The sequence below is a fragment of the Oncorhynchus clarkii genome, chromosome 3 (assembly GCF_045791955.1).
Source record: "Oncorhynchus clarkii lewisi isolate Uvic-CL-2024 chromosome 3, UVic_Ocla_1.0, whole genome shotgun sequence".
Taxonomy (NCBI): Eukaryota; Metazoa; Chordata; class Actinopteri; order Salmoniformes; family Salmonidae; genus Oncorhynchus; species Oncorhynchus clarkii.
In genome coordinates, this window is record NC_092149.1 from 75,383,538 (window position 1) to 75,455,626 (window position 72,089).

At 43.5% G+C, this 72,089-nt stretch overlaps 2 protein-coding genes across 3 annotated transcripts; both read left to right on the top strand.

Annotated features, from left to right (window-relative positions):
- Window positions 1-1,820: 1,820 nt before the first annotated feature.
- Window positions 1,821-25,354, top strand: LOC139406142 (tetraspanin-7-like). 2 transcript variants are annotated; one of them, XM_071148626.1, is made up of 8 exons: window positions 1,821-1,925; window positions 19,200-19,388; window positions 22,215-22,289; window positions 22,880-22,975; window positions 23,073-23,228; window positions 23,326-23,409; window positions 23,732-23,812; window positions 24,282-25,354. In XM_071148626.1, exons 1-7 carry the CDS (start codon window positions 1,860-1,862, stop codon window positions 23,798-23,800), a joined length of 735 nt encoding a protein of 244 aa, XP_071004727.1. In that variant the 5' UTR covers window positions 1,821-1,859; the 3' UTR covers window positions 23,801-23,812; window positions 24,282-25,354. The 2 variants fall into 2 exon arrangements, with proteins under 2 accessions (XP_071004727.1, XP_071004726.1); XM_071148625.1 differs by lacking the exon at window positions 24,282-25,354 and adding an exon at window positions 24,072-24,207.
- Window positions 25,355-42,096: 16,742 nt separating this feature from the next.
- Window positions 42,097-43,645, top strand: LOC139404389 (mid1-interacting protein 1-B-like). Its single transcript, XM_071147217.1, has one exon. The coding sequence runs from the start codon at window positions 42,382-42,384 to the stop codon at window positions 42,847-42,849; it is 468 nt and encodes a 155-aa protein (XP_071003318.1). The 5' UTR covers window positions 42,097-42,381; the 3' UTR covers window positions 42,850-43,645.
- The last annotated feature ends 28,444 nt before the right edge of the window (window positions 43,646-72,089 follow it).

Consider the following 72,089-nt stretch of genomic DNA (forward strand, 5'->3'; position numbering starts at 1 on the left):
GTTTTTTGAAGTTCTTTTCAATGTTTTAAGGGTTTATGAAAAGTTTATTTCCCTCCTGACGTTTACATAAGTCCTTTGTATTGGTGTAGACTTGACGGACCAGATGGGACTCATTCCCTCCCAAACTAAAAGGAGAAACCAATGTTTTCTCTGGTAGGCACAACCTACCTGGCACCCCTATAAATAATAACCTCAAGTCAAAACCGTTACAACACACCAGCCAGCTGGTCTGCGCATGTTCTGAGGATTCGGCTGGGGATGCCGTCTGGGCCTGTAGCCTTGCAAGGGTTGACACTTTTAAATGTTTTGCTCACGTCGGCTGCAGTGTAGGAGATCCCGCAGGATTTGGTAGCGGGTTGTGTCAGTGGCACTGTATTGTCCTCAAAGCGAGCAAAGAAGTTGTTTAGTCTGTCTTGGAGCAAGACATCCTGGTCTGCGACGGGGCTGGTTTTCCTTTTATAGTCTGTGATTGACTGTAGACCTTGCCACATACCTCTCGTGTCTGAGCTGTTGAATTGCGACTCTACTTTGTCTCAATACTGACACTTAGCTTGTTTGATTGCCTTGCGTAGGGAATAGCTACACTGTTTGTATTCGGTCATGTTTCCGGTCACCTTGCCCTGATTAAAAGCAGTGGTTTGTGGTTTCAGTTTGGCACGAATGCCATCAATCCACCGTTTCTGGTTTGGTAATGTTATGGTCATTAAACTGTCATAAATATTACACTGTGCCAAATTGGGTTGTAAATGTGCATATTATGTACTAGTGCATCAAAATAAAATAAAAGTTGCCAATATTTTGTTTACATTTTGTAATTCAGTCATTTTTGTTGTTGTCCCACTTTACCAACAATAGCTAGATAATGTAGGGCAGCATGGAGTCTTATAGACTTTTACAATGGAGGGAAGAGATCCAGTTTACGTTAGGGACCCTGTACTGTACTTCGGTAAGGCAGTTCTTGTAGTACTCGTATCCTGTTTAATTTGCATGTATTCCAGTGCAATGGCACCAAACAGAACAATCATTTGGCTTCTATCCAACATATTATTCCAACACATGATATATTCCTGAATCCTCAAGATGATGATAATATAACAAACAAAGTGTGAATTTGAGAAGATCGCACGAGATGTATTTTGGCCGAAACTATGCTAATTTTCTCTATGATGAAACATTTGATCTCAATACAGTTTTCTGTTCCCAAGACTATAAACTGTTCCGAATAGAACGAACGAATTTTTTTAGACTTGACCCTTTGCCAAAGGAAAAAAAAGGGTGAAAACGCGTTATTTAGAAGGAGTTCAAGGGCATTAGTTAATGCGTCTGTGCACTTCACCGAGCAGGCGTTACTTAACGGAAATATGCAAATATATAGTAGAATGCGCCAATAGGATCTTGCTATCTCGTGCTTGGTTCGGCCCACCTCCTTTTTGTTCTGCCCACTATGATTAATTTGCTCTCATTGTAAACAACAGGCTGTCTATCTTGGGTTAGTTATACAAAACATTTTATTCAAACTCTATACTACTGCCCTTGGAAACCTACCTGCTTGAAAGGGCCCCCCGGGGTAAATAATCGAGCTGTGTTATTTTCTCGGGTATTTGTTCCTAACCACAGACCAGGTCTAGGAACAGATTATCAAAACAAATCGTACCTAATATTCCCGATAAATAATTTCTGAGCCTGTATCAGTGGTTAGGGGGGCAATCAAATTATATTTATGGAGCAAAAATATATTGGCGGCTGCGCTGTGAATGTCTGTGGTGCAGCAGCCGAAAGACCTCCAGCGGAGAGTCGTGGTAGCGCAACGCTTGCAGAAACAGTCCTTTCAGTTTACTGTTGTATGGGCATTGGGCAGAATGGAGACCAAACCAGTGATAACCTTTCTCAAAACCCTCCTCATCGTTTACTCCTTCGTGTTTTGGGTAAGTTAACGTTACCCTTGTTTTATCCTTGCCCCAATGAAAGCCTTGGTGAGATCGTTTCCGTCGTTGTAGATGCAGAGCTGTAGGCTACCCGTAAGTACCGTTATTTTTTCCATGTGTTTGATGAATTCAGTTAATTCGAGGGTGTACTTGTGTTTTTTTATATATGTCTTCTTGTAGACAACCTCTGCCTTTGTGGTACAGATTCATCTGTGCCTTTGTATTAATCTGTGCCTTTGTTATAATGACTTCTTACCAGGGTCATGTTTACAACAAGCCCACACGCTTGGAGAAATGCGACATCCTCTGCTGTAACGTTTGGCTTATTTCGTACATTGTCACCTACTCCAGCGTGAGGAAGTCTCGATGTGTTGCTCTGTATTTCGAAGTTGTCACTGACCGCAATACATGCCATGCTCATGCTTAGGCTATATAGAGCGCAGTAGCTCTGTAGTCAGACACGGGTAGAGGTTAGCAGTCGAGGTTATCATGTAACGGTTTCTGTCGGTCCATCGTTTGGTGCGAAGCAGCATGAAAGTGCACTCGTCAATGTCGAGTCTACAGCATGCATAGGTTGCAGTCAATTGTTTTGTCATTGATTTAGCGTTCGACCATAGGTCGCACTATAAAATCCCGAGATGGATGTGCACCTGATGTTTTGTAAACAGCGCATTTCAAATTATTTGTCTGCATCCTGATAAGTTGTTTGTCTTGACTGACTCACTCTTATACAAGCTCTGTACTGTTGTTATATGTCTCCTGAGACTTCTCTATCATTGTCATACCATAGCATGTGTTTCTTTAGCCAACTCCTCTGTATATTATTAGGCTAAATGACAAACAGTAGCCTACAGATGCATGGGCATCAAGTCAGATGGGGAACTAAGGAAAACATAAGCAATCCCTCAATAGGCTATCCTAAGGTAAACAAACTCATCTGGTGTATTTGCAGCTCTTATCCTGAGATATCTTTGTCAGACAAGGATGGAGGGATGCTCCACTGGGCGAAAGGGGTCAATATCAGGGGATGTCTTTATCTGTTTCTGGACATCTGACATTTCATTCTATATAAGGAGTAGACATGCTCCAGATACGCGTCTCCTTAATTTCATATACGGAGCTAGGGTATTCTCCATAATGGGAGTTTCTACATGCATCCAATCCTGATATCAGACATGTCCCTTCAACCATGAGTCCAGGGAGATATCGGGAGTGCCATGAGATAAATTCAAGACATGCACCTGATGCGCATGCACCCGTTTGCATATTTGTATAATATTTGACATATCTAAGCCTTTATACGTAGGCATGAACGAATCCACATTACCCCACGTTCTCAATAGATATCCGTACATTATATGTAATTCATCCTCGTGTATCTGATCAAAAATGAGCTAAATCCGACTCATGATCCATGTCCAGCGCCCAAATTATTTGACCTGTTCAGGCGCCGAAAATCATTGTGCTTCTTCACATGAAGGTGACATATCTGAGCATGCATTTACACAATATTCAATAGTAGGCTACAGGGCACGGAAAGGAGGACATAGTCATATTTAATCCAAGTTGCTATTTCCAAAGCACATCTATGCTATTTATGTCTTTAAAAAATGCAATCAAATCCAGAGCTCCAATCACAAAAAGTTTTCTGTAAAGAAGCAAACGTAGACCAACTTTTGCTAAAAAAATATTATATTTATTTTACAGAAAATAAAACGTGTACACCCTCAATACCCTGCCCTGTTTGTTATGGACATGGATGCGACATGGTCAAAAGCGGTCCCGCGCAGTGCAAACCGGCACTGTGGTGTTGGGTTGTGATCCACTCCAAACTGCCAATGCATAAAATCAAAATTGTGTCAATGTTGCAAGAAAATATTGTCATTTCACATAACCATACCACAAGGTAGCTACTATACCTGCTTCATTCATAACAAAACGAACTGAAACAAGCTAAAGTTAGCTAGCTAATTAAATGCGTTTGCTTGATAGCTTATATTAATCAGTAATACAAAATATGCCTAAAATATTGTTTTAAAACGTTAGCTGTCACCTTGAGGTTTGATATTGGGTACAAATATGTTTCCCTGAAGGGAAGGCAATTTCGTTATTTGTTAGCTAGCTAGGCTGCCAGTTAGCTTTTGCCCCCCATCAAGCCTAGAGAACTAGCTAACGTTAGCTAGCTAACCCTAATGGCTGCTGGCCAAATTAGCTAACATTCTTGATTCTAGTTACCAAGATAAATAAAATAGCTCAAATTTGCTACTCTTTAGCGTTAACTTATTTGACATATTTTCTGAAGAGCTTCTCACTTTGTTTCTCCAGTTGTCCATTCGACCACATACTATTTACACACTCATTTATGGCGCCCAAATTTTAAAAAAATGACAGCTGGAACTCCACAGCATAAAATACCGGATTCTTGTTGCTAGGCTACCAGTTACAGTGTTTTTATTTTGCGGTTTGCGTGCGCCTCTATGCAGATTGGAATACGAAAATTATAGCTAGTGTCTGAAAGAATGATATGGATTTAATATTTGTCCAATTATTGAGCATGTCCTCAAAACTCAAATAAGCATCAGAGATTGTCATTTAGCATATCAAAAAGCATATCAAGATCCTGATATGGACCTCAGTCAAGATCATATGCATGATGTGCTGAGAACATATACTATGTATGCCTTCTATCAGTATTTGTCAACATATCAAACAAATAAGATGTCCAGATAGGCCTAACCCAGGATATCTAATGAGTCAAGGCAATACCCTGTATGATATCCGGAGGGAATGCATGAAAGAAAAATATGGATTTTATATTTGTCAAATTATTGAGCATGTGCTGAAAACTCAGAAATGCATCAGAAATTGTCCTTATTTTCAGCAGATAAAAAGCATATCAAGACCCGGATATGGACCTCAGCAAAGAGAAGTATATCTGGAATCAATATAGCTTCATATCTTGGAAACACAGATATGTGATTTATACAGTCAGTATTTGTCAACATGAAGAGCGAAAATAGGATGTCACATATCTCAGGATATTGAATGAGTCCATATGCCATGTGTGATATTTGGAGTATTCCCAATGTCATATATACAGTGCCTTGCAAAAGTATTCGGCCCCCTTGAACTTTGCGACCTTTTGCCACATTTCAGGCTTCAAACATAAAGATATAAAACTGTATTTTTTTGTGAAGAATCAACAACAAGTGGGACACAATCATGAAGTGGAACGACATTTATTGGATATTTCAAAAATGTTTAACAAATCAAAAACTGAAAAATTGGGCGTGCAAAATTATTCAGCCCCTTTACTTTCAGTGCAGCAAACTCTCTCCATAAGTTCAGTGAGGATCTCTGAATGATCCAATGTTGACCTAAATGACTAATGATGATAAATACAATCCACCTGTGTGTAATCAAGTCTCCGTATAAATGCACCTGCACTGTGATAGTCTCAGAGGTCCGTTAAAAGCGCAGAGAGCATCATGAAGAACAAGGAACACACCAGGCAGGTCCGAGATACTGTTGTGAAGAAGTTTAAAGCCGGATTTGGATACAAAAAGATTTCCCAAGCTTTAAACATCCCAAGGAGCACTGTGCAAGCGATAATATTGAAATGGAAGGAGTATCAGACCACTGCAAATCTACCAAGACCTGGCCGTCCCTCTAAACTTTCAGCTCATACAAGGAGAAGACTGATCAGAGATGCAGCCAAGAGGCCCATGATCACTCTGGATGAACTGCAGAGATCTACAGCTGAGGTGGGAGACTCTGTCCATAGGACAACAATCAGTCGTATATTGCACAAATCTGGCCTTTATGGAAGAGTGGCAAGAAGAAAGCCATTTCTTAAAGATATCCATAAAAAGTTGTTTAAAGTTTGCCACAAGCCACCTGGGAGACACACCAAACATGTGGAAGAAGGTGCTCTGGTCAGATAAAACCAAAATTGAACTTTTTGGCAACAATGCAAAACGTTATGTTTGGCGTAAAAGCAACACAGCTGAACACACCATCCCCACTGTCAAACATGGTGGTGGCAGCATCATGGTTTGGGCCTGCTTTTCTTCAGCAGGGACAGGGAAGATGGTTAAAATTGATGGGAAGATGGATGGAGACAAATACAGGACCATTCTGGAAGAAAACCTGATGGAGTCTGCAAAAGACCTGAGACTGGGACAGAGATTTGTCTTCCAACAAGACAATGATCCAAAATATAAAGCAAAATCTACAATGGAATGGTTCAAAAATAAACATATCCAGGTGTTAGAATGGCCAAGTCAAAGTCCAGACCTGAATCCAATCGAGAATCTGTGGAAAGAACTGAAAACTGCTGTTCACAAATGCTCTCCATCCAACCTCACTGAGCTCGAGCTGTTTTGCAAGGAGGAATGGGAAAAAAATTCAGTCTCTCGATGTGCAAAACTGATAGAGACATACCCCAAGCGACTTACAGCTGTAATCGCAGCAAAAGGTGGCGCTACAAAGTATTAACTTAAGGGGGCTGAATAATTTTGCACGCCCAATTTTTCCGTTTTTGATTTGTTAAAAAAAATTGAAATATCCAATAAATGTCGTTCCACTTCATGATTGTGTCCCACTTGTTGTTGATTCTTCACAAAAAATACAGTTTTATATCTTTATGTTTGAAGCCTGAAATGTGGCAAAAGGTCGCAAAGTTCAAGGGGGCCGAATACTTTCGCAAGGCACTGTATGTCTAAAAGAGATGGTGCATATCCACAAAACTCTAAATATGTATTGGAAATGGTTTGTATTCTCTAGAATATCAAAAACGTTTCATGTAAAGATATCCCCTGATATGGACCCTTTTCTCCCAGTGCTCCTCTTAGACCTTCAGGTCTGGGATCAGTTGACCCTGTCCCCAGTCCTAACCTGAACCCCCAAGGACATACAGTATAAATCAAATCTGGCCTCGGATCAGCATTTACATGTGAGACAAGAAAATCAGAGGCTGTACATGTCTCTCTCAGCAAGCATTTAGTGCCTGTCATAGATACTAACATTTATATTTAGTCCGGTCAGTCAGAGCAGCCTTAACGCTTCCACACCCTAGTCTGCATATGATCACATCTCCCCAGCAGGAAGGATCAGCCGACTGGATCGGTGGTCTCAGCACCGGGGCAGGGCAACAGCTCGTCTCATTTCCGGGGGGTTAGGGGAACTAGGGATGGGCTGTCAGAGGGGTGGTGGTTTGAAATTCTTTAGATAGTTTAGCTCCTGAGTTTCACTGTCGTCAGCTTGTCATGGCCACTAATGTCTTCCGGCGAGTGGTTCAGACTCCAGTTCACACGGTGTGGTGTGAAGTGGTGCCTATGCCGGTGAGGTATGTGAGACAGTGACATGTTTTAATGTTCCTGTTAAAAATAGAACTCATGATTTCTTTTTTTAGGGACGGGTGGGAAAGGGGTCATCCGTTTTGGGTCCTATTGTATTGGGGACTGGTTTTGTCAGTGTTGTCATGGCTGCTGGTTTCTGTGTAATCTCTCAGATTGCATTGGATTTTATTAGTTAGATATTGCCTTGTTGCCACTGATACAGAATCCAATGTTTTCTTCATCATCCTAGGTAATGGTTCCGATTGTTAGTGTAATCTGATTCTAGATCTGGGACTAAAGGCAACCTTCTACATCGGTCGATGCGTCACAATAGCAACATCATCACTTCTTCCTACCTGACCCTGGGTTTTGATTTAAACAGATTACATCAGTTATATTGTAAGCAGACAAACCCACAATCTAATCTAGCTTCTGGCCTGAATATCGATACAATACAATAAAGACAAGGCTAGACTGTGCTTTCAGAAAGTATTCACACCCTTTGACTTTTTCCACATTTCGTTGTGTTACAGTCTGAATTTGAAATGGTTTAAATTGAGATTTTTTTGTCTCTCGCCTACACATAATTCCCCATAATGTCAAAGTGGAATTATGTTTTTAGACACTTTTACAAATTAATAAAAAATGAAAAGCTGAAAAAATCTTGAGTCAATAAGTATTCAACCCCTTTGTTATGGCAAGCCTAAATAAGTTCAGGAGTCAAAATTTGATTAACAAGTTGCACTCTGTGTGCAATAATAGTGTTTAAAGTTATTTTTTAATGACTACCTCATCTCTGTACACCACACATACAATTAATTATCTGTAAGCTCCATCAGTGGAGCAGTGAATTTCAAACACAGACGCAACCACAAAGACCAGGGAGATTTTTTAATGCCTTGCAAAGAAGGGCACCTATTGGTAGATGGGTAAAAATAAAAAAGCAGGCATTGAATATCCATTTGAGCATGGTGAAATTATTAATTACACTTTGGATGGTGTATCAATACACCCAGTCACTACAAAGATACAGGCATCCTTCCTAACTCAGTTGCCGGAGAGGAAGGAAACCGCTCAGTACAGGTGTGTCTTTAAAACAGTTAGAGCTTAATGGCTGTGATAGGACAAAACTGAGGTTGGATCAACAACATTTGAGTTACTCCACAATCCTAACCTAATTGATAGAGTGAAAAGAAGGAAGCCTGTGCAGAATACCTGTTTGCAACAAGGCACTAAAGTAATACTGCTAAAAATGTGGCAAAGCAATTACATTTTTTTCCTGAATACAAAGTGTTATGTTTGGGGAAAATCCAATACAACAGATTACTGAGTACCATTCTCCAGGTTTTCAAGCACAGTAGTGGCTGCATCATGTTATGGTAATGCTTGTAATCGTAATGGACTGGGGAGTTTTTCAGCATAAAAAATAAACGGAATGGAACTAAGCACAGGCAAAATCCTAGAAGAACCTGGTTCGGCCTGCTTTCCACAAGATGTTGGGAGATACAGTTGAAGTCGGAAGTTTACATACACTTAGGTTGGAGTCATTAAAACTCGTTTTTCAACCACTCCACACATTTCTTGTTCACAAACTATAGTTTTGGCAAGTCGTTTAGGAAGCTTCTGATAGGCAAATTTAAATAATTTGAGTCAATTGGAGGTGTACCTGTTAGGCCTTGAAATACATCCACTTCAAACTCAGTGCCTCTTTGCTTGACATCATGGGAAAATCAAAAGCAATCAGAAAAAATTGTAGACCTCCACAAGTCTGGTACATCCTTTGCAGCAATTTCCAAATGCCTGAATGTACCACGTTCATCTGTACAAACAATAGTACGCAAGTATAAACACCATGGAACCACACAGCTGTCATACCGCTCAGGAAGGAGACGCGTTCTGTCTCCTAGAGATGAACGTACTTTGCTGCGAAAAATGCAAATCAATCTCAGAACAACAGCAAAGGACATTGTGAAGATGCTGGAGGAAACAAGTGAAAAAGTATCTCTATCCACAGTAAAAATGAGTCCTATATCGACATAACCTGAAAGGCCGCTCATCAAGGAAGAAGCCACTGCTCCAAAACCGCCATAAAAAAGCCAGACTACGGTTTACAACTGCACATGGGGACAAATATCATACTTTTTGGAGAAATGTTCTCTGGTCTGATAAAACAAAAATGGAACTGCTCGGCCATAATGACCATCATTATGTTTGGAGGAAAAATGGGGAGGCTTGGAAGCCGAAGAACACGATCCCAACTGTGAAGCACGGGGGTGGCAGCATCATGTTGTGGGGGTGCTTTGCTGCAGGAAGGACTGGAGCACTTCTCAAAATAGAATGGCATCATGAGGCAGGAAAATTATGTGGATATATTGAAGGAAAATCTCCAGACATCAGTCAGGAAGTTAAAGCTTGGTCGCAAATGGGTTCTTCCAAATGGACAATGAACCCAAGCATACTTCCAAAGTTGTGCCAAAATGTATTGGAGTGGCCACCACAAAACCTTGACCTCAATCCCATAGACAATTTGTGGGCAGAACTGAAAAAGTGTGTGCCCGCAAGGAGGCCAACAAACCTGACTCAGTTACACCAGCTCTGTCAGGAGGAATGGGCCAAATTTCACCCAACTTATTGTGGGAAGCTTGTGGAAGGCTACCCAAAACGTGTGTCCCAAGTTAAACAATTTAACAGCAATGCTACCAAATACTAATTGAGTGTATGTAATCTTCTGACCCACTGGGAATGTGATAAAATAAATGAAAACTGAAATAAATAATTCTCTCTACTATTATTTTGACATTGTCACGCCCTGGTCCTAGTATTTTGTGTTTTCTTTATTATTTTGGTCAGGCCAGGGTGTGACATGGGTTTTTGTATGTGGTGTGTTTTGTCCTGGGGTTTTGTTAGGTTTTGGGTTTGTGGCTTAGTAGGGTTATCTAGCATAGTCTACGGCTGTCTAGAGTGGTTCTCAATCAGAGGCAGGTGTTTATCGTTGTCTCTGATTGGGAACCATATTTAGGCAGCCATATTCTTTGAGTGTTTCGTGGGTGATTGTTCCTGTCTCTGTGTTAGTTTGCACCAGATAGGCTGTATAGGTTTTCACGTTTATTGTTTTTGTACTGTTCGTGTTTCTTCTTTATTAAACATGTATCAGAATAACCACGCTGCATTTTGGTCCGACTCTCCTTCACCTAAAGAAAACCGTTACAGACATTTCACATTCTTAAAATAAAATGGTGATCCTAACTGACCTAAGACAGGGAATTTTTACTTTGATTAAATATCAGGAATTGTGAAAAACTGAGTTTAAATGTATTTGGCTAAGGTGTATGTAAACTTCCGACTTCAACTGTAAATTCACTTTTCATTAGGACTGGCAATGGTGTGCGTACTGGTAGCGAAGGCAGGTGCCGGAGAGCAGAGGGTTGTGAACAGGCGCACACTTTATTGAGGCAGAAGAAACCGACAGACGGACGCAACTGCGTCAAAACCTCCAGCCAATTGGCAAATGTGCAAAAACGTGCGAACAGTCACAAAACTTATGTTTAACAAATAAACATACCTCGTGAACAACACGAAATAACAGAACACCAGTCTGGCGCGTCAGAAAATAACACGTAACACAAACAATATCACACAAAGACATGAGGGGGAACAGAGGAATAAATACATGCAGTGTGATTTGGGAATGTAAACCAGGTGTGCAGGGATCAAGACAAAACAAATGGATCAATGAAAAATGGAGCGGCGATGGCTAGAAAGCCGGTGACGTCGACCGCTGAACGCCGCCGAACAAACTTTCTGCTTTTCATCGGCAGGTTTTCTTGTCATGGTCCTTAATTTATAAACACAATTTTCTCCACGCAGATATTATATATGGAATAATCGGGATATATTGTATAAAAATACCTCTCTGTTTTTAGAATATTGGTTCCGAAATAATATCCTATTGGTGAGCCAACTGGTAAATGCAGAGGGTCTTTTACTCAGTTATAAAGAATTCTTATCACTTTACAAGGTCCCTGTAACACCTAAAGATTTTGCAATTGTTTTAGATGCCATTCCCTCAGGTGTTGCTATGTTATTCAGGAACCTGACCCTCAGAGCCTACCTTCTGTTGACCCTGTTGACTCATCAGTAGGAAAGATTTGTTTCTCTTTTGGTCCATTCAACAACAGAGCGATACGAACCTTGTTTCAGCAGGATGTTCTCTACCTTATGTCATGCCTTATTGGAATGGATTTATTGATAATATCTGTTTGGATGTTGCCACACACATACCTACTTGTTAACAAAATTAAGGAAGTTTCCTTTAAAATTATTCATAAATATTATCCTGCCAACCACTATATGAAGAAGTTTAAGGAAAACATCAACTCAAATTGCTCCTTTTGTAATGACCACCCAGAAACAGTTGTGCATCTTTTTTGGCATTGTGTTCATGTAAGAAAACTCTGGCAAGACATCAGTAGGTTTATAATTGAACACATTTATGAAGATTTTACACTATTGTGGAGAGATGTACTGTTTGGATTCTTTACATACAATAGAAATAAGCGGAATCATTTTTATGTAATTAATTTCATTATTCTTTTGGCCAAATTTCATATACACAAATGTAAATTTACAAACAGAAAACCACATTTTCGTACCCTACAAAAAGAAATTGAACTGTATTTTAAGACAGTTAAATGCTCTACTAACAAAAAAGCTGTTAGAATTGTAAGTATATGCATGTCCCTTAAGGTCCTTGTGTAATTGTAATGTGATATTGTACCCCCTAGCTCGATTGTCTATTGTTTGTAATCTATGTATGCTTGTGTTCCCTCATGTGATTTATGTATTGATTTGAAATTAATAAAAAATGTATAAAAAAAAATAAAAAAATTAAAATTAAAATTAAAAAAAAGAGAGGAGCCGGCGGAAGTCGTAACAAGGACAATAATAACCGAAAACACAAGGCCAAATCTACACTGTAGTTGCTTACCAATCAGACAGTGAATGTTCCTGAGCGGCCGAGTTGCAGTTTTGACTTCAATATGCTTGAAAATCTATGGCAAAAGACTTGAAAATGGTTGTCAAGCAATGATCAACAACCAATTTGACAGCGCTTGAAGAATTTTGAAAAATATAATTGGCAAATATTGTACAATGCAAGTGTGGAAAACTCTTAATTACCCAGAAAGCCTCGCAGCTGTATTTGCTGCCAAAGGTGATTCTAATATGTATTCAGTGGTGTAAAGTATTTAAGTAAAAATACTTGAAAATACTACTTAAGTCGATTGGGTTATCTGTACTTTACAATTTATATATTTTTGGCAGATTTAATTTTAATTCACTACATTCCTAAAGAAAATGCTGTACTTATTACTCCATACATTTTCCCTGACACCCAAAAGTACTCGTTACATTCTGAATGCTTAGCAGCAGGACAGGAAAATGGTCTTATCAAGAGAACCACCTTGGTCATCCCTACTGCCTCTGATCTGGTGGACACACTAAACACATGCTTCGTTTCTAAATTATGTCTAAAAGTGTTGGAGCGTGCCCTTGGCTATCCGTAAATAACAAAATAAAAATAAAAGGATGCTGTATGGTTTGCTTAATATAAGTAATTTGAAATGATTTATACTTGTACTTTTGATACTTAAGTATATTTTAGCAATTACAATTATTTTTGATACTTAAGTATATTTAAAACCAAATACTTTTAGACTTTTACTCAAGTAGAATTTTACTGGGTGACTTTCACTTTTACTTGAGTCATTTTCTATTACTGTATCTTTACCTTTACTCAAAATTTACAATTGGGTATTTTTTCCACCACTGCATATATTGACTCAGGGGTTTGAATACTTATGTAAACAAGATATTTCTGTATTTCATTTTCAAAAAATGTTAAAACACTTCTAAAAACATGTTTTCACTTTGTCATTATGGGATATTGCAGTGTTTCCCAACTCTGGTCCTGGAGTATTCCCAACAGAGCACATTTTTGTTGTAGCCCTGGACTAAAAAACCTTATTCAACTCATTTAGGACTTGATGATATGTTGACAAGTTGAATCAGGTGTGCTTGTCTGGGGCTACAACAAAAATGTGTGCTGTTGGTGGTACTGGAGGACTGGAGTTGGGAAACACTGGAGTATTGTGTGTAGATGGGTGAGGAAAAAAAGTATATTTAATTCATTTTGAATGTGGAATAAATCAAGGGGTATGAATACATTCTGAAGGCACTGTAGATAGATAGATGGAAATATAGATTGATAGTCATTGAAATAAAAAACACAATTTAAATGTATGTCTGCAAACACCACACTGCAGAACTCACCTCTCAGGGCCCTTGAAGAAGGGCACACATACAACGTCCTGTTGTCACCTCACCACAGAAACGCTGCCAAGAACATGTGACTATGTGTGTGGGTAAGGAAATCTCTGTGTGTGTGTGTGTGTGTGTGTGTGTGTGTGTGTGTGTGTGCGTGCATGCTAACCTTATAACTCATGATGAAGATATTATAATTCATCAGAAATTTCTAAAAGCTTTTCCAGAAAAAAGTTTACTTCAAAATCCCTTGGTAATATGGTAATGTATGATAATCTGCTAACTACATTTTTTTTCTGTTTATAGAAACAACCAAGTTTTTCTTGGTAAATAAGACATTAGGTGAATATCAGCAATAATTGGTTTGAGGAATAAACCATTATCTAGACAGTGCTCTTATAATGATGCCAGACAGTTCAGGCTCTTCTGCATGGCCATTAGTACCAGCCCACACACAGGCCAGGAGATTTGCCTAATTGATTATCACTAACAGTGATGGATTGGCAAAATACTGTACAGTATGTAATACCAGCTACAGTACAGAGGGACATCGGATATTGAATCATTAATGCAGTGTTCGTGTTAGTTTCAACTCATTTCCATACAGAACCCTCCGGATTGTACTGGAGTCATTACTAGGCTGATCACTCTGGACTGTAGTGGAGTCATTACTAGGCTGAGCTCTCTGGACTGTAGTGGAGTCATTACTAGGCTGAGCTCTCTGGACTGTACTGGAGTCATTACTAGACTGAGCTCTCTGGACTGGAGTCATTTCTAGGCTGAGCACTCTGGACTGGACTGGAGTCATTACTAGACTGAGCTCTCTGGACTGTACTGGAGTCATTACTAGACTGAGCTCTCTGGACTGGACTGGAGTCATTTCTAGACTGAGCTCTCTGGACTGGAGTCATTTCTAGGCTGAGCACTCTGGACTGGACTAGAGTCATTACTAGACTGAGCTCTCTGGACTGTAGTGGAGCCATTACTAGGCTGAGCTCTCTGGACTGGACTGGAGTCATTTCTAGGCTGAGCACTCTGGACTGTACTGGAGTCATTACTAGGCTGAGCTCTCTGGACTGGACTGGAGTCATTACTAGACTGAGCACTTTGGACTGGAGTCATTACTAGACTAATCACTCTGGACTGTAGTGGAGTCATTACTAGGCTGAGCTCTTTGGACTGGACTGGAGTCATTTCTAGGCTGAGCACTCTGGACTGGACTGGAGTCATTACTAGGCTCAGCACTCTGGACTGTACTGGAGTCATTACTAGGCTGAGCTCTCTGGACTGTACTGGAGTCATTACTAGGCTGAGCTCTCTGGACTGTACTGGAGTCATTACTAGACTGAGCACTCTGGACTGGAGTCATTACTAGACTGAGCTCTCTGGACTGTACTGGAGTCATTACTAGACTGAGCTCTCTGGACTGGACTGGAGTCATTACTAGACTGAGCACTCTGGACTGGACTGGAGTCATTACTAGACTGAGCACTCTGGACTGGACTGGAGTCATTACTAGACTGAGCACTCTGGACTGGACTGGAGTCATTACTAGACTGATCCCTCTGGACTAGAGTCATTTCTAGACTGAGCTCTCTGGACTGGACTGGAGTCATTACTAGACTGAGCTCTCTGGACTGGACTGGAGTCATTCTCTGGACTGGAGTCACTGAGCTCTCTGGACTGGAGCTCTCTGGGAGTCATTACTAGACTGAGCTCTCTGGACTGGACTGGAGTCATTACTAGACTGAGCTCTCTGGAGGACTGGAGTCATTACTAGGCTGAGCTCTCTGGACTGGAGTCATTACTAGACTGAGCTCTCTGGACTGGACTGGAGTCATTACTAGACTGAGCACTCTGGACTGGACTGGAGTCATTACTAGACTGAGCTCTCTGGACTGTACTGGAGTCATTACTAGGCTGAGCACTCTGGACTGGACTGGAGTCATTACTAGACTGAGCTCTCTGGACTGTACTGGAGTCATTACTAGGCTGAGCACTCTGGACAGTACTGGAGTCATTACTAGACTGAGCACTCTGGACTGGACTGGAGTCATTACTAGGCTGAGCTCTCTGGACTGGAGTCATTACTGGACTGAGCTCTCTGGACTGTACTGGAGTCATTACTAGGCTGAGCTCTCTGGACTGGAGTCATTACTAGACTGAGCGCTCTGGACTGTACTGGAGTCATTACTAGACTGAGCACTCTGGACTGGACTGGAGTCATTACTAGACTGAGCACTCTGGACTGGAGTCATTACTAGGCTGAGCTCTCTGGACTGGAGTCATTACTAGACTGAGCTCTCTGGACTGGACTGGAGTCATTACTAGGCTGAGCTCTCTGGACTGGACTGGAGTCATTACTTGACTGAACACTCTGGACTGGACTGGAGTCATTACTAGACTGAGCACTCTGGACTGGACTGGAGTCATTACTAGACTGAGCTCTCTGGACTGGACTGGAGTCATTACTAGACTGAGCTCTCTGGACTGGACTGGAGTCATTACTAGGCTGAGCTCTCTGGACTGGACTGGAGTCATTACTAGACTGAGCTCTCTGGACTGGACTGGAGTTATTACTAGACTGAGCTCTCTGGACTGGAGTCATTACTAGACTGAGCACTCTGGACTGGAGTCATTACTAGACTGAGCTCTCTGGACTGGACTGGAGTCATTACTAGACTGAGCTCTCTGGACTGGACTGGAGTCATTACTAGACTGAGCTCTCTGGACTGGACTGGAGTCATTACTAGGCTGAGCTCTCTGGACTGGAGTCATTACTAGACTGAGCTCTCTGGACTGGACTGGAGTCATTACTAGACTGAGCACTCTGGACTGGACTGGAGTCATTACTAGACTGAGCACTCTGGACTGTACTGGAGTCAAAACTAGGCTGAGCACTCTGGACTGGACTGGAGTCATTACTAGACTGAGCTCTCTGGACTGTACTGGAGTCATTACTAGGCTGAGCACTCTGGACAGTACTGGAGTCATTACTAGACTGAGCACTCTGGACTGGACTGGAGTCATTACTAGGCTGAGCTCTCTGGACTGGAGTCATTACTGGACTGAGCTCTCTGGACTGTACTGGAGTCATTACTAGGCTGAGCTCTCTGGACTGGAGTCATTACTAGACTGAGCACTCTGGACTGTACTGGAGTCATTACTAGACTGAGCACTCTGGACTGGAGTCATTACTAGACTGAGCTCTCTGGACTCTACTGGAGTCATTATTAGACTGAGCACTCTGGACTGGACTGGAGTCATTACTAGACTGAGCACACTGGACTGGAGTCATTACTAGACTGAGCACTCTGGACTGGAGTCATTACTAGGCTGAGCTCTCTGGACTGGAGTCATTACTAGACTGAGCTCTCTGGACTGGACTGGAGTCATTACTAGGCTGAGCTCTCTGGACTGGACTGGAGTCAGTACTTGACTGAACACTCTGGACTGGACTGGAGTCATTACTAGACTGAGCACTCTGGACTGGACTGGAGTCATTACTAGACTGAGCTCTCTGGACTGGACTGGAGTCATTACTAGACTGAGCTCTCTGGACTGGACTGGAGTCATTACTAGGCTGAGCTCTCTGGACGGGACTGGAGTCATTACTTATGAATGCTTAAGTTATAAACATATTCCAAGATAAGAGGGAAATGTTATTGATTTAGTTCAGGGACCTCAGTCTCTAAAGACGTCAGTCTTTTAATTAGTAAAGAACAGTCCAGGTTTGGTCAGCAGTAAGTGCATCTAGACTTATGGGGGGGAGGGGCTTTGCCACCTGCTGTTCATACAAGGTTGGAGTGAGAAAGAGAGGAGGAGGAGAGGGAGGGTTTCTGTATGTTCAGGCTGAGCTCTGCTTGGATACTGCAGCACCTCAGAGATAAATGTATGTTACCATGGAGACAGTCTAACTCTGGCCCTGTCAGCCAAGCATTCTCTGTCTCTGACTCCTCTCCCAGTGTTCTTCCATCCCAAAATACTGAGACATTTTCTTTATGTTCGTAGTATTCTTATATTTTATTATTTCTTATTGTTGTTGCATTGTCGAGAAGGAACCTGCAAGTCACAGGAGGTTGGTGGCATCTTAATTGGGGAGCACGGGCTCGTAGTACTGACTGGAGCGGAATTAGTGGAATGGTATCAAATACACCCATCACATAGTTCCATGTGTTTGATGCGATTCCATTTGCTCCATTCCAGCCATTATTATGAGCCATCCTCCCATCAGCAGCCTCCACTGGTGCAAGTAAGCATTTCGTTGGACTGTGTATACCGTCTGTATCCTGCACATACCACCAATACAACTTAAAACGTGTTTGCCCTAGCCCAGCACTAACGTGTTGCCGTGCGCCTCCCAAATTTTGGAACAATGCACTCCTTATGACTCTGCATTGACATGATTGGTTGACGGTAGGTGGGGGTGGGAGGTCCTGTATAAACACAAACTCACTTCCTTGACAACTTCCTTCACAACAGCTCTGTGCTGCTCCGTGAAGTATGAATGCCCTGACTTCTGCAGAGGCCGTATCACCATAAATGCTGCACGGCCAATGAAGACTTCGGATTGACCATGTAGCACCTTTTAGCAAACGTTCTCTGTGTGTGGTGTTTTGGGAAACGTATGTTACATCTTCGGCAGTTATAGGAAAGATGCATGGTTAAAACACTCGGAACCTTAAGTTCAGTCAGTATCGGGAAACCGGGCCCAGCACTGCACCTCATTCAGGTAATGGTAATTCATTTAGATCACAATTGGGCCCATACACCTGCCAATAAACTGTCACATTGTTTTTGTGTATTTGTGTGCTGTGCGTGTGTGTACATGTGGGTCTGATTACATGCCGTGTGTGTGCAGTCCTGCAGTATAGCAGCACCAGGCAGCAGAGATGGACCTCTTTGAGGGGCACTGGGGAGATGAAGATGGTTTGGCACCAGGCTCTGCTAGTAGAGTGTCTTTGACAGATCGGCCCCTCAACTGTACCCGTCACAAAAAAGCAGCCCCCCCAGCTGGTGAACAGGGGCTTTTAGCTGGCTCACACAACACACTCCTTTATGACAGGCCTTCATTACAAATGCTAAGAGCAGAGTAACAGAAGGAAGCGGCCCACTCTGGATCAATGGGTCCTTTTGATTCGCTCCGTGTGTGTGTGTGTGGGGGGGGGGGTCATGTTCCACAGGAAAGTATCAACATATCCATTTGCCTTCAAACTCTTCCCCATCCCTTCTCTCTCTCTCTCTCTCTCTCTCTCTCTCTGCCCTCCCCTTTCTGTTCTCACACCACGGTTTACTCCTTGGTCAGAAAGAACAATCTGAAAGGTTGATCTAGTGATCACATATCTACATTTAAACCTGTTATCAATTACACTCAACTGATCTTATATCTGAGTCTAACGGCAACTTTATTTTCCCACACTACAGAGAGGCAAGAGGGCTCTGCATTGTTGAGCAACATTGTGGTGTTCTCTAATGTTCACTCCGCACCATCGGTAGACTTAAGCAACACTGCATTCTGCTGGCTGAATAGTGTACCTCTGGATATCAACATCTCTCTCTCTCTCTTTCTCTTTCTCTTTCTCTTTCTCTTTCTCTTTCTCTTTCTCTTCTCCAGATCACAGGAGCGATCCTCTTGGCAGTGGGAGTATGGGGGAAGTTTATGATCGGCCCGTATATCTCTCTGATAGCTGAGAACACCACCAATGCTCCGTACGTCCTCATCGGCACTGGGACTGTCATCATCGTCTTTGGCCTGTTCGGATGCTTCGCCACCTGCAGGGGGAGCCCATGGATGCTCAAACTGGTGAGGAGAGGAAGAGGAGTGTACAGGCAAACACACACACACACACACTAGAATTGTTTAATGCTGATTAATATAGTGTAGTTAGAGAAACACAGTGCTAATTATTGACATAACACATACTTATCACTAGCCTGTCCCATCACTAGCCTGTCCCAATCACTAGCCTGTCCCAATCACTAGCCTGTCCCAATCACTAGCCTGTCCCCATCACTAGCCTGTCCCCATCACTAGCCTGTCACCATCACTAGCCTGTCCCCATCACTAGCATGTCCCCATCACTAGCCTGTCCCCATCACTAGCCTGTCCCATCACTAGCCTGTCCCCATCACTAGCCTGTCCCCATCACTAGCCTGTCCCATCAATAGCCTGCCCCATCACTAGCCTGTCGCCATCACTAGCCTGTCGCCATCACTAGCCTGTCGCCATCACTAGCCTGTCCCCATCACTAGCCTGTCCCCATCACTAGCCTGTCCCCATCAATAGTCTGTCCCATCACTAGCCTGTCGCCATCACTAGCCTGTCCGATCCCTAGCCTGTCCCCATCAGTAGCCTGTCCCCATCACTAGCCTGTCCCCATCACAAGCCTGTCCCATCACTAGCCTGTCCCAATCACTAGCCTGTCCCCATCACTAGCCTGTCCCCATCACAAGCCTGTCCCCATCACAAGCCTGTCCCCATCACTAGCCTGTCCCATCACTAGCCTGTCCCATAACTAGCCTGTCCCCATCACTAGCCTGTCCCATCACTAGCCTGTCCCATAACTAGCCTGTCCCCATAACTAGCCTGTCACAATCACTAGCCTGTCCCCATCCCTAACCTGTCACCATCACTAGCCTGTCCCCATCACTAGCCTGTCCCATCACTAGCCTGTCCCATCACTAGCCTGTCACCATCACTAGCCTGTCCCCATCACTAGCCTGTCCCCATCACTAGCCTGTCACTACTAGCCTGTCACCATCACTAGCCTGTCACCATCACTAGCCTGTCACCATCACTAGCCTGTCACCATCACTAGCCTGTCACCATCACTAGCCTGTCCCCACTAGCCTGTCCCCATCACTAGCCTGTCCCAATCACTAGCCTGTCCCCATCACTAGCCTGTCCCCATCACTAGCCTGTCACCATCACTAGCCTGTCACCATCACTAGCCTGTCACCATCACTAGCCTGTCACCATTACTAGCCTGTCCCATCACTAGCCTGTCACCATCACTAGCCTGTCCCCATCACTAGCCTGTCCCCATCACTAGCCTGTCCCCATAGCCTGTCCCCATCACTAGCCTGTCCCATCACTAGCCTGTCCCCATCACTAGCCTGTCCCCATCACTAGCCTGTCACCATCACTAGCCTGTCCCATCACTAGCCTGTCCCCATCACTAGCCTGTCCCCATCATGTCATCACTAGCCTGTCCCCATCACTAGCCTGTCCCCATCACTAGCCTGTCACCATCACTAGCCTGTCACCATCACTAGCCTGTCCCATCACTAGCCTGTCCCCATCACTAGCCTGTCCCCATCACTAGCCTGTCACCATCACTAGCCTGTCCCCATCACTAGCCTGTCCCCATCACTAGCCTGTCACCATCACTAGCCTGTCCCATCACTAGCCTGTCCCATCACTAGCCTGTCCCCATCACTAGCCTGTCCCCATCACTAGCCTGTCCCCATCACTAGCCTGTCACCATCACTAGCCTGTCACCATCACTAGCCTGTCACCATCATCCTGTCACTAGCCTGTCCCCATCACCAGCCTGTCACCATCACCAGCCTGTCACCATCACTAGCCTGTCACCATCACTAGCCTGTCACCATCACTAGCCTGTCACCATCACTAGCCTGTCCCCATCACTAGCCTGTCCCCATCACCATAGCCTGTCCCCATCCAGCCTGTCCCCATCCTGTCACCATAGCCTGTCCCATCACTAGCCTGTCCCAGCCTGTCCCATCATAGCCTGTCCCATCACTAGCCTGTCCCCATCACTAGCCTGTCCCCATCACTAGCCTGTCACCATCACTAGCCTGTCACCATCACTAGCCTGTCCCCATCACTAGCCTGTCCCCATCACTAGCCTGTCACCATCACTAGCCTGTCCCACATGTCACTAGCCTGTCCCATCACTAGCCTGTCCCCAGCCTGTCCCCATCCATCACTAGCCTGTCCCATCACTAGCCTGTCCACTAGCCTGTCCCATCACTAGCCTGTCCCCACCATGTCCCCATGTCCCATCATCACTAGCCTGTCCCCATCACTAGCCTGTCACCATCACTAGCCTGTCACCATCACTAGCCTGTCACAATCACTAGCCTGTCCCCATCCCTAACCTGTCACCATCACTAGCCTGTCCCCATCACTAGCCTGTCCCATCACTAGCCTGTCACCATCACTAGCCTGTCCCATCACTAGCCTGTCCCCATCACTAGCCTGTCACCATCACTAGCCTGTCACCATCACTAGCCTGTCACCATCACTAGCCTGTCCCCATCACTAGCCTGTCCCCATCACTAGCCTGTCCCCATCACTAGCCTGTCACCATTACTAGCCTGTCCCATCACCAGCCTGTCCCATCACTAGCCTGTCACCATCACTAGCCTGTCCCCATCACTAGCCTGTCCCCATCACTAGCCTGTCCCCATCACTAGCCTGTCCCCATCACTAGCCTGTCACCATCACTAGCCTGTCACCATCACTAGCCTGTCCCCATCACTAGCCTGTCACCATCACTAGCCTGTCCCCATCACACACAACCTCTCTGTATATGTAGCTTATTTCTTTTTTATTTCCACTTCTTTCTCCCCCTTCTCTCTCTTTCTCTCTATCTCTCTGCAGTATGTAATGTTCTTGTCCCTGGTGTTCCTAGCTGAGTTGGTGGCTGGGATCTCTGGCTTTGTTTTTCGTCATGAGGTCAGTTTTTCTATTTGAACTACATTACCCACAGTTCATCTGGACCCATCTCAGCTGAGTACCTGCCAGTAGAGATACATTACGTGTGTATGTGTGTGTGTGTGTGTGGACGTGCTTAACTATACATGTGGGGACCAAAAGTCCCCACAAAAAAAATATATATATATTTTACCAACTGGGGACATTTTGTTAGTCCCCACAAGGTCAAATTCTATTTCTACTGGGTTTAGGGTTAAGGTTAGGGTTAGAATTAGGGTTAAGGTTAGGTTTTGGGGTTAGGGTTAAGGTTAGGGTAAGAGTTAGGTTTAGGGGTTAGGGAAAATAACATTTGGAATGGGACAGAATTTTGTGTCCACACAAGGTTAGTTCTACAAGACTGTATGTGTGTATGTGTGGGGGGGCTTTTATTACTATCCTTGTGCGTACCCCAACAGTCCCCACAAGGACTCTGTCTCTCTGTTCCCTTGTGGGGACATTTCCCAGGTCCACACGAGGACAAAGGCTATTGGGTTAGGGTTACAATTAGGTTTACGGTTAGGGAAAATAGGACTTTTAGTGGATAGTAAAACATATGCTGTGTGTGTCCACAGATAAAAGGTACCTTCCTGAGGACGTATACTGACGCCGTGTTGAATTATGATGCTGAGGATGAGAAGAGCCTGGCTGTGGACAACGTCCAAAGCAGCGTGAGTCACAACAACATCAACAACGACAACATCAACAAAACTACTATTGTCACAACAATACAAAAATTAAATCCCGTCTATGTGTGTCTCTCTCCAGCTGCGTTGCTGTGGGGTGAACAACTACACCAGCTGGTTGAGCAGTGTGTACTACCCTGCTAACGGTTTTCCCCTGAGCTGCTGCTCCAACTCCTCTGACTGCAGCCCTCAGGACCTCCGCAACACCACCATAAACCACACCAAGGTCTACCAGCAGGTCTGTGTGTTACACACTAACCAGTGCCCTATGTTACACATTATCCCGTCCCCATATGTTACATACTAACCCATCCCCTGTGTTTTTTGTGTTTTAGGGCTGTTATGAACTGGTAACCTCCTTCCTTGAGACCAACATGGCCATCATCGCGGGAGTAACATTTGGAATTGCCTTCTCACAGGTGAGATAGAGAATGTGTTGTCTGATGATAGGAGTGCTGTGTCTAAGGTTCACTATAATCTAAAGTTCAATTATCTCACGTCTCTACACATCTATCACCCCCCTTTCTTATCTCTCTCTCTCTCTCTCTCTGTCTCTTTCTCTCTCTCTCTCTCTCTCTGTCTGTCTGTCTCTCTCTCTCTCTCTCTGTCTCTCTCTCTCTCTCTCTCTCTCTCTCTGTCTCTCTGTCTCTCTGTCTCTCTGTCTCTCTGTCTCTCTGTCTCTCTCTCTCTCTCTCTCTGTCTCTCTCTCTCTCTGTCTCTCTCTCTCTCTCTCTCTCTCAGTTGATTGGCATGTTGCTGGCCTGCTGTCTGTCCAGGATCATTACTGCTAATCAGTATGAGATGGTGTAGCAGGGAGAGCAGGTAAGTGGCTACTCTATCACACACACACACACACACACACACTAATGTCAAATACAGCAGATATTTCTATCCAAAGCAACTTATAGTCATGCGTGCATATGCACAGTTGGTCCCGGGAATCAAACACACTATCCTGGGCCATGCTCTGCCAACTGAGCTACAGAGGACCACACACACACACACACACACACACACACATTATATATGCAGACACATCTATAGTTGTCTAAGAGCCTGTGTGGTGGTTGTTTGTTTGTAGGGAGATGAAGAGGAGAGGGCGAACAGCACCTTGGTAGACTGGGACAGAAGATCCCCACAACACTAGCACACTGCATCACTAAAACTCTTGTCTCTCTCTCTCTCTGTCTCTCTCTCTGTCTCTCTCTCTGTCTCTCTCTCTGTCTCTCTCTCTCTCTCTCGCTCTCGCTCTCGCTCTCGCTCTCTCTCATATATATATATATATATAAAGAAGTACCATTCCTTAACTTGATACTGTGCCATGAAGACTTTCGCAAAGTACCTTCAACTCCACTGAGGGACTCAGGCTGCAGTTGGAAGTTTCTAGTAAGCACTTATGTAAAATCAGCTTACCCTCCCCAATGCAACACTGACCTTGGTTAAGCATCTATGGGCAACTTAATCCTGCTCCATATTACAAGTTTAGCCATCTCTAACACTTTGGGTAGAAGTTGTCCTTAGGGACATATCTAGGAACAGGTCACACGAAGCCTTGATGCTAAACTTAACTATTAGGGTGATGAATGGATATCTGACCCTGCATCAGTGCTAAGCGCCAACATCATCCTGCCCCTTAGCAGTCTTTTTCTCACTGTCCTCTCACAGCACCACCTTGTGGTCTGGCATGCTCCATACAGGGCCTAGCATTTAAAAAGCAATGCACAGATTTGTATGAAATTATTAACCCATATTTAAAGATATACAGTAGCCAGCATACACTGTATTTTCATAATGTTTTTGATCACCGCTGTAAATACCCAAGCTACACACATATAGATAAGATATGTTGATATAACATTGAGAGAGCATTTAGAGCTAACTTTTAGCCTTTCATTTGCATCCCTGCTATTTCGCTGCTTCATGGATGATATCTCAGACTTTTGTGTCCATATCTATGATGTTAGCTTACAATGAACTAACTGTGTAATCAATTTGGTCTCTGGATGTGTAGATGTCTTAATAATGAATTATTTATTATTATAACAATTAATGAAGTGTGTGTCAAGTTTGGTTCGGAACACTGAGCTGTTCCGATTTAATATATGTGATCGTAGGTTATTTTAATATATGTGAGCGTCGGTTCTTTTTAATATAAATGAGCCTCGAATTTTGACGGATAAATATATTCTTTATTGATTTGATGGATGTTATGTGTTTTTGTGGCACATGTTGAGATGTATAGGCTTATGTTTATTTCATGTTGTTTTAATAGTATGTCTGCCTTTCTGTCTGCACACTTACGAGTGTGAGTGTGAAAGAGTTGAGGTGGTTACAAGTTGGTAGAGTCATCTACTGGAATTGGGTGGGAATAGGTTGGGAATAGGATGGGAATTGGGTGGGAATAGGGTGGGAATTGGGTGGGAATTGGGTGGGAATAGGATGGGAATAGAGTGGGAATAGGGTGGGAATAGGATGGGAATTGGGTGGGAATAGGATGGGAATTGAGTGGGTATTGGGTGGGAATAGGATAAAAATTGGATGGGAATAGGGTGGGAATAGGGTGGGAATAGGGTGGGAATTGGGTGGAAATAGGATGGGAATTGGATGGGAATAGGGTGGGAATTGGGTGGGAATTGAGTGGGAATTGGGTGGGAATAGGATACAAATTGGATGAGAATTGGGTGGAAATAGGATGGGAATAGGATGGGAATAGGGTGGGAATTGAGTGGGAATTGGGTGGGAATTGGGTGGGAATTGGGTGGGAATTGGGTGGGAATTGAGTGGGAATTGAGTGGGAATTGGGTGGGAATAGGATAAAAATTGGATGGGAATTGGGTGGAAATAGGATGGGAATTGGATGGGAATAGGATGGGAATAGGATGGGAATAGGATGGGAATAGGATGGGAATTGGATGGGAATTGGATGGGAATATGATGGGAATTGGGTGGGAATTGAGTGGGAATTGGGTGGGAATAGGATATAAATTGGATGGGAATTGGTGAAATTGGGTGGGAATTGAGTGGGAATTGGGTGGGAATTGAGTGGGAATTGAGTGGGAATTGAATGGGAATTGGGTGGGAATTGAGTGGGAATTGAGTGGGAATTGAGTGGGAATTGGGTGGGAATTGGGTGGGAATTGGGTGGGAATTGGGTGGGAATAGGGTGGGAATTGGGTGGGAATAGGATATAAATTGGATGGGAATTGGGTGGAAATAGGGTGGGAATTGAGTGGGAATTGGGTGGGAATTGAGTGGGAATTGAGTGGGAATTGAGTGGGAATTGAGTGGGAATTGGGTGGGAATTGGGTGGGAATTGGGTGGGAATTGGGTGGGAATTGGGTGGGAATTGGGTGGGAATTGAGTGGGAATTGGGTGGGAATTGAGTGGGAATTGGGTGGGAATTGAGTGGGAATTGGGTGGGAATTGAGTGGGAATTGGGTGGGAATTGGGTGGGAATTGGGTGGGAATTGGGTGGGAATTGAGTGGGAATTGGGTGGGAATTGAGTGGGAATTGGGTGGGAATTGAGTGGGAATTGGGTGGGAATTGGGTGGGAATTGGGTGGGAATTGAGTGGGAATTGGGTGGGAATTGAGTGGGAATTGGGTGGGAATTGGGTGGGAATTGGGTGGGAATTGGGTGGGAATTGGGTGGGAATTGAGTGGGAATTGGGTGGGAATTGGGTGGGAATTGGGTGGGAATTGGGTGGGAATTGGGTGGGAATTGGGTGGGAATTGAGTGGGAATTGGGTGGGAATTGGGTGGGAATTGGGTGGGAATTGAGTGGGAATTGGGTGGGAATTGGGTGGGAATTGGGTGGGAATAGGGTGGGAATTGGGTGGGAATAGCGTGTTATTTGAGATGTAGTCAATGCTCATATTCTTGTACGGCCAATGATATGATGCAACACTCAGACTGATGTTTCATATGGTGTTGTGTATGTATGTTCATGTCTCAAAGTCATGATGGAGGCAGCTGTGACCTCTGCTATACAGAGGATCTCAAACCTGTTTTGGGGGCTTTCACGTGTATGCTGTTTTCTCTAATCACTCAGATTTACAAAACTTTTTTGCATTAAATCCTTTTACGGAACAGGGTTGGGTACAATTTGAATTGAAGGCGGTCAATTCAGGAATTGATTTGAATTTAAAATTGAAAAACATAAATAGCTTCTCTATTTCAGTTTATTGAGAAGTCATTAAAAATAGATGCCCTTTTTCAATCATTGAACTGGAATTTCAGTTTAACTCCTGAATTAACTGCCTTCATATTTGAATTGAGCACAACCCTATTACAGGAAGGATTACTGGTATTTACTTAGAAACTGCATGGTAAAATGGTATTTACATGATAATAACCTAAATTGGAGCACCACTCCATATACAAGGCAAATAATCAGGTAACTGATCCTTCAAATAAAGTGCTACTAAGAACTCCCAGTGTATTGAAATTACTTTCCTAAAACGGATGGATTTAGAAACGTGAAACTACTGAAATGCCAATTTGTATTGAAATCCAGCAAACATAGGGGGTTCTCACCTCCAGCAGAGTAGAAAGACAGTTTACTGTTATTAAGTAGATCATTAAATATAACTAAACTAACCCTAACCTGTAGAAGACCAGTCAATAAACATCTCAATCTACAGTTGCAGCATTAATGAAAAGATGAAACGTTTTGTACATAAGCCAACCTTTTTAATAACTACACCAGCTCCTGTAGCATGCCAATACAGTCTGTTCTGTTGGTGATATTGTAACTATAATAACTTAATAACTACACCAGCTCCTGTAGCATGCCAATACAGTCTGTTCTGTTGGTGATATTGTAACTATAATAACTTAATAACTACACCAGCTCCTGTAGCATGCCAATACAGTCTGTTCTGTTGGTGATATTGTAATTATAACAACTTAATAACTACACCAGCTCCTGTAGCATGCCAATACAGTCTGTTCTGTTGGTGATATTGTAACTATAATAACTTAATAACTACACCAGCTCCTGTAGCATGCCAATACAGTCTGTTCTGTTGGTGATATTGTAACTATAATAACTTAATAACTACACCAGCTCCTGTAGCATGCCAATACAGTCTGTTCTGTTGGTGATATTGTAACTATAATAACTTAATAACTACACCAGCTCCTGTAGCATGCCAATACAGTCTGTTCTGTTGGTGATATTGTAACTATAATAACTTAATAACTACACCAGCTCCTGTAGCATGCCAATACAGTCTGTTCTGTTGGTGATATTGTAACTATAATAACTTAATAACTACACCAGCTCCTGTAGCATGCCAATACAGTCTGTTCTGTTGGTGATATTGTAACTATAATAACTTAATAACTACACCAGCTCCTGTAGCATGCCAATACAGTCTGTTCTGTTGGTGATATTGTAACTATAATAACTTAATAACTACACCAGCTCCTGTAGCATGCCAATACAGTCTGTTCTGTTGGTGATATTGTAACTATCAGTGATATCTGTATTAATAAATGATCCTCATAACTTTACAGCTGAATTGCTGTGTCTTGAAGTGTATTCTCTACAATCTCTTTCACTCTCCTCCCCCTTCTGCCCTTCACTTATTCTCTCCTTCACCTCCACTATTCACCTTCACCATCCCCCCGTAGCAGTCTCTCTCTTCCCACATTCTCCCTCGACTCTTCCATGTCTCTAACTCCCTCCCTCCCTCCCTCCCTCCCTCCCTCCCTCCCTCCCTCCCTCCCTCCCTCCCTCCCTCCCTCCCTCCCTCCCTCCCTCCCTCCCTCTACTTCCCTGTTAAAGACCTCTGCCATGAATCATATTAGCATGAAACAAAAGCAGGAGACATGAATACTAAGCTAGAGAGGACGTCACCGATGCATTTCGCACCCTTCCTTCCTTCTGCCCTGTATTTGTCACAGATCTGAACACTAGGTGGCGCTATTGCTACACAAACAAACCCAAGACCTTTCAGGACTGCAAAGTCTACACAAAGGATGGTCATACTCCTCTTCAGAGCTCCTCTGTGATGTGGAATAGTCCTTAATGTTCCAGGTAGAAATTGAAAAAATAGAGCTGACATTATTTTGTTTTCTACATGTCTTACATTTTAGGTTTGCAAAGTGTCTAGGAAGACAGGAGGGCTTACTGACAAATAAAGTGAACAAGAATGATGCATTTCTCATAAGGATGTTTAATTTCACTTCAATCCAATAAACAGATGTGTCCCCAAGGCAAGTCTTTTTTATTTCATTTTAAATGTGTTTTTTTAATGTATATATTTTAGCCTGTAGTACCTGACATTTCAGACTGTCCAAAGCAGATAACTCAACCATTAAAAAAAAATATTCAGTGTCACTTGCTGACGGTTTGTGTGTGTGTATGTTTGTGTGTATGTTTGTGTGTGCGTGCGTGTGTGCGTGCGTGTACGTGTGTGTGTGTTTGTGCATCTGTCTGTGGGCTCTATTCTTTGTCCAACACAGCAGGAGTGTGTTTGCTAGTGGGGATCCGGCAGAAAATGACAGTCATTACATACTCTACTGTAGTTACCAAGCCCCCTGCTGCACTACAGTGGAGTGTTTACACTGAGAGTGAGTGAGTGAGTGAGTGAGTGAGTGAGTGAGTGAGTGAGTGAGTGAGTGTGAGAGAGAGAGAGAAACACATTTTTACATTTGTTTCCACATTGAAGCAAATAGACTTTATTTAGAGGAAAGTAGTGTAATTTTGAAGCAAATATATTTTATTTGGAGTGAAGTATCATAGACCACAGAGTTTTTTTCAACGTAAAAAAGGCCCAGTGCAATCAAAAACATGGTTTACCTGTGTTGTGTATATATATTTCCACACTATGTGGATGGAATAATACTGTGAAATTGTAAAAATGATGATAATGCCCTTTTAGTGTAAGAGCTGTTTGAAAAGGCTGCCTGAAATGTCAGCCTGTTTTGGTGGGAGGGAGTTTTGGACTGCCTGCTGACATCACCAGTCGGTAAATTAGTTAACAGACGAATAAGAAATGAAGTTCCAAAGCTCTGCCAATAACAGCTAGTTTTCAATTTTCCCCTCCCCACTCACACCACTCCCAAACAGTCCTAGAAAAATTATTCCTTGAGAAACTGCTCTTTGCTAAGAAGCCATTTATGTTTATTTTTGACCATTTTAATTGAAAAGAATCACAGTAAGGTACTTAATTGTTACCCAATAAGGTATTTGATATTGAGTTAAAAATGGCTGCATTGAACCTTTAAAGTCAAAAATACGAGGTGACACTACTTACTGGTGTTAGCCAGTAAGTAGTTGTTGACTAACAACAAGATGGCGTTTAGGTATCAGTACGAACTGTAACAACATGAAGGTGCATGTTGGATGACCGAGCTGGTCATCTCCAGCTACCCGAGTGGCACTGCGGTCTAAGGCACTGCATCTCAGTGCTAGAGGTGTCACTACAGACACCCTGGTTTGAGTCCAGGCTGTATCACGACTGGCTGTGATTGGTAGTCCCATATGGTACACAATTGGCCCAGTGTTGTCCGGGTTTGGCCGGTGTAGGCCGTCATTGTAAATAATAATTGGTTTTTAACTGACTTGCCTGGTTAAATAAAGGTGAAATAAAAATAAAGGTTACACATTAGGAAGTCACACTTCTATGTGTCTGAGGGCCTTTACTGTAATGACCCAGGCCACTGCTTCCTCTACAGGCTAGAAAAACACAAAACACAACAGGCCTCTTCTGTTTTAGTCTACTTCATTCATAACCCCCACCCCTCAAACTACAACAATTTGGAAATGATGCCCCTGACCAATTTAGTTTCAGTTCTGAATCCCTCCATGTCAGACACAGTATGTAGGCTGTCTGGCAGGAGCACGCAACAACTACATAAACAACCTGCCAGGTATTCAGATAGTAATGCATGGCATCAGCAACTCCTCGTCAGATCAGAGCCTAAGTCCAAGATTCAAACAATTGCAGATAGTGAATTTCCAAATAGCGCTGTCAGAAAAGCGATTGATTCTAATCATTGGCCATGACCAAATAGGCTACTGTTCTAGTCTAGGCTACTGCTTTGCTAAATGATGTACTATTTACTTCAAGCCACACTACACTATTTAGAACATACTGTTTCGTCAAATGTAGGCAGTAAGCATGTTCTGGACCTATCATCTCCCTCCATCCTCCTACATCAAACACCTTAATTTAATTGAAAACTCCAATAAAACCATTGTTTTATAGGTTATATAGGCTTTTGGTCAACCTTGACCCTTGGCTTTGGGTCAACCATGTGACAGCAGCTGAACACTGCGAGTCTCTCCAGAACTGACATCTGTGTCTGGCTGTGGTGTGGAACAGGGAGAGATGAGGAGGCCGTTATCCAGGGAGACAGCTAACTGAGAAGTTCTTATCTCGTTACGCAAATCACTGGCATATCAGCATGGCAGTGCGTCCCTAATGGAACATGCGTGCCGTCAGCTCTTGGCACCGAGCCAACCCCTCTCTGCGTGGCTTAATGGGTGGGGGGTATTATGTGTTCTGTCATTCGTGAAGAGGGAATGCGCCGTTACTGCGCACACACACACACACAGAAGAGAGCAAGGCAGTTGTGCCAGTAAGTTTGAGGAGGGTTCTGATTTTACAGGGTTTAAATTGGGATTTCCCAATTTGACTTCCTCCTCCAAACAAAATATTTTGGGGGTTCTGTCTGAGTTGAAACAGTAAACAAACTCTCTTCCATTTTCTTTCATCTGATGCTCTCTCTCTCTCTCTCTCTCTCTCTCTCTCTCTCTCTCTCTCTCTCTCTCTCTCTCTCTCTCTCTCTCTCTCTCTCTCTCTCTCTCTCTCTCTCTCTCTCTCCCCCCCCCCCCCCGCTGTCCCTCTGTCATAGACCCAATGTTTTTATTAGTAAGTAGAACAAGAGATTCCTTGCTAGCAGGCAGCCTTGGGTCATGTGGTTATTATGATGACCGACATAAACAAACAGCTCTGTCAACCATCAAACAGAGCTTGCTACATTGTCAAAACAGAAATTGTTACATTTAGTTTATTTTCCTCTAGCTATCTTAATTTATGCCATTTGCAAGCATAGTATTGTAATTATCATAACATTGTTATATATAATACAATTAAATACATTTTTTGTTGAAAGTTTGTGGCATTATTTTTACAGTTATGAGCTAACGCTAGCTACTGTTGTTCTATGATTATGCTTTCTAGCTTGGCTACTGTTATGTAAGTTAACATATTTATTTCTAAGTTGTTATTCTTAAATGTTAGGTTTGCCATGTTATTATTTGTTGTTAAGGAATGTTTTATTTTCTCTATTTCAGTTAAGAAATAATTGGATTTATTGGGCTACTGTTTATGCTAGCTGCTACCAGAAAACAGTGAGGACAACCTACTCTATCTACAGTGACGTGTATTCTTGGATGCCAAGGTAAGCCAGGCTTCCAGCAAAAATTGACCAAGAAAAAATATAGAATAATAATTTATATTTTGTCTCTCTGTGTTTCACAATTTCCCTTCAATTTGTAAGAGTCTGAAAGTATCTCACCATAAAAGGAAAAAGCGCGAGTGATACAGCGCCCTCTGTGTAGGCCATCTATCTTATGCTGTCTGGTCAAAAAGAGTATGACATTGTTGCCACCCGTAGCACTGAATGGAAGGGAAGCTAGCGAGTATTTGGCCTCCCTTAAATTTACAAAATAATAGCCAATCAGCGTTGAGCTAAACTGAATGAGCTCAACTGTAAATGATCCTAGCGCATCAATAAAAAGTGTAAAGGGAAGCCCATTTGGATTTGGCTCCAATCACATCACATCGAGAGCAATATGTTATTGACAGAAACAACTTGAATTGTTGCATCTAGTTGTGTTGTTGTCCTCCGGTGGCTAGCTAGCTAGCATTGGCCCTTTCCTAAATTAGCCATGGATGGAGATAGGGATTTGCACTTTTTACTTAATTCTCTGTACTGATTATAAAGGCGATTCTGATCCAACCATAAATTCATGAATTGTGCCGCTGGCCTGAGAGGATGGAAGTTCAATATGTAGATAGTAACTAGCTAACGTTGCCCATGAAAGGAATTGTGAATTGTGCCGCTGGCCTGAGAGGATGGAAGTTCAATATGTATATGTTCAATATCTAGCTAACGTTGCCCATGAAAGGAAGTTAGGCCAAGCACTTATTTTAGCCAGGACAACCAAACATGTGTAGTGTAGTGTATGACTGAGTCAAAAAGAAAAGGTTCCTGGAGTATTCTTTAGGGGTTCTTCAAACTGAAACTGTGGGGGTTGTTGTTTTTTTTATTTGTTTTATTATTTTTATTTTACCCCTTTCGTGGTATCCAATTGTTGTAGTAGCTACTATCTTGTCTCATTGCTACAACTCCCGTACGGGCTCGGGAGAGACAAAGGTTGAATGTCATGCGTCCTCCGATACACAACCAAACCAGCCGTACTGCTTTTTAACACAGCGCGCTTCCAACCCGGAAGCCAGCCGCACCAATGTGTCGGAGGCACCTGGCAACCTTGGCTAGCATGCACTGCACCCGGCCCGCCACAGGAGTCGCTGGTGCGCGATGAGACAAGGAGATCCCTACCGACCAAGCCCTCCCTAACCCGGATGACGCTAGGCCAATTGTGCGTCGCCCCACGGACCTGCCGGTTACGACAGAGCCTGGGCGCGAACCCAGGGACTCTAATGGCACAGCTGGCGCTGCAGTACAGCGCCCTTAACCACTGCGCCACCCGGGAGGCCCTAGAAGAACCCTTTTAAATGGATCCTCAAAGAACCTTTTGAAGAACCTTTTGAGTAAAATGTTTTAACTACCCCCCTCGCCTATTATTATTATTAATAATCATACATATAACAATGACAACAGTAACTTAATATTTTATTTGTCAGTGGCAAATTAGAATAAAATAATCCAAATTTGAGGTAAAGTCCCAGCAGAGCCCCAAGTCCAAGGGGTATATCCTCTGGCATGTTGATGTTAATGTGTTGATGTTCTCTGTATCCATAGCCAGAATGAGTTTGCAGTGCATGGTGATCGATCAGGTTTCCTGTTATATTCATCAGAGGTGTAGGGAGGGTGAAGTCTGTGAATCCCAAAAAGTGTAATTATACAGATGATTAACAAAACATGCACACAACAGTATTCATACCTTGATTTTTGTGGTGAATGTGAATGAAAAAAAACTGTTTTGATAATGGTTTTCATACACATACATACATGTAGAGTGTTTATGGGATATTCATTGACGAGGTAAGGAAGGAGGATGGTAAATGTGATTTGCATAATATACCAATAACAATTAACATACCAATTAACATACCATAACAAAAGTGAGCAGTTCAGTCATCTGCACCCAATACAGCCAGACTTCAACACATTCTTATAGCATACGTGTTCTTACCTCTTTGTTGATTGATATCCATTGAATTGTGTCCATTTTCTATTTTAGAAAGACTTGCAAAAATATGAAAAGATAGCTGGCATCATAAATCAATATCAATTTAGTTCATACAAGGGACACATCTTACCTTGAATTGAGGAGATCTTTACATGTTTCAGTTAAGTGCCTGTACCTGCTCTCCATTCAAAATCAAATACAAATGTTTCAGTTGGGTAGTTAGGTTCCTACAAGAACCCCCACCAACTAAGGAGGTTCCTTGATGAACCCCACCACCTATGGGGTTCTTGGAAGAACCTTCTGGGTGCAATTTTCAGGTCCAAGAACCCCAAGGTTCTTCAAAGAACTTGTTGAATCCCTAATTTTTAGAGTGTAGAATGTTTCGTAAACATGAGAGGAGGATGGCATTGGCTTTCTCTACAAGAAGGGTGAATCAACATGTTTTTTATACTTTCATGAATACACACACACACACACACACACAAACACACAGAAATCAGAACCATGGACAGCCACATCATATTTAGCTGATTGGAATACATCGTTTTTGGTATCTTTTAGTTGTCGCTGTATTAGACTAAGCAGAGGTGATTTGATGACGTTGAAGTTGAAATGGTGCTGGAATAGTGGAGGCAGCTCCTGTTTTCTTTGTGACTTGTGGTAACTCTCCATGGTTCTAAATCAATAGTTGTTTAGAAGTCTGAAAATGTTGGAAACATTAACTTGATTGACATGCTGTAGGTCATGTAACTGTTTGATCCATGGGCAAGGCACTTAACCCACCGTTCCCCAGGCCCTCGAAGACGTGGATGTCGATTAAGGCAGCCCCCTGCACCTCTCTGATTCAGAGGGGTTGGGTAAAATGCGGAAGACACATTTCAGTTGAAGGCATTCGGTTGTACAACTGACTAGGTATCCATCCCCCTTTACCAATATGCTTTGTGGACTTCATCGGACAGAGGTTGCTCCCCAGTTTGTGATGAAACAAATGTGTGGTTTAATTTATTCTGACACTATATCTTCTTATTGTCTCGACCTTAGGCCTATATATATCACAGTCACAAGGCATATGAACTAACAGGTTATAGAACGAACAATGCAATTATCACAACACAGGTTGTAATATGGCTTTTTTTCTGGCTTGGCTTCTCCAGTGATTTTACAGAATGCACCACTACTGCTCTCTCCAAATCGCTCTCAGCCTGTGGGATGATGACAGCAGCTGTAATCAGTGGGAGTTGAGCCCTTCACATGCAACCAAGGCATGTATCCTGTAATCTACAGGCATGCCATAAATTCACACATTGACACCACTCACAAGTGTGCCAGCTACTACAAAGCTTTCTATCAACATAAAGGAAGGGGACATTTCAATCTAGTTCCTGGTTTTGACTGTGAGAGAACATTGTAAGAGAATGTTCTCAGGATATTAATAGATTGTTTTGTAGGTCACATCAAGCCAAAACGGATAGTGTGTGGTGTGGTTTGTGTGTGTGTGTGTGTGTGTGTGTGTGTTTGCCAGTCATAGAGCTAACAGAGAGCTGAAGACATTTCTAGACACCTGTGGGGGTAAAACTCAGTTTACCACTCTCATCTCACCCTCCATTCATCCATTCATCCATCCATCCCTCTCTCCCTCTCCTGTTGGGAGTGTTGTTGTGTTGATGGGTAGCCTGGAGACATTCCAGCAGGCTCCACGTAGCTGCCATTCCCCTGATTCTGAGTGAAGACACAACACACCGCCCGTAGCGCGTGTGTGTGTGTGTGTGTGTGTGTGTGTGTGTGTGTGCGCATATGTGTGTGTGCGTGTGTTTGTGCGTGTGCGTCCGTGTATGTGTGTGTGTGTTCTACTTCTACACATGTACAAGGGGGGGGCAGAATGTAAAAGAGAAATCGTTAAAGAGAGAGAAAGACAGAGTCATCGAAAGAGAAATAATTAGAAAAGAACGGGAAGGCTAGCAGAGGTCGGGAGGGGAGGCTAAGGTGGAGAGCAGAGCAGTTGTGGAGTATCATTTTCGGAATAAGAGTAAGAGAAGTATAAGAGAATAAGAGGGAGGGAGGGCGGACTGGAGGGTGAGACAGAGAGACTGATCAAGCAGGTTTTGTGATCAACGTTGACATTCCACCCATTCTCAGATACATTATTCAGAACACCTAAAGTCCCCACAAGGATAGTAAAACAAGGAAAATGTTCCACGTCCCCATGAGGACAAGGATCATTTAAGCGTAGGGGTTAGGTTTAGGGTTAGAATTAGTGTGAGAATTAGGGAAGGGGTTAGTGGATAAGTTTAGGATATGGGTTAGGTTTAAGGTTATGGTAATGGTTAGGATTAAAATGTGTGTGTAAACTCATATTTCTATTATTACTTCCATTTCTATCTGGTCAAATCATTTCCACTGAATGTTCACTATCTGGAATGAGTCATTGTTTGGTGTGACTGCTTTGACAGACTTGATTGATAGATTTGTTTTATGAGTCTAAAGAGTGGGGTGCAGAATCGTCATAAATATAACTACTCAATCAACAATATAAGAACACTCACCATGTAGGCTTACAAAATGTCAAGGTTTACCATACATGGAATAGGCCTAATTAATCTATTAAGCTATTAGGCTATAGTCACAATGATTCAGCATCCAGGTCGTACGGAATAATAACTTCGTAGTGACTCAAAACATGTTGTTTGCTATTTCTGTCATGTTAACTCACAGTGTGAACTCATCTCATGTGTTGATCGTCCCAGTGGTTTACCATAAGTGTTTGTCAGCTTTCAGACTGGCTGGGCTGGATCATTTTCGCCTGCTTGTAGTGTTTTGTTTACCATGTCAGTGAGTCCTCTATACGCAGGGCAACCCTCATCAGCGTCTCTGGTGACTCCCCCTGTTGACGAGAAACTATAGGCCTACAGGGGGGTGGGGAAGTTTCAGCTGTTCTCATCAGTCTCAGTGGTAAGGACAGAAGGTATATTGCAGCAGTTTGGTTTTAACTGTAATAACTTGTAGTAGGCCTAATCTGATCATGTCAAATGCAGAGCAGCTGATAGATATACTGTATTTACTGTATTTAAGGGAAAATGCCATTAGATTGTTACCTGAGATTGTAAACTGTCATGGTCAAAACATATACAGTACCAGGCAAAAGTTTGGAGACACCTACTCATACAAAGGTTTTTATTTATTCTTACTATTTTCTACATTGTAGAATAATATTGAAGACATAACAACTATGAAATAACACATATGGAATCATTTAGTAACAAAAAAAGTGTTAAACTAATCGAAATAGATGTTATATTTGAGATTCTTCAAAGTAGCCATCCTATGCCTTGATGACAGCTTTGCACACTCTTGGCATTCTCTCAACCAGCTCCATGAGGTAGTCACCTGGAATGCATTTCAATTAACAGGTTAAAAGTTAATTAGTGAAATGTATTTCCTTCATAATGCATTTGAGCCAATCAGTTGTGTTGTGACAAGGTAGGGGTGGTATACAGAAGATAGTCCTATTTGTTAAAAGACCAAGTCCATATTATTTTAAGAACAGCTCAAATAAGAAAAGATTAACGACAGTCCATCATTACTTTATGACATGAAGGTCAGTAAAACCTGGACAATTTCAACAACTTTGAAAGTTTCTTCAAGTGGAGTTCCAAAATCCATCAAACGCTATGATGAAACTGGATCTCATGAGGACTGCCACAGGAAAGAAAGGCCCAGAGTTACCTCTGCTATGATGAAACTGGATCTCATGAGGACCACCACAGGAAAGGAAGACCCAGAGTTACCTCTGCTATGATGAAACTGGGTCTCATGAGGACTGCCACAGGAAAGGAAGACCCAGAGATCCTCTGCTATGATGAAACTGGGTCTCATGAGGACCACCACAGGAAAGGAAGACCCAGAGATCCTCTGCTATGATGAAACTGGATCTCATGAGGACTGCCACAGGATAGGAAGACCCAGAGTTACCTCTGCTATGATGAAACTGGGTCTCATGAGGACTGCCACAGGAAAGGAAGACCCAGAGATCCTCTGCTATGATGAAACTGGTTCTCATGAGGACTGTCACAGGAAAGGAAGACCCAGAGTTACCTCTGCTATGATGAAACTGGATCTCATGAGGACCACCACAGGAAAGGAAGGCCCAGAGTTACCTCTGCTATGATGAAACTGGGTCTCATGAGGACTGCCACAGGAAAGGAAGACCCAGAGTTACCTCTGCTATGATGAAACTGGGTCTCATGAGGACTGCCACAGGAAAGGAAGACCCAGAGTTACCTCTGCTCTGATGAAACTGGGTCTCATGAGGACTGCCACAGGAAAGGAAGACCCAGAGATCCTCTGGTATAGAGGATAAGTTCATTAGCGTTAACTGCACCTCAGATTGCAGCCCAAATGAATGCTTAACAGTTCAAGTAACAGACACATCTCAACATCAACTGTTCAGAGGAGACTGCATGGATCAGGCCTTCATAGTCAAATTGCTGCAAAGAAACCACTACTAAAGGACACCAATAAGAAGAAGAGACTTGCTTGGGCCCAGAAACACAAGCAATGGACATTAGACTGGTGGAAATCTGTCCTTTGGTCTCATGAGTCCAAATTGGAGATTTTTTGTTGTTATTTGTTTTTCAACAGGACAATAACCCACAACACACCTCCAGTCTGTGTAGGGTCTATTTGACCAAGGAGGAGAGTGATGGAGTGCTGCATCAGATGACCTGGCCTTCTCAATTACCAGACCTCAACCCAATTGTGATTGTTTGGGATGAGTTGGACTGCAGAGTGAAGGAAAAGCAGCCAACAAGTGCTCAGCATATATGGGAACTCCTTCAAGACTGTTGGAAAAGCATTCCATGTGAATTCTGGTTGAGAGAATGCCAAGTGTGTGCAAAGCTGACTTCAAAGTAAAGGGTGGCTACTTTGAAGAATCTAAAATATATTTTGATTTGTTTAACACTTTTTGGTTACTACATGATTTCATATGTGTTATTTCATAGTTTTGATGTCTTCACTATTATTCTACAATGTAGAAAATAGTAAAAATAAAGAAAACCCCTTGAATGAGGAGGTGTGTTCAACCTTTAGACTGGTACTGTAGATTCAATGGTTGTAAAGATGGGGAGTGGTCAGTCCATATTAAAGCGATGCTCTGCTTTTTTGACACCACACTCCAAAAAGCAAGTCAGGCTCTAGTTTTGTCTAATCTTGATTATTGTCCAGTCGTGTGGTCCAGTGCTGCAAGGAAAGACCTAATTAACCTGCAGCTGGCCCAGAACAGAGTGGCACGTCTTGCTCTTCATTGTAATTAGAGGGCTAATATAAATACTATGCATGCCAGTCTCTCTTGGCTAAGAGTCGAGGAGACACTGACTGCATCACTTCTTCTTTTTATAAGAAACAATGTGTTGAAAATTCCAAATTGTTCGCATCGTCAACTTACACACAGCTCTGACGCACACACTTATCCCATCAGACATGCTACCAGGGTCTTTTCACAGTCCCCAAATCCAGAACAAATTCAAGAAAGCGTACAGTATTATATAGAGACATTATTGCATGTAACTCCCTTCCATCTCATTTTTCTCAAATAAACAGCAAACCTGGTTTCAAAAAACAGATAAAGCAACACCTCACGGCACAACGCCTCTCCCCTATTTGACCGACATAGTTTGTGTGTATGTATTGATATGTAGGCTACGTGTGCTTTTAAAAAAAATGTAGTTCTGTCCTTGAGCTGTTCTTGTCTATTGATGTTCTGTATTATGTTTCATGTTTTGTGTGGACCCCAGGAAGAGTAGCTGCTGCTATCGCAACAGCTAATGGGGATCCTAATAAAATACCAAATACAATTGAATAACTTTGTTTTTAAACTTCATCTGACTGTGAAGCATATGATTTGAGCGGAATCTGGAGATTCACTGATCCAGGAGATGGATGAATAGATTTCAGATCTTTACTCTGTCCTATACCCCAACATTACAACCCATATGGGGACTAGAAAGTCTCTCTTAAAGGGTAAAGTGAAATATATTGGGTTAATTAATCATCTGTTGACCAAATGACAGGAATCCAGCATTTCGCTTCTCCCAGTCACTCACTGATTTGTCAAACATAGCTCATAAGTGCAGAGACAGCCAGCGGGCAGTAGCGGTGTTTGGGTAAAATCACCGGTGAAGCCCCCCTACAACCTGTTTGTTCATATGCCTCGACACTGTGATATATAGGCCTAAGGCCAATACAATAAGAAGACACAGTGACAGAATAAATTTAACCAACCATTTGTTTCATAAAAAAACAGACAGCAACATTTGTCCAGTGAGATCCACAAAACATATTGCTTATAACAAACATGACCTACAGCAGTGGTTCTCAACCAGGGGTACAAGAACACCTGGGAGTCCTTGGCCTATCCACAGAGGGTACTTGAGAGGACTCATGAGAACATAAGCTTACTAGTAAAACGCACATGAGGGGGTACTTCAGGGGTAATCCGGGCAAAGCAACATTCAGTTGCTTGTGAAGTGACCAAAAAAGGTTGGGAACCACTGACCTACAGCATGGTCAAGGAAGGTAATGTTTCTGACATTTTCTGAATACTAAACAACTATTGATTTAGAACCATGGAGAACCACCACAAATCACACAAAAAACAGGCGCTGCTCCCACTATTCCAGCACCATTTCAACTTCAACATTTCAACATCATCCAATCACATATGCTTATTAGTCTACTACAGTGAGAACTGTAAATGGTCCTGAGCAAGGACCATTCACAGTTGAGCTCACTCTGTTTAGCTCAACGCTGATTGTATGTTATTTTATACTTTTTTTAATAAAGGGAGGCCAAATGCTCGCTGGCTTCCCTTGAATTCAATGCTACTGACTGCAACAATGTCATACTCGTTTTGACCGGACAGCATTGATAGATAGGCTACACATACTGAGACAGAGGGACGCTGTTTCCTTCACTTGGATGCTTTCTCTGGTGAGATACATTCAGCCTCTTGCGAATTGAAGGAAATGTATGAAGCACTGCGAGATTAAAGATAAATAATTTTGTCTGTTTTTATTACTTTTTTTGTCAATTGTTGGGGGAAGCTTGGCATCCCTTGGCATTTTCCAAATTCTTAACATATAATACAAATTGAAATTTGTAATTTACCATAAGAATTGAATGCTGGACATCCACAAATTAATACATACCACACAAAACGTAACATATACAAAATGAAGTGTCTCGGATAATACAGATGAATACGAAATGTTCTGAGACCAGGTTGGAATGAAGTTCGCATTTGATTGCAAGGCAAACTATAATTCGTTTTTAGTGTGCTTGATGTGTGAATGTTTTCAGAGAGTACATAGCCTACCATTGTGTTGCGTTTCAGAGGTTGATGGGCAACAATGACAATTATGCGCACATAGATATTGGTTACATTTAACACATTTTACTGCAGGGCATTGAAAGAAGTTAAACTCATATCATTTAGTCTGTAGAAGATGCATTTCCTTGCTATTGTGGACAGGCAGGGTCGGGGTTGACTAGTATCTCTATTTGGAGGCCGCTCCCCTTCATGCAAAACATGTGCTATTATAGGTCATTGGAGTCCGGTTACAACTGTGGAGGAAGAACACTCCTTACAAACAGGTTCTGAGCTGCTGGGAACGCCCTTGGACACGAAACCACCTGCTTTATAAAGATCCGACCGAGGACCAGAGAGAGTCAAAACAAAAACGAAAAAGAACAGGCACAAGAACAAACAAGATAACTGCCGAACTCTCCCACAGCTTGGAACACGGGAAGCTGCACTGACACGAAAAAACATCAATCAGTCTCTGCTGCAGCATTAAAAAAGGAGGGGCCACTTTCCAAAGCGATTAGAAAATAATTAGAGAAGGGTTGCACAAATAGATAAACAAACTATCCAGCTCCGATTGACAGTTACAACTGTTATTTCTGAAATAAGTTTGAGAATCAACAACAGAGTCGAGAAAATGATGCAAATCTCAGAATCCCACCTGCAGAAGAACTCCCTGTTCAACTCCATGAATCGCTTCATTGGAGCCGTCAATAACATGGACCAGACGGTGATGGTGCCCAGCCTGCTGCGGGACGTCCCACTGGAAGAAGAGAGGGAGATGGCCACCCTCAAAAGCTCGGGAAACAGCGACATCGAGGACGGCGACATGTACAGCTACTACCAGCTCCTGAAGTCCATCCGCTGCGACATCGAGTGGGGAGTGATGCGCGCCGAGAAGCTCAAGGAGAGCCGGGGTCCCAGCTCTCGGATTGATTCCGAGGAAGAAGAATCGGAGGTGTCGTCCGAGGAAGACGAGGTTAACCTGCAAAAGCAGTTCCAGTTCCACATGACAGGGCTTCACGGGGTGCTGTCCAAGCTGACGCAACAGGCCAACACTCTCACCAACCGCTACAAGCAGGAGATCGGCATTGGATGCTACTAAAGTGTAGCGTAATGACCCGAGCGAACCCGCATTCCCTGATGATCGATGTTGTATTATTTAGCGCAAAGGAGTTGAACTGAACTGAATAGTCTATTACTTATGACATTCTTTTGAATAGATGGAGAGAGAAAGAAAAAAAGAGATGTAATATTTAACCTTTGTTGATCCAAAGAAATGTTGTGGTTGAACTGCAATGTGGTATACCTGGGTTCCATTACCCCCTGTTTTGCACTCGGTTTTTCGCACTGTCTATGTTTTATGAGCCGTGTTTAACCTTGACCCATGCGTTCAGCTCAAGTGGTACACATATAATGCATATTTATACTTTTATTTAATATTGATGTATAACTTATTACCTCATACTGTATGTTTGAGAGATGTATATTTCCTGGTTGAAGAAGTGCATGACCGCAGACATTTGGCTACATTTTGAACATCCCATTAAGGGATAAATGCGCATAGGATTTAGCATGTCTAATGATGCCAATGTGTCAAATAGTCTGTACAGGTTTTGTACTTCTTCCTATTGTGTCTTTATTATGTGCTTAGCTAACTGGAGGAGGCTTGACAGATTCTTGCCTATGATCCCAATGCTACCCTATATGATCAATGAACTGGAATCAACAGATGGTTCTTCTGAAATAATGAATGATTCAAAGAGATCATGTTATTATGGTGTTATTGCCATGGTAATTATGGAGAGGTGAAACTCTAAGACCAGTTATTTAATGTAGTATTTTATGCTTTGGATTGAATATATTTGTATGGAGAAATAAACTTGTTTTTATAACTGAAAGTAATGTGTTATTTATGTTCTTTGCCTAGCAACACATCACCTAGAATGTTGTGGAACAGGATTATATATCAAACAGATACCATCCTCCAACTGACCCCAATACATTTCAACAAGTGTTTGATATCGTATATCCCTAACATTTCATGTTTGTCCAGGGACCAATCCATCTGGTACTCAATCAAATCAAATCAAATCAAATTTTATTTGTCACATACACATGGTTAGCAGATGTTAATGCGAGTGTAGTGAAATGCTTGTGCTTCTAGTTCCGACAATGCAGTAATAACCAACAAGTAATCTAACTAACAATTCCAAAACTACTGTCTTATACACAGTGTAAGGGGATAAAGAATATGTACATAAGGATATATGAATGAGTGATGGTACAGGGCAGCATAGGCAAGATACAGTAGATGGTATCGAGTACAGTATATACATATGAGATGAGTATGTAAACAAAGTGGCATAGTTAAAGTGGCTAGTGATACATGTATTACATAAGGATGCAGTCGATGATATAGAGTACAGTATATACGTATGCATATGAGATGAATAATGTAGGGTTAGTAACATTATATAAGGTAGCATTGTTTAAAGTGGCTAGTGATATATTTACATCATTTCCCATCAATTCCCATTATTAAAGTGGCTGGAGTTGAGTCAGTGTCAATGTGTTGGCAGCAGCCACTCAATGTTAGTGGTGGCTGTTTAACAGTCTGATGGCCTTGAGATAGAAGCTGTTTTTCAGTCTCTCGGTCCCAGCTTTGATGCACCTGTACTGACCTCGCCTTCTGGATGATAGCGGGGTGAACAGGCAGTGGCTCGGGTGGTTGATGTCCTTGATGATCTTTATGGCCTTCCTGTGACATCGGGTGGTGTAGGTGTCCTGGAGGGCAGGTAGTTTGCCCCCGGTGATGCGTTGTGCAGACCTCACTACCCTCTGGAGAGCCTTACGGTTGAGGGCGGAGCAGTTGCCGTACCAGGCGGTACAGCCCGCCAGGATGCTCTCGATTGTGCATCTGTAGAAGTTTGTGAGTGCTTTTGGTGACAAGCCAAATTTCTTCAGCCTCCTGAGGTTGAAGAGGCGCTGCTGCGCCTTCTTCACGATGCTGTCTGTGTGAGTGGACCAATTTCGTTTGTCTGTGATGTGTATGCCGAGGAACTTAAAACTTGCTACCCTCTCCACTACTGTTCCATCGATGTGGATAGGGGGGTGTTCCCTCTGTACCCATTTCTCTTCAAACCAAACTCTATTCACACTACGTTCCAAGAGTGGTGCAGCGGTCTAAGGCACGGCATCTCAGTGCTAGAAGTGACACTATAGACCCTGGTTCGATTCCAGGCTGTATCACAACCAGACGTGATTGGGAATCCCATTGGGCGGTGCACAATTGGCCCAGCGTCGTCTGGGTTAGGGTTTGGCTGGGGTAGGCCCTCATTGGAAATAAGAATTTGTTCTTAACTGACTTGCCTAGTTAAATAAAAAAGAAGCTGTAGGTAACAGACAGGTAACTGCCAAAATAAAGGAAACATTGTTTTCCCCTCATCAATCTACACACAATACCACATAATGACAAGGCAAAAATATGTTTTTATATTTTTTAGCAAATGTATTACAAATAAAAAATGAAAATATCACATTTACATAAGTATTCAGAACCTTTACTCAGTACTTTGTTGAAGCACCACTGGCAGCGATTACAGCCGCTAGTCTTCTTGGGTATGACGTTACAAGCTTGGCACACCTGTATATGGATAGAGTTTCCCCCATTCGTCTCTACAGATCCTCTCAAGCTCTGTCAGGTTGGATGGGGAGCGTCAGTGCACAGCTATTTTCAGGTCACTCCAGAGATGTTAGATCGGGTTCAAGTCCGGACTTTGGCTGGGCCATTGAAGGACATTCAGAGACTTGTCCCGAAGCCACTCCTGCGTTGTCTTGGCTGTGCGCTTAGGTTCGTTGTCCTGTTGGAAGGTGAACATTCGTCCCAGTCTGAGGTCCTGAGCAGTCCGGAGCAGGTTTTCATCAAGGATTTCTCTGTACTTTGCTTTGTTCATCTTTCTCTCGATCCTGACTAGTCTCCCAGTTGCTGCCACTGAAAAACATCTCCACAGCATGATGCTGCCACCACCATGCTTCACCGTAGGGATGGTAATGGCCAGGTGATGAGCAGTGTGTTTCCTCCAGACATGACGCTTGGCATTCAGGCCAAATAGTTCAATTTTGGTTTCATCAGACCAGAGAATCTTCTTTCTCATGGTCTGGGAGTCCTTTAGGTGACTTTTGGAAAACTCCAAGCGGGCTGTCATGTGCTTTTTACTAAGAAGTGGCTTCCGTCTGGCCACTACCATATAGGCCTGATCGGTGGAGTGTTGTAGAGATGGTTGTAGAGTGTTGTAGGTTCTCCCATCTCCACAGATGAACTCGGGAGCTCTGTCAGAGTGACCATCGGGTTCTTGGTCACCTCCCTGTCCAAGGCTCTTCTCCCCCGATTGCTCAGTTTGGCCGGGCAGCCAGCTCTAGGAAGAGTCTTGGTGGTTCCAAACTTCTTCCATTTAAGAATAATGGAGACCACTGTGTTTTTGGGGACCTTCAATGCTGCAGACATGTTTTGGTACCCTTCTCCAGATCTGTGCCTCGACACAATCCTGTCTCGGAGCTCTATGGACAATTCCTTTGACCTGCACTGTCAAATATGGCATCTTATATAGACAGGTGTGTACCTTTCCAAATCATGTCCAGTCAATTCAATTTACGAACAGGTGGACTCAAATCACTTTGTAAATACATCTCAAGGATGATCAATGGAAACAGGATGCGCCTGAGCTCAATTTCGAGTCTCAGAGCAAAGGGTCTGAATGCTTATGTAAATAAGGTATTTCTTAAAACCTGTTTTCGCTTTGTCATTATGTGGTATTGTGTGAATAAAAACATTTAATACATTTTAGAATAAGGCTTTAACGTAACAAAATGTGGAAAAGGTGGAGAGGTCTGAATAGTTTCTGAATGCACTATATACATGCAGTTTATCCACTTGATTAACATAATTACATTTACAGCACACATAAATACTCTTAGGATACAGTAATGAAACAAACCAAACATATTTTGGTAAACATGGGTTCAATATGCTCATATTGAGGTAATATAGTAATCATGTAATTTGACATTGCCTCTCATGGCTTTTCATCCAGCCAAGTAAGAATGAGTTATCATTTCATTCATAGTACGAGTCTGCTCTCAGTGTATTCTGCATCCATCAAGCATAGGTCATGCAACCAGCCACTGACTATTAGGACCATGTAAATACAGCTGCCAAGAGCAAATAGTAGGTCTTTGCTTTTGGGATATTGGGATGCTTAGTTTACACAATGTCTTCTAAGAAGAATAAACAACCAGTTTAATGTAGTGCTCTCTGTCCAGCCTCGACTTCAGCTGTGAGGTATTAGAAGTTAACTTTTTCTTTCTTATATTTTTTGTGATACATGTTAGGGCCAGGTGTATTCATAATATTTTTATTTGGGAAAAACATCTGCTTTTTATGAGAGGCATCCCCCCAAAAGGTCCATATATTTGTTATACTGTCATCCCTTTTGTTTAATATTCTTATCAATGCAAAGAATTAAGCAACATATATATATATATATATATATATATATATATATATATATATATATATATATATATATATATATATATATATATAGTACCAGTTGAAAGTTTGGACACACCTACTCATTCAAGGGTTTTTCTTTATTTTATTATTTTCTACAATGTCGAATAATAGTGAAGACATCAAAACTATGATATCACACATATGGAATCATGTAGTAACCAAAAAAATGTTAAACAAATCAAAATATATTTTATATTTTGAATTCTTTGAAGTAGCCACCCTTTGCCTTGGTGACAGCTTTGCACACTTTTGTCATTCTCTCAACCAGCTCCATGGGGTAGTCACCTGGAATGATTTTCCAACAGTCTTGAAGCAGTTCCCACATATGCTGAGCACTTGGCTGCTTTCCCTTAACTCTGCGGTCCAACTCATCCCAAACCATCTCAATTGCTTTGAGGTCGGGTGAGGGTGGAGCCCAGGTTATCTGATGCTGCACTCCAACACTCTCCTTCTTGGTCAAATAGCCCTTACACAGCCTGGAGGTGTGTTTTGGGTCATTGTCCTGTTGAAAAACAAATGATAGTCCCACTAAGTGCAAACCAAATAAGATGGCATATCGCTGCAGAATGCCTTGAATTATACATACATCACTGACAGTGTCAACAGCAAAGTTCCCCCACACCATTACACCTCCTCCTCCATGCTTCACGGTGGAAGCACACATACAGAGATCATCCGTTCACCTACTCTGCGTCTCACAAAGACACAGCGGTTGGTACCAAAAATCTCAAATTTCGTTGTGTTTCTTGGCCCAAGCAAGTCTCTTCTTCTTATTGGTGTCTTTTAGTAGAGGTTTCTTTGCTGTAATTCGACCATGAGGCCTGATTCACGCAGTCTCCTCTGAACAGTTGATGTTGAGATGTGTCTGTTACTTGAACTCTGTGAAGCATTTATTTGGGCTGCAATTTCTGAGGCTGGTAACTCCAATAAACGTATCTTCTGCAGCAGAGGTAACTCTGGGTATTCCTTTCCTTTCTTTGCTTATTTGAGCTGTTCTTGTCATAAATATAAAATATATTTTGATTTGTTTAACACTTTTTTGGTTTCTACTTGATTCCATATGTGTTGTTTCATAGTTTTGATGTCTTCACTATTATTCTACAATGTAGAAAATAGTAAAATAACAAAACAAAAAATTGAATGAGCAGGTGTGTCCAAACTTTTGACTGCTACTGTATAAACATATTTTTTGGTATATTTAAGAAACACAAAGGTTCTATCTTTATTGTTGAAAATGCTAGTGACTCATGACCCTTGTATAATCTACTGGACATATTGTGTCTATGTCAAATGTTCAGCTATCTAAGCTTTTGTTGAGTAAGTGTTATACGAGCATTAGGTGTTGGCAACAACTTGATTTGCATAAGAAGCACCTCATGCTCCCAGTCTATGACAACCCTCTAATTCTAGACATTCAGTTATAGCATTGTTTACATATTCCCCATGTCATGTTAAGATGGCTGTCATAGAATGTTGAAGTGTCATGTAATTAAGTGATAATGCCCAATAAACCGGTATTTGGAGGATATGTTGGCAAGGGTGTTGTTAGGCCCGAGACGAAATCAATATATCCTCCAAACACTGGCTTCGAAGGCATTATCATTTTTCATACAACAGGTTACCAACATATTCAAATTTTGATTGACGTATTTTCATAAAAAATATTATTTTGATTAATTTATTCATACTATTTCCTTCCACAATATATAATCCCGACACAAATCTAGGGTTGCTACCCAAGCCGGCTGATCATTCGTTCTATTGGTTTGGTTGCCAGACCCAGTGGGTTCAGTCTTTTTGTTCTGTATCTATGGATGCGACACAGTCGTTCGTTCTAAATGTTCTATTGCCGTACTGGCTGTTAACGTTCTTATCCCTTGCTAGCTAGCTAGCCAACTACTAGCTGCTTTTGCATTTGTTTAAGCTGTTTTCTAGTGACATGTATTTGGATACATCCATAACAATGAGCTAATGAGGTGCGATTTCGCCGAGCATAGAAATGTGCTCTCTTGTCAGGACACTGTTGTTCAGAGGAGCAAGCCAAAAACACAGCTAACACAATCGCTTCAAACACTGAATTCGTAAAGACTGTAAACTAGCTGCACTATGTTTTGTTTGACTTTTTTTTCAATTGACATTGCTTTGTATATATCCATAAAAATGATGCCAGCTGATTCATGATTTAGACTGGATGAGAAATTTTGCCTGCCTGTCTGTCTCGTCCCAACTCCTGACCCCTACACGTTCATTACTACGGGACAGCTGGAGATAGAATTAGAATATTGAAACAATGCATATGTCAGAGAGACAGACAGCAAGGTTTAAGCAAATCTCTGCTGTTGAAAACTAAGTGTTAGTCTAAAAGAAATGTGAGATGATGTCTATATGCTTTTTATAGTGGAGATCAAGTTTATAAATTGCCTGGCAGGGCTGATGAGACAGTGGATTGCGCAGTCAGATGGAACAGAGTAAATAGGCATTTTAACGTCATAGGTTTTTCCGGTGGTAACTTGTGGAATAGACAGTCTGGAATGTGCTTTTAACCAATCAGCGTTCAGGATTAGATCCAATCGTTGTATAAATGCATAATAATGCTCATTCTAGACGTTACATTTGATTATATATTTTTTAATTCTCCATGTAATGTTAATAGGGAGCTAACATGGCTGCCATAGAATGTTGAAGTGTCATGTGAACGCATCATAATGCAGAAACCGCATTGGCCCAACTCTCTAAATACATGACTCTGAGGCATGGCAGTGTTGCCTCATCGTTGCCATGGACGACTGTGACATTCTCTGAAGCTCTGAAGCCACCATTGTTGATGAGTCCAGCTGGGGCTTAGCGGCAAGAATGGGCCTTTCTACACACCTATTTCACACACACACACACACACGCACGCGCACACGCACACACGCACACGCACACTGGAGACGGGGTTACAATGGGGCAAAACAGTACTCACATACAACAACACACACGCACACTGGAGACGGGGTTACAATGGGGCAAAACAGTACTTACATACAACACACAGACCTATGCATAGTGAATGACTGAAAGACTGCACAACATTCATTAAAAGTTTCAATTGACATGAGGTAAGCACCAACTCATATTTTGAGTCCCATCCCTTCAGCAGATTCCATTGTGGTGAAGCACAATTCACTTTTAGAAAAAATGGTTCCATAAGGGTTCTTCAGCTGTCCCCATAGGAGAACCCTTTTTGGTTCCAGGTAGAACAATTTTGCGTTCCATGTAGAACCCTCTGTGGAAAGGGTTTTTACATGGAACACAAAAGGTTCTACCTGGAACCAATAAGGGTTCTCCAAAGGGGTCTCCTATGGGGACAGCCAAGAGTGTGGGATTGAACAGACAGAACAGGTTAAAGTCTAGATGCCAAGAACAACACCTTTAGGCTTGTGGGTAATACCTGAAGACATACACTGTACCTTTACAGCAGTCACACCCCCCAGTGTTCTTCCTCGTACACTCTCTCTAATTAATGTTGCAACATGTAGTTTAACAAAAGATGTGGGTTATGTTCTCCTTCACTTTGCTTATCATTCTGTTACTTCTCTGTCACTTATATTCAGGCCAAAGGTATATCTCAACTGCTCTGTTTGTGTTTGATTATAAAATGTTTATCTTTGATTTTGAAACACATTGTCAGTGATAATGATACAGTAACAACTCATCATTATCTACACTTGCAGCGATAGGAAGTCTCTTATATAAAATGTATGGGCTACCTAATCAGTTGTATTTTTCACTGGCAGGTCCTGGAAAACTCCCACACTTTGAAGGGTGTTTTGTTTCAGGGACAAGGAAAGGAAATAATTACAAGGGCATCTTATCAAGATGAATTACACAGTAATAACCAGTTGGGTGAATGTGAAGCATGGTAGCCTATAGTCAAATAACATGGTACATTTACAGTTGAAGTGGGAAGTTTACATACACCTTAGCCAAATACATTTAAACTCAGTTTTTCACAATTCCTGACATTTAATCCCAGGAAAAATTCCGTGTCAGTTAGAATCACAACTTTATTTGTTTAACTTGTTTTAGTTTGTGTGTTCGGGTGGGTGTTTGTTAGGGTGTTTTCCTGGTAGAGTTCTCTCAGCACCTCTGGCTGTACAGAATCACAGCAGCAGTGGTCACCTTTCTTACTATCAGAGCACCAATTTAACGCTACACACACAATATTTTCTCTGTGTCTGTGTTGTAATGTCTGCCTTTGTTTGTAGGCTATCGAAACAGCATCTCGCACCAAACCCCCAGATCCAAGTTGTCATCAGGTGTATACAGAAAGACAGCGCAGTAGCCTACTTTACACAGGAAAACCTGCAGTAATGTTTACCAATGTTGTCCAGACATGCATTTGCTCACATCTAACATGGGAAGCTGCCTTCCCATTCAGCCAGCACAGTGTGAAGACGCCCCGTTGACACGTAGGCCTAGACCTCATTTTATTACAGATATGATGGAACAGGTCTTTTGTCAGAGATGAAAGTGGGTCAGATTAACCTAACCCATATACAGGGCATTAGACGTTTTAATATAAACCTAACCCATATACAGGGCATTAGATGTTTTAATATAAACCCAACCCATATACAGGGCATTCGATTTTTCAATTGTTGAATTTGAATTTTCTTCCTGAATTGACTGAATTGAAATTGAATCAACAAACCCTGATGATTATTTTGCACAAATGCAAACATGTAAATATGGCCTGTTTAACTCAGTTAAGAAGAAATTATTTTTTACAATGACGGCCTACCCAGACAACGCTGGGCCAATTGTACGCCGCCCTATTGGACAACCCAATTACGTCCGGATGTGACGCAGCCTGGATTCAAACCAGGGACTGCAGTGACACCTCTTGCACTGAGATGCAGTGCCTTAGACCGCTGCTCCTCTCGGGAGCCTGTGATTGATCCCGTGTTGTGGTGGTTTAACCAGTAGGTCTAGGTCAAATAAAATCAAGTACTGTGAAACAAAACTAAAGTCCTGAAACCAGGTAGTCTCCCACAGGTAAAGGCTTTACGTTTTCAGGATAAGAAGTTTGCGAGTGTGTGTGGGGTTATTAGTTTGTTAACGAAGACAGGGTGTAAACATTGCTATAATGGGTGTGATTGAATTCCAGCAGTCCTGGTCTTTATTGTGCCTCATTCTTCCATGGGGAACACCTTCACTGTGGAATGTCACTCTCAGCAGCCCTGTTCTGCTGACTGTGGTGCAGACGTGTCTCTCTGTGTGTGTGTTCCTTTATGTGTGTCCCTGTGTGTGTTCCTTTATGTGTGTGTCCCTGTGTGTGTTCCTTTATGTGTGTGTCCCTGTGTGTGTTCGTGTTTGCGTCTTTATCATGTGTGTTGTATGCGCTGAATGGATGGCCCCTCAACACGCTCAAGGGTGCTATTTAGTATTAGTGTTAGCTGTTATGCATGTTAAACATTCTCACCTCTCTCCCCCTCTCTTTGTATCTCTCTATGCCTCCCCCTCTTACTCTGTTTGTCTCCCCCTCACTGTCTCTTTCTGTCTGTCTGTCTGTCTGTCTGTCTGTCTCTCTCTCTTCCACTCTCTACTCACTCTCTTCCTCTCTCATGTCTAAGTAACCGATTTGAAATGGCTAGCTAGTTAGCGGGGTGCTCGCTAATAGCATTTCAATCTGTGACGTCACTCGCTCTGAGACCTTGAAGTAGTTGTTCCCCTTGCTCTGCAAGGGCCACAGCTTTTGTGGAGCGATGGGTAACGATGCTTCGAGGGTGGCTGTTGTCGATGTGTACAGAGGGTCCCTGGTTCGAGCCCAAGTAGGGGCGAGGAGAGGGACGGGAGCTAAACTGTTACATCTATAGTTATAGTTTGTATGCTAGCCAAAGGACATAGTCCCACCTAGGCCCTAGGTTATAATAGCCATGCATGCCTATGAAAAAAAGCTTCCTGCAGAGTAACAGCTGAGGGTGATTTAAAGTGGTTTACTATAGGTTAAGTCAACAACATTACTTAGATCTCACTATAGTATTAATTAGACTTAGGCCTATGTCTTGAATTTGTATTAAAAAAAATAGTTAACTAGGCAAGTCAAATTGTTATTTACAATGATGGCCTACCCCAGCCAAGCCCTAATGACGCTGGGCCAATTGTGCGCTGTCCTATGGGACACTCATTCTCAGTCAGCTGTGATACAGCCTGGAATTGAACCAGGGACTGTAGTGACACCTCTAGCATTGAGATGCAGTGCCTTAGACCGCTGTGCCACTCGGGAGGCCAAATGTTTTTTAAAAGTTGAATTGAGAACAATCTACGTTTCAAACATGGTATTTACTCACATGGTAAAATAGTAATTAGCCTACCTATTAATTATTTAACAATAAAAGCTTTTGGTTTCTTTGGGATTCAGTGAAGCAATCTCCATTGTGTTCCATTTAGTTATCAATATTGTTGAATGTTTGACCGAAACCTAAATAGCAGAAAGTAACCTAAATAGCATAATTTTCTCATTGGTCTATCAACACATAGGCTAATATTTGTAAATATCATGTAAGTACAGTTGAAGTCAGAAGTTTACATATACCTTAGCCAAATATATTTAAACTCTTTTCACAATTCCTGACATTTATTCCTAGTAAAAATTCTCTGTCTTAGATCAGTTAGGATCACCACTTTATTTTAAGAATGTCAAATGTCAGTATAATAGTAGAGAGAATGATTTATTTCAGGATTCATTTATTTCATCACATTCCCAGTGGGTCAGAAGTTTACATACACTCAATTAGTATTTGGTGGCATTGCCTTTAAATTGTAAACCCTCTTTGGGCTAGGGGGCAGTACTTTGACGTCTGGATGACAAGCGTGCCCAAAGAAACCTGCCTGTTACTCAGGCCCAGAAGCTAGGATATGCATATAATTGGTAGATTTGGATAGAAAACACTCTAAAGTTTCTAAAACTATTAAAATAACGTCTGTGAGTATAACAGAACTGATATGGCAGACGAAACCCAGAGGACAAACCCCCCCCCTCCCCCCAAAAAATTAATCCCACCACTATTTTCAATGGCTGTCACTTTTATTATAAGGCGAAATCCTCTCAGATTGCAGTTCCTAGGGCTTTCACTAGCTGTCAACAGTCTTTAGAAAAAGTTTCAGGCTGGTTTTTGGAAAAATGAGTTAGAAGTTGTAGTTTTTCTAAGTGGCTCCCATTTTGGCTGTAGTGTTTCCATGCTCGTGGATGGAAGCGCGTTCTTTGTTATTTATCTCTGGTAAAGACAATAACGATTCTCTGTCTTAAATGTTTTTCTTTATTTACGTATTAGGGTACCTGAGGTTTGATTATAAACGTTGTTTAACTTGTTTGGAAAAGTTTATTTGTAACGTTTGGGATTCATTTTGTATGCATTTTGATAGAGGGAAACCGGTGGATTATTGACTGAAGCGCGCCAGCTTAACTTCATATGGCTGCAGGGGCAGTATTGAGTAGCTTGGATGAAAAGGTGCCCATTGTAAACAGCCAGCTCCTCAGTCTCACTTGCTAATATATGCATATTATTATTAGTATTGGATAGAAAACACTCTAAAGTTTCCAAAACTGTCAAAATATTATCTGTGAGTATAACAGAACTGATATTGCAGGCGAAACCCTGAGGAAAATCAAAGCAGGAAGTGGCTTCTATTTTGAAAACTCCATGTTCCATAGCCTCCCTTTGCTCCATTTAAAGGGATATGAACCAGATTCCTTTTCCTATCGCTTCCTCAAGGTGTCAACAGTCTTCAGACATAGTTTCAGGCTTTTATTTTGAAAAATGAGCCAGAACGATAACATCGCATCAAGTGGTCACATGAGTTTTGCTTCCGCAACAGAATTTGGACAGCCATTGTTTTCCCCTCTCCTACTGTGAAAGACATTTGCGGTTGATATATTATCGATTATATATTTTAAAAACAACCTGAGGATTGATTATAAAAACCGTTTGACATGTTTCTGTGGACATAATGGAAACTATTTGGAATTTTCGTCTGCGTTGTCAGTGACAGCTCTTTTCTGTGGATTTCTGAACATAACGCTACAAACAAAAGGAGGTATTTTAAAAATCCTCTTTATGGAACAAACGGAACATTTGTTGTGTAACTGGGAGTCGTGAGTGAAAACATCTGAAGATCATAAAAGGTAAACTATTAATTTGATTGCTTTTCTGATTTTCCTGACCGAGCTACCTGATGCTAAGTGTACTTAATATTTTATCGTGCAATCGATAAACTTACACAAACGCTTGGATTGCTTTCGCTGTAAAGCATAACTGACGCGACAGGTGGATTAACAAAAGGCTAAGCTGTATTATCCTATATTGCACTTGTGATTTCATGAATATAAATATTAATCGTAATAGTTATTGTATGTAGCGCTATGCTATTCAGCGGTTGTTGATGACACTTATCCCGATAGGGGGATTGCAGCCATAACAGGTTAACTGAGTTTTTATGGATATAAAGAAGGACTTTATCGAACAAAAGGACCATTTGTGATGTAACTGGGACCTTTTGGAGTGCCAACACAAGAAGATCTTCAAAGGTAAGGCATTTATTATATCGCTATTTCTGACTTTCGTGTCGCACCAGCCTGGTTGAAAAAATGTTGTGCTTTCGCCGTAAAGCCTTTTTGAAATCTTACACAGCGGCTGGATTAACAAGAAGTTCATCTTTATTTTGATGTATTACACATGTATTTTCATGAATGTTAAATATTTATATTTCTGTAGTTTGAATTTCGTGCTCTGCAATTTCACCGGATGTTGTCGAGGTGTCCCGCTAGCGGCACATCTAGCCGTAACAGGTTTTAACTAGGGTCAGACGTTTTGGGTAGCCTTCCACAAGTTTCCCACAATAAATTGGTTGAATTTTGGCCAATTCCTCCTGACAGCTGATGTAACTGAGTCAGGTTTGTAGGCCTCCATGCTCGCACACACTTTTTCAGTTCGGCCCACAAATGTTCTATGGGATTGAGGTCAGGGCTTCGTGATGGCCCCTCCAATACCTTGACTTTGTTGTCCTTAAGCCATTTTGCCACAACTTTGGAAGTATGTTTGGGGTCATTGTCCATTTGGAAGACCCATTTGCAACCAAGCTTTAATTTCCTGACTGTTGTCTTGAGATGTCACTTCAATATATCCACATAATTTTCCTCCCTCATGATGCCATCTATTTCGTGATGTGCACCAGCCCCTCCTGCCGCAAAGCACCCCCACAACATGATGCTGCCACCCCCGTGCTTCACGGTTGGGATGGTGTTCTTTGGATTACAAGACTCCCTCTTTTTCCTCCAAACATAACGATGGTCATTATGGCCGAACAGTTCTATTTTTGTTTCATCAGACCAGAGCACATTTCTCCAAAAAGTATGATCTTTGTCTCCATGTGCAGTTGCAAACCGTAGTCTGGCTTTTTTATGGCGGTTTTGGAGCAGTGGCTTCTCCCTTGCTGAGCGGCCTTTCAGGTCATGTCGATATAGGACTCGTTTTACTGTGGATATAGATACTTTTGTACCTGTTTCCTCCAGCATCTTCACAAGGTACTTTGCTGTTGCTGTTGTTCTGGGATTGATTTGCACTTTTCGCACAAAAGTACGTTTATCTCTAGGAGACAGAATGTGTCTCCTTCCTGAGCAGTATGACGGCTGTGTGGTCCCATGGTGTTTATACATGCGTACTATTGTTTGTACAGATGAACGTGGTACCTTCAGGCACTTGCAAATTTCTCCCAAGGATGTACCAGAATTGTGGAGATCTACAATTTTGTTTCTGAGGTCTTGGCTGATTTCTTTTGATTTTCCCATGATGTCAAGCAAAGAGGCACTAAGTTTGAAGGTCGGCCTTGAAATACATCCACAGGTACCCCTCCAATCTACTCAAATGACGTCAATTTGCCTATCAGAAGCTTCTAAAGCCATGACATAATTTTCTGGAATTTTCCAAGCTGTTTAATTAAAGGCACAGTCAACTTAGTGTATGTAAACGTCTGACCCCCTGGAATTGTGATACTTTGAATTATAAGTGAAATAATCTTTCTTTAAACAATTGTTGGAAAAATTACTTGTGTCATGCACAAAGTAGATGTCCCAACCAACTTGCCAAAACTATAGTTTGTTAACCTCTCTGGGATATGTGGGATGCGTCCCACCTGGCCAAAAGCCAGTGATAATGCAGAGCACCAAATTCAAATAAATTTCTATAAAATATAACTTTCATTAAATCACACATGTAAGATACCAAATTAAAGCTACACTTGTTGTGAATCCAGCCAACATGTCAGATTTCAAAAACGCTTTTTGGCGACAGCAAACGATGCTATTATCTGAGGATAGCACCTCCGTAAACAAAGAGAGAAAAGCATATTTCAACCCTGCAGGCGCGACACAAAATGCAGAAATAAAAATATAATTCATGCAATATAATTCATGCCTTACCTTTGACAAGCTTCTTTTGTTGGCCCGCCAATATGTCCCATAAACATCACAAATGGTCATTTTGTTCGATTAATTCCGTTGATATATATCCAAATTAAAACGGCGCATTTGATCGCATTTGATCCAGAAAAACACTGGTTCCAACTTGCGCAACATAACTGCAAAATATCTCAAAAGTTACCTGTAAACTTTGCCAAAACATTTCAAACTACTTTTGTAATAGAACTTTAGGTATTTTTAACGTAAATAATCGATCAAATTGAAGACGGGATAATCTGTGTTCAATACAGGAGGAAAACAAATGTAGCTAGCTTTCTGGTCACGCGCCTCAATCTAACAGTACACTACAAATGACCCTCGTTCTGAACAGGGCTACTTCTTCATTACACAAAGTAAAAACCTCAACCAATTTCTAAAGACTGTTGACATCCAGTGAAAGCGGTAGGAACTGCAAGAAGGTCCCTTAGAAATCTGGATTCCCAATGAAACCACATTGAAAAGAGAGTGACCTCAAGAAAAAATAATCTGAATGGTTTGTCTCCGGGGTTTTGCCTGCTAAATAAGTTCTGATATACTCACATACATGATTCAAACAGTTTTAGAAACTTCAGAGTGATTTCTATCCAAATATATGCATATATGCATATCTTATCTTCTGGGGATGAGTAGCAGGCAGTTGAATTTGGGCATGCATTTCATCTGGACGTGAAAATACTGCCTCCTGTCACCAAGAAGTTAACAAGAAGGATTCACTGGTCCGAGGAGGCGCACTGGAGACCAGGAGCGCTGAGCCGGCACCACCCTTCCTGGCTGGATACCCCTCTTTACGAGGCTGGTATGGAGAGCAAGTACTGCACGCACCGGGCTGCGACTGTGCACTGAAGGCACGTAAAACCGGAAAACATGGCACTGGAACCGCTCGCCAACCCGTCTCTGCCGTCACTCCGGATCTCTCAGCTCCTCTTTATCTGCCTCTGCCTGTTTCCATGGCAGGCTTTTGTCGCCTGCCATGATCTCCTCCCATGTCCATGATGTCCTAAACTCCCTTCTCTCCGGTGCCCAGGATCCCTTCTCCGCCTGGCCACGCTGCTTGGTCTTTTTTTGGTGGGTAGTTCTGTCACGGCTCTCATCGGAATGAGGATCGGACCAAAGCGCAGCTTGGTAAGTGTTCATTATATTTTTATTTGTCATAAAACACTCGAACAAAATAACAAAGTGAAAAACCGAAACAGTTATGTCAGGTGCAGACACTAAACAGAAACCAACTACCCACAAAACACAGGTGGGAAAAAGGCTGCCTAAGTATGATTCCCAACGATAGACAGCTGCCTCTGATTGGGAACCACACTCGGCCAAAACCAAAGAAATAGAAAACAAAGAAATAAAGAACCTAGTCACACCCTGGCCTAACCAAAATAGAGAATAAATGCCTCTACTTGGCAAGGGCGTGAAATTAATAAGGTGTGTTATAGCTGGGCTAGGTCAAAAGCCTGCACCCCCTGTGGTTTCCCAGGACCCCCATTAAAGAACCCTGTGTTAAAGGATTTGTCCTGCATGGATTATGCTATTCGCTGATGATTTGATCAAGCAGGGAGGAGTGTAATCTGTAGTTGTTGGTGGCTGGGTTAGGATTAAGGGTCAAGAGTTTCAGATTATTGCATTTGAAAATAATCCATGTAGATCCAAGGCAAGGCCACTGCACTTTCATTGCAATAGATGTGATATGTTGAGCTAAGTGAGGCTATACCCACACTTACTGAATTATATAGCAAAGTAAGCCAGGCTATACATGAATATTGAAGGATTGCACAGCTATTGTCAGATGGTGGGTGTAGCTGGTGCATGAAGTCAGGCGCAGGAGAGCAGAATGAGTGAGCAACGTACTTTACTAAAAATGAAGGCACAAGGTAACAAAACACTTGACCAACAATAAACGGTAATCAATTACGTACAGGTGAAAACAGCACCCGTCGAAAACCATCCATAACGTACCGAATGAACATAGAAACAATCACGCACAAAAACATGGGGGAAACAGAGGGTTAAATACATTAACATGTAATTGGGGAATGAAACCAGGTGTGTAGAAAACAAAGACAAAACTAATGGAAAATGAAAGGTGGATCAGTGATGGCTAGAAGACCGGTGACGTCGCTGACCGAACAAGGAGAGGGACCGACTTTGGAGGACGCTGTGACAGCTATGCAGGAATGTGTCAAATGAACAATTATCTCTTTACTCTCTCCTCAGTTTTTTCATGCTGTTTGTAATCTGGCTGCTGTGCCGGTATCACTCCTTGGCCCAGGACATTTGTTTGTGTGTGTCTATGTCTGCCTCTGTGTGTGTTTAGGAGTGCATCTACATTTTGACATCTGTTGGGCCAAAATCACGGAATCCAGACATAAAATCATTTCTCTGGTATTTTTATGTCGTTTTAGCCAGTAGTTCTGAAAGTAGTCCACACGTGTCAAAAGTGGTCCTGGAAAATTGCGTACTATGTCACATATGTGCAGATACTGTTTGTGCACCACGTCAAGTGACGAAGAGCTGTTGTGATAGCGCATGCGATGGGACAACAGCCAAAGTGCTGGAAAAAGGTGTTTGAGAGGATTGTCCAGAATATTTTGGTGTCTCATTCTTTACGCAGGTGAAGACAGTTGTGCCTGGTTCGACTTTGCGAATTGATGTTGATCATCTGTTGTTGTCTGCTTAATTTAAAGCAGGGTCTCATTAGATTCTACAGAGAAAGCATTAAGGCAATGAGTTCATGTTTTCATATGTTCTTGTGCCTCTGATTGGACACCGAGTAAACTGCTGCAATTGTGTAGGATAGGCTGTTGCACAACACCTAATGCTGTTTCCATCAATTATTCTGGATATAATGACAACAAATGACATAACCCAGTGGGCTTCGTCACAACATAATCTGGTAATGAAATAACATGACAAATACATTTTGGTTTCCATGTTACACCTGCAATTTTTAACAATACAAGGGACTTGAAGTAACCTACTTAAAATTGAATTTGGAGTTCAGAAATGCAAGTACTGGAATAGGCCTACCTTGAAAATCAGACATTTACTAACTTTGGTGGTTGAAAAGTCCTTGTAATTATTGTAGCTAATTTATTAGTTCTCCTGGCCCTTTTAATTACCAGTGATTTCCTTTTTTTGTCCGTTTTTGTGAGCGATGTGGCTTTTGCTTGTTTCCGGCTTCTTCAATTGAAGGGTGTTATTAAGTTATTAAGAAGACCACAACATCTAATCCTGGCTTCAACTTGTGCCTTCCATTACCATTTGGTTGCTTTCGCATTATAAAAACAACTATAGATATAGAGGTGAAATGTATTATATTTTGAGTTCACATCCCAAAATGACACTAAATACATCCAGAAGACTGAAATATAACAAAACGTTTTGATATAGAAACTGTCAAGCCTGCTCCTGCTTCCCCTCTCTGGCACTCGAGGGTGCCAGGCTGCCCTTCATTACGTACTCCTGTCACCATCATTACGTGCATCTGTCACACCCTGATCATAGAGAGCTTTTTATTCTCTATGTTAGGTCGGGGTGTGACTAGGGTGGGTCATCTAGGTGATTATATTTCTATGTTGGCCTGGTATGGTTCCCAATCAGAGGCAGCTGTTTATCATTGTATCTGATTGGGGATCATATTTAGGCAGCCATTTCTCCTTTGTGCTTTGTGGGATCTTGACTATGTATGTGAGCACTATAGCCTGTGAGCACTATAGCAGCTTCACGTTTAGTTTTGCATGTATTGTTTTCTTTGAGTTTCACTTCATAAAGAGGATGGAACCATACCACACTGCATCTTGGTCCACCCATTGTAACGATCGTGACAGCACCAGCACTCATTAGACTTACCTGGCCTCCTTCACCTTGTTGATTGCCCCAGCTATATCTGTCTGTTGGTTTCCTGTGTCAGCATTATTGTCGTTTACGTTTCCCCTGTCCAGATGCTGTCCGTATTCTGTTCCTGTCTGTTGGTGATTAAATGTTCACTGTCTGTACCTGCTTCTCGTCTCCAGCATCTGTCCTTTCATGAAACATAGGATTTTTTAACCTTTATTAATAACATGCCTGTCACGACTCCCACTGAAGGTGGCTCCCCTGCCTGATCGGGTGGCGCTCGGTGTTCGTTGTCGCCGGTCTACTAGCCGCCACCGATCCCTTTTTCCTTCTTGTTTCGTTTTGTCTTATTGGTTGCACCTGTTCCCTGTTTCGTTTCTTGATTTATGTCTATTTAAGCCTGTTAGGTCCGTCTAGGTTTGTGCGGGATTGTTACTCTGTTGGTTGTGGATGTGTTTTCGTGTTTGTTTTCTCCAGACTGTTTGGTCCTGTGTTTTGGGCTGGTCTGTTTTATGCGCCCTGTGTTTTGGCATGACCGTTTTGTGCCGGAGAATAAATTACGATTTACCGAACCCTCTGCTCTCTGCGCCTGACTTCAACCCACCACTCCTAGTAGACAATGCCACCCATGAGGCCACTAGGTCATTTGACTGCAGGATTGTCATTTTGTCAAGCTTCTCTGAGTTAATTAAATGCACAATCTGTAGCATTGTGGGCGACGTGACCAAATTTACATTGAACTGTGAGTGTCATTGTCATTGAAAGCAAGTCTGATAAGTGGTAGACCTAGATCCGTTATACAAGCACTATTTCTATGGTTCCCAACCTAGAGTTAACCTAATGTATATTTTGGGTTATCGAAAATACATTTCACAGCGTTTTACATGGTTCTCTACACTATAGATTGTGTGTTTTGTCACATAAACTGTTTTGTCACAAAACATTCAGTGTGAGGCTCTGAAGTGTGTGTGTTTGTGCAGCGTGTGTGTGTGTGTGTGTGTGTGTGTGTGTGTGTGTGTGTGTGTGTGTGTGTGTGTGTGTGCGCGTGCGTGCGTGCGCGCGCGTGCGTGCGTGCGTGCGTGGTGAGGCTCTCAGCTCTATTGTAGGTAATGAGATTAATGTGGGTCAGGCTGGAGATGGGGATCGATCCCCAAGACCACAGGATAAGTGGATCATCTGGCCTCTCACTCTGTTATCTCTCTCCTTCCCTCCCTCTCGCCCTATCTCTCTTTTACTATCTCTCCTTCCCTCCCTCTCGCCCTGTCTCTCTTTACTATCTCTCCTTCCCTCCCTCTCGCCCTGTCTCTCTTTACTATCTCTCCTTCCCTCCCTCTCGCCCTGTCTCTCTTTACTATCTCTCCTTCCCTCCCTCTCACCCTCTCTCTTTACTATCTCTCCTTCCCTCCCTCTCGCCCTGTCTTTCTTTACTATCTCGCCATGTCTCTCTGCCTCCCTCTCTCTCTTTACTATCTCTCCTTCCCTCCCTCTCGCCCTGTCTCTCTTTACTATCTCTCCTTCCCTCCCTCTCACCCACCACTCCTAGTAAACTCACACCTGTTTGAATGGAGTCAGCAGGAGCAGTCGCACCTCCTCTCCCATCGATGGAGGAGTCCTTCATCATATGGCTATTCTCCACCGGATTGGGTCGGCAATGGACCAGATGATGGAGAGGATGGACCGATGGGAGAGGAGTGGCCTCCTTACCTCACCTCCAGCACCACCTACCCCTCCTCCGGCATCCGGATCTGGTGCCCTGCGTCTGCCTCTCCCCAGGGAGTACGATGGAATGGCGGCTGGGTGCCAGGGGTTCCTGCTACAGTTGGAGTTGTACCTGGCTACCGTTTGTCCGACTCCCTCGGGCGAGGAGAGCGTGAGCATCCTCGTCTCCTGTCTGACAGGTCGAGCCCTGGAGTGGGCCAACGCAGTGTGGAATGGCCCAGACTCGGCGAGGGATCACTACCCCGTGTTCACCCGCCGGTTCCGGGCCGTGTCCGTTCGGGTGCGCTGGAGTTCCTGACCTTGGCCGCAGGGGCGGATGGAACGACAGGGCCCTGATGGACCACTATCGCTGTAGCCTCCGGGAGGAGGGACCTAGCTTGTCGGGACACCGCCCTCTCACTCGACGAGCTTATCGACATGTCCATCCGACTGGACAATCTGCTGGCTGCCCGTGGGTGTCCAGAATGGGCCCTGTTGGTTCCACCTCCAGGCCCTCCCGCGCCTATCCCCATAGAGTTCGGGGGAGCTGCATCGAGGGTGACAGGAGGAGGAGGCTCCTCCTGCACCAGGTGTGATCAGAGAGGACTGGTGCTGGAGGAGCTTGTCTGGGAGTCGGAATGGCAGGCAGAGCACTCCTCGTTCACCCCAGGTGAGTCAGCACCAGACTCACCCAGAGCTCCCTGTTAGCCATATGTTCTTACTAATGAACTTTTCTGAGTTTTCTCCCTCTCTACAGCATAAGGCGCTAGTCGATTCAGGCGCAGCTGGGAACTTTATGGATCGTGGGCTCACGTTAAGTTTAGGGATTCCCCAGGTGTCATTAGACCAACCTTTTCCCGTGCACTCCTTAGATAGCCGACCATTAGGGTCAGGGCTGGTCGGGGAGGCTACGGTGCCACTGGACATGGTAACGCAGGGTGATCATAAGGAGCGGATCAGTCTCTTCCTTATTGATTTGTCTGCGTTTCCAGTGGTGCTGGGGTTTCCCTGGCTGGCTATTCACAATCCTGAGATTTCATGGAGACAGGGGGCTCTTAGAGGGTGGTCAGAGGAGTGGGGGATTGCGAGATAAACCTCCTGGAAACGCTGCACTTCCCAGGATTCACGTGTACCCGTTGTCCCATGAGGAGACGGTGCCGATGGAGACATAGGTCACTGAATCTCTGGGACAGGGGTACATTCGGCCCTCCACGTCACCCGTCTCCTCAAGCTTCTTTTTTGTGAAGAAAAAGGAGGGAGGTCTGCGTCCGTGCATTGATTATAGAGGTCTAAATTCCATCACAGTGTAGTTTAGTTACCCACTACCTCTCATCGCCACGGCGGTGGAATCATTTCAAGGGTCGCGTTTCTTCACAAAACTGGACCTTAGGAGTGCGTATAATTTGGTGCGTATCCGGGAGGGAGATGAGTGGAAGACCGCGTTTAGTAACACATCTGGCCATTATGAGTACCTCGTCATGCCGTATGAGTTGAAGAATGCTCCAGCCGTTTTCCAATCCTTCGTAGACAAGATTCTCAGAGACCTTCACGGGCAGGGGGCCGCAGTGTGTGGGGCCTTTAAAGTCCTGAGGAGGATAAACAAGGTGTGTTATAGGTCACAGCTTCCTCTTTACTATCGCATTAACCCCTCGTTTCATGTGTCTCTCCTCAGGCCGGTGGTGGCTTGTCCGCTGCAGGAAGGTGCCCCCTCTGGACATCGAGGGGGGTCCCCGGCGTACACAGTATGTGCGATTCTGGACTCTAGACGCCGGGTGAGGGGCCTACAGTACCTCGTGGACCGTTTTGTGCCGGAGAATAAATTACGATTTACCGAACCCTCTGCTCTCTGCGCCTGACTTCAACCCACCACTCCTAGTAGACAATGCCACCCATGAGGCCACTAGGTCATTTGACTGCAGGATTGTCATTTTGTCAAGCTTCTCTGAGTTAATTAAATGCACAATCTGTAGCATTGTGGGCGACGTGACCAAATTTACATTGAACTGTGAGTGTCATTGTCATTGAAAGCAAGTCTGATAAGTGGTAGACCTAGATCCGTTATACAAGCACTATTTCTATGGTTCCCAACCTAGAGTTAACCTAATGTATATTTTGGGTTATCGAAAATACATTTCACAGCGTTTTACATGGTTCTCTACACTATAGATTGTGTGTTTTGTCACATAAACTGTTTTGTCACAAAACATTCAGTGTGAGGCTCTGAAGTGTGTGTGTTTGTGCAGCGTGTGTGTGTGTGTGTGTGTGTGTGTGTGTGTGTGTGTGTGTGTGTGTGTGTGTGTGCGCGTGCGTGCGTGCGTGCGCGCGCGCGCGTGCGTGCGTGGTGAGGCTCTCAGCTCTATTGTAGGTAATGAGATTAATGTGGGTCAGGCTGGAGATGGGGATCGATCCCCAAGACCACAGGATAAGTGGATCATCTGGCCTCTCACTCTGTTATCTCTCTCCTTCCCTCCCTCTCGCCCTATCTCTCTTTTACTATCTCTCCTTCCCTCCCTCTCGCCCTGTCTCTCTTTACTATCTCTCCTTCCCTCCCTCTCGCCCTGTCTCTCTTTACTATCTCTCCTTCCCTCCCTCTCGCCCTGTCTCTCTTTACTATCTCTCCTTCCCTCCCTCTCACCCTCTCTCTTTACTATCTCTCCTTCCCTCCCTCTCGCCCTGTCTTTCTTTACTATCTCGCCATGTCTCTCTGCCTCCCTCTCTCTCTTTACTATCTCTCCTTCCCTCCCTCTCGCCCTGTCTCTCTTTACTATCTCTCCTTCCCTCCCTCTCACCCTGTCTCTCTTTACTATCTCTCCTTCCCTCCCTCTCACCCTGTCTCTCTTTACTATCTCTCCTTCCCTCCCTCTCGCCCTGTCTCTCTTTACCATCTCTCCTTCCCTCCCTCTCGCCCTGTCTTTCTTTACTATCTCGCCATGTCTCTCTGCCTCCCTCTCTCTCTTTTCTATCTTGCCATCTCCCCTTCTCTACAGAAATTATTTTTAGTCTGACTGTAGCAGCCTTCTTTGACAGTGTAACGTACATCATAGTGAGTCACTGTCACTAGTTACACACACACACACACACACACACACACCTTCCATAACGCTGACATCACCAACAGACATCTTACAGACATCTTACTAACACCTTCCATAATACTGACATCATCCCCTGACCCCTTACTAACACCTTCCATACAGCTGACATCAACTCCTGACCCTTTCCTAACACCTTCCATACAGCTGACATCACCTCCTGACCCCTTCCTAACACCTTCCATACAGCTGACATCACCTCCTGACCCCTTCCTAACACCTTCCATACAGCTGACATCATCCCCTGACCCCTTCCTAACACCTTCCATACAGCTGACATCACCTCCTGACCCCTTCCTAACACCTTCCATACAGCTGACATCACCTCCTGACCCCTTCCTAACACCTTCCATACAGTAGACATCACCTCCTGACCCCTTCCTAACACCTTCCATACAGCTGACATCACCTCCTGACCCCTTCCTAACACCTTCCATACAGCAGACATCACCTTCTGACCCCTTCCTAACACCTTCCATACAGCTGACATCACCTCCTGACCCCTTCCTAACACCTTCCATACAGCTGACATCACCTCCTGACCCCTTCCTAACACCTTCCAAACAGCAGACATCACCTCCTGACCCCTTCCTAACACCTTCCATACAGCTGACATCACCTCCTGACCCCTTCCTAACACTGTCCATTCAGCTGACATCACCTTCGTACCCTAACCTATGACCTACCTCCCAGTGTACTGCTTCTAATCCAGGCTCTATTCCTGAATTGTTCTCAACCTTGTCTTAAATTACTAATGAACTTCTAACTTACAGATTACCTTAAAAGACAGTGATGACAATCTAATCTCTTCATGACCTTCAATGGGCGTTCTTAAACTATGTCAAGTAAGATCTTCTTTTCTGATGACCTTCTAAGTAACTGAAAAGCTTCTCCATATTTCGACTTAACCTCACCCTACTCTGCAGCTCCCTCTGGCATTATATAACTCTGGTTCCAGCCCTGAAGCATGACTGTCCAGTTCACTAAACACTGCTTCACTCTGACCTATCAGCCTCAGAACCTGACACACACACACACACACACACACACACACGCACACACACACGAACACACACACGAACACACACACACACACACACACACACACACACACACACACACACACACACAAAAACAAACATGCAGACACACACACACACAAACATGCACACGCACACAAACACGCGCACATAAACACAAACATGCGCACACACACACACACAAACATGCACACACACACATGAACATACACACACACACACACACACACACACACATACACACACACACACACACACACACACACACACACACACACACACACACACACACACACACACACACACACACGCTACAGGGATGACTGGGAGAAGGGCAGCGAGCTACAGAGGCAGGGTCAGTGGCTGGCTGTATGTCACTTCTGTTTATCATGAAAGGAGAGAGGGAGAGGAAGAGTGAGAGGAAGAGGGAGAGGGAAAGGAAGAGGGAAAGGAAGAGCGAGAGGAAGAGTGGCGAGAGAGGACTGTAAACTATATAACTCCCCCTGAGAAAGATACTGTGTGTGTGTGTGTGTACGTGTGTGTGTGTGTCTGCGTGTGTGTGTGTGTGTGTGTGTGTGGGTGTCTCTATTTTCTTCCTCACTAGCAACAGGTATTAATGCATTCTGTTCATAGATATACAGGGGAGAGGATAAGGAAGATCCTCTTCAATGACACCAACACCAGTATTGTTGATGTACAGGGCCAAGGTGTGTGATTATGTAAGGTGTACACACACACACACACACACACACACACACACACACACACACACACACACACACACACACACACACACACACACACACACATAGTATTGTTGATGTACAGGGCCAAGGTGTGTGATTATGATTAAGGTGTATACACACACACACACACACTCTGTACGCACACAAACACAACACAAACTCAAACACGAAATTACAAGAATCCAAGTGCATGTGTGTTTTCTTATCTCACTTTTGGAGAGAGAGAGGGCAAGTGGTTGAGAGAAAGATTTAAGGAGAGGCTATTGTTCATCATCTCTTATCTCTCTTTCCATTGTCTCTGTAGTTAATCTGTTTCTTCTCCTCCCGTCTCTGTCTATATCCCTCTCTCTCTCTCCATAGGTCACCATTATTTCTCTCTCAGTTCTTCTACTCATCCATCACCATCAGCTACAAGTTTCCCTCATATTACTGCAGAATGGGCCCTAATTTATCACAGAGGAGTCACACACAGGCACGCACGCACACATGCACGCACGCACGCACACCATTACAGGTATGCAATATTACCTTTTTTTCTTCCTCCCTTCTTCCTCCCTCCAGACTGGAGTGCCCTGGCCTGGGTGTGCCTGATCACAATGAACCTCTACCCTAACCTGGTCAAAGTGAGAAGAGCGCCAGCCACTACCAGCTGTGAGTACTCCATCAATATCCTCGTCTATAGGCAGTGTGTGTGTGTGTGCATGTGTGTGTGTGTGTGTGCGTGTGCGTGTGTGTGTGTGTGTGTGTGTGTGTGTGTGTGTGTGTGTGTGTGTGTGTGTGTGTGTGTGTGTGTGTCAGATTGTCCCTGGTGTATCTCTGTGTGTTCGTTGGTCAGATTGTCCCTGGTGTATCTCTGTGTGCTCGTTGGTCAGATTGTCCCTGGTGTATCTCTGTGTGCTCGTTGGTCAGATTGTCCCTGGTGTATCTCTGTGTGCTCATTGGTCAGATTGTCCCTGGTGTATCTCTGTGTGCTCGTTGGTCAGATTGTCCCTGGTGTATCTCTGTGTGTTCGTTGGTCAGATTGTCCCTGGTGTATCTCTGTGTGTTCATGTGTCTGTTCTCTCTGTTGCTGTGTGGCTGACTATTATATTTATTTACCAGGAGTTAAGTGTTTGTGTGTGTGTTAGCCAGAGCATAGCAGTCCTGCTGTGGCTCATTATGCCCATGTTGTGCTGCGGACCTCGTCATCTCTCTAATGTGTGTGTATGTATGCGTGTGCATCGATTTTCTGACTGCCCCCCCATGCAGATACAGCGTAGAGTGGCTGATTTCACAATTTGTGTCATCTCCTCCCACCATCTCACTCCCCCCATCTCTCTTCCTCTTTATTTCTTTCTCTCTCTCTCACCCTCTCTCTCTCAAGATCTATATCTCCCTCCATTCTCCCCTTTCCCTTTTTCTTCTTATTTTTCTCTCTCCCTAAACCTCTCTCTCTCCCTGTACCTCTCTTTCTCTGTGTTACGTGCCTCCTAGAAGGAGGGAGGTGCAGGAATCAGGAGCAGGAGAGCAAGGAAGTCCCAGTGGCACAATCGTTTATTCAAAAGTCCCAACTCAACAACAACATGGGGCGGGGAACACGCCCAAACGAGGTCGCCACACAGGGAAATAAACGCTACACACGGAGGAGAAACCTCTACTCCTAAACATATACCAAACCGGTACAACTACCATGAGAAAGAAAACCCTGTGGTGCAGACACGCACCCCTAACAAAGTAACCACAGCAAACAATCCCGCACAAAGACTAGCAGGCAGCGGAGGTTAATAAACCCACCGAAATCAACTAATAGGACAAAGGTGTAAACAAAATAGACAGACACAAATGAAAAGGAAAAATGGATCGTGGCAGCTAGTAGGCCGGCGTTGACGGCCGCCGAGCACCGCCCGAGCAGGGCGAGGACCCGGAGGACGAGGCGCAGGGCGATCTGGATGGAGGCAGTGAAACTCACTCAGCAGAGATGGGTCCAAGACGACCTCCACCGGTACCCAGCATCTCTCCTCCGGACCGTACCCCTCCCAATCCACAAGGTACTGCAGGCCCCTCACCCGACGCCTGGAATCCAGAATGGATCGCACCGCTGGGGCCCCCTCAATATCCGGGGGGGTGGAGGGACCTTCCGCACCTCAGCTTCTTGAAGTGGACCAGCTACCACCTGCCTGAGGAGAGACACATGAAACGAGGGGTTAATATGGTAATCAAGGGGGGAGGTGTAACCTATAACACACCTTGTTTATTCTCCTCAGGACTTTAAATGGCCCCACAAACCGCGGACCCAGCATCCGGCAGGGCAGGCGGAGGGGCAGGTTTCAGGTCGAGAGCCAGACCCGGGGCTGATACTCCAACACGCACTGAAAGGGCGTAGCGGAGTGAGTTCTGGGCCATCTCTGCCCAAGGAACATACCTCGCCACTCCCCTGGCCGGTCCTGGCAAGACGACCACAGAAACCTACCCACATCCTGGTTTACTCTCTCCACCTGCCCATTACTCTCGGGGTGAAAACCAGAGGTCAGGCTGACCGAGAACCCCAGACGCTCCATGAATGCCCTCCAAACCCGGGACATGAACTGGGGACCCCGATCAGAAAATATGTCCTCAGGCACCCAGTAGTGCCGGAAGACGTGAGTAAACAGGGCCTCCGCAGTCTGTAGGGCTGTAGGGAGAACGGGCAAAGGGAGGAGACGACAGGACTTAGAAAACTGGTCCACAACGACCAGGATCGTGGTGTTACCCTGGGACGGAGGAAGATCGGTCAGGAAGTCTACCGACAGGTGTGACCAAGGCCGCTGTGAAACGGGGAGGGGTTGTAACTTCCCTCTAGGCAGGTGTCTAGGAGCCTTGCACTGAGCGCACACTTAACAGGAGAAGACATAAACCCTCAAGTCCTTAGCTAAAGTGGGCCACCGGTACTTCCCCCTAAGGCTTCGCACCGTCCTATCGATACCCGGATGACCAGAGGAGGGTAATGTGTGCGCCCACCGAATCAACCTATCACGGACACCAAGCGGGACATACCTCCGTCCAGCTGGACACTGAGGTGGAGTAGGCTCTGACCGAGATGCCTGCTCGATGTCCGCATCCACCTCCCACACCACCGGGCGCCACCAGAAAAGAGGCCGGAAGTATGGGGGTGGGATTGATGTACCGCTCCTCTGTATCATACAGACGGGACAGTGAGTCTGCCTTAGCGTTCAAGGAACCTGGTCTATACGATATCGTAAATCTGAATCGGGTGAAAAACACGGCCCGTCTTGCCTGGCGAGGGTTCAGTCTCCTCGCCGCCCGGATGTACTCCAGATTACAGTGGTCAGTCCAGATTAGGAAAGGGTGTTGAGCCCCGTCAAGCCAATGTCTCCACACCTTCAGAGCTTTTACAACTCCTGGTCCCCACGTCATAGTTTCGCTTCAGTGACGCGCCCGAGCGTTGTGAGAGCACGGCTCCAATCCCAGCCTCGGATGCGTCCACCTCCACTATGAACGCCAAAGAGGGATCCGGATGAGCCAACACGGGAGCCTCGATAAACAGAGTCCTCAAGCGACAAAATGCTCTGTCCGCCTCAGCCGACCACCGCAAACGCACTGGTCCCCCCTTCAGCAGTGAGGTAATGGGAGCAGCCACCTGACCAAACCCCGGATAAACCTCCAGTAGTAATTGGCAAACCCTAAAAACCGCTGCACCTGCTTTACCGTGGTGGGAGTCGGCCAATTGCGCACGGCTGCAATGTGGTCACACTCGATCACCCACCCTGATGTGGAAATGCGATAACCCAGGAAGGAGACGGCCTGTTGGGAGAACACGCATTTCTCAGCCTTGACGTATAGGTCATGCTCCATCAGTCGCCCAAGTACTCTGCGCACCAGAGAA

Bases quoted from the DNA above. Each gene is read 5' to 3' on its own strand.
- LOC139406142 (XM_071148626.1), top strand. From the start codon at position 1,860: ATGGAGACCAAACCAGTGATAACCTTTCTCAAAACCCTCCTCATCGTT. The intron at 19,389-22,214 runs GTGAGGAGAGGA...ATCTCTCTGCAG, and splicing joins GCCCATGGATGCTCAAACTG to TATGTAATGTTCTTGTCCCT. The intron at 23,229-23,325 runs GTCTGTGTGTTA...TTTGTGTTTTAG, and splicing joins ACACCAAGGTCTACCAGCAG to GGCTGTTATGAACTGGTAAC.
- LOC139404389 (XM_071147217.1), top strand. From the start codon at position 42,382: ATGATGCAAATCTCAGAATCCCACCTGCAGAAGAACTCCCTGTTCAAC.